Raw genomic sequence first — 72,089 nt, 5'->3', positions numbered from 1 at the left:
TTCACATATGATAATATACATGTTTCAATGCTATTCTCTCAGAACGTCCCACCCTCACCTTCTCCCTCAGAGTCCATAAGAGTGTTCTATGCATCTGTGTCTCTTATTCTGTCTCGCATATAGGGTTATCGTTACCATCTTTCAAATTCCATATATATGCATTAGTATATTGTATTGGTGTTTTTCTTTCTGGCTTACTTCACTCTGTATAATGGGCTCCAGTTTCATCCATCTCAATAGAACTGATTCAAATGTATTTTTTTAATGGCTGAGTAATATTCCATTGTGTATATGTACCACAGCTTCCTTAGTCTGTAGTTTTCATGTGTTGTTTTCATCTGGCTTTAGATACAGGATCATGCTGGCCTCACAAAATGAAGAAGGAAGAATTTCCTCTATTTTTTCAAAGATTCTGAGAAGGATAAATGCCCATTCTTCTTTAAAAATTTGGTAGAATTCACCAGTGAAGATTGGTCACAGCCTTTTCTTACTTGAGAAAAATTTTATTACTTATTTTAATATCCTTACTTATTACAGAGCTATGCGTATTTTCTACTTCTTCCTGAATCACTCAAAAATATTTATTTATTTTAATTGGAGGATAATTACTTTACAATATTGTGATGTTTCTTGTCATACATCAATATGAATAAGCCATAGGTATATGTGTGTCCCCTCCATCCTAGGACATGGAAGCAACCTAGATTTCCATTGGCAGACGAATGGATAAGGAAGTTGTGATATATATACACAATTGAATATTACTCAGCTATCAAAAGGAGTGCATGTGAGTCAGTTCTAGTGAGGTGGATGAACCTAGAGCCTATTATACAGACTGGATCACTTTTGATAATTTATTTCTAAAAATTTGTCCTTTGCAGGTAACACACAATTTGTTGACATCCAGTTATTCATAGTATTCTTATTACCCTTCTGATTTCTATAAGTTCAGTAGTAATGTACTCCCTTTTATTTCTAGTTTTAGCAATTTTTATCTTCCTTTTTTGTTAGTCAGTCTACATAAAAGGTTCTCAATTCTGTTGATCTTTTCAAAGAACCAATTTTGGCTTTGTTGATTCTTTCCATTGTTTTTCTATTCTTTATTTTTATATCTCTGCTGTAAGTTTTATTATTTTCTTTCTTTTGTTAGCCTTGCATTTAGTTTGCTCTTCTATTTATAGTTCTTTAATATATGAAGTTAAATTATTGATTTGACATCTTTCTTTCTATTATAGACAATTATTATAATAATCGTATCTTTGAGCCTTGCGTGTGTTGCACCCCATAATTTTTATATATTGTGCTTTTCATTTTTTCATTCATCTCAGCTTATCTTTTAAATTTCTCTTGTGTTTTCTTTTTGAGCCAGTGGTTGTTTAAGTGTCTGTTTCATAATTTTCACACCTTTGTGAATTTTCAAGTTTTATTTCTGTTACTGATTTCTAGTTATATTCTTTCATGTTCAGAAAATATACTTTGTATGATTTCAATCCTTTTACATTTATTGAGGCTTGTTTTGTTGTCTAATATATGGTTTATCCTGGATCTATGTGCACTTGAGATGAATGTGTGCTCCACCGTTGTATGGTAAAGTGTTCTATATATGTATTTTATGTTTTGTTGGTTTATAGTGAGTGAAGTTGCTCAGTTGTGTTTGACTCTTTGCAACCCCATGGACTGTAGCCTACCAGGCTCCTCCATCCATGGAATTTTCCATGCACGAGTACTGGAGTGGGTTGCCATTTCCTTCTCCAGGGGATCTATCTGACCCAGGGATTGAAACCCGGTCTCCCGCATTGCAGGCAGACACTTTACCATCTTAGCCACCTGGGTTTATAGTATTGTTCAAATCTTCTATTTCTTTACTGATCATTTCTGTAATTCTGTCCGTTATCGTAAGTGGGACATAGAAGACTATATTATTGTAGAATCCAATTTCCCCTTAAATTCTATCAATTTTTGTTTAATATATTTTGGGGTTTTATTTTTACCTGTATATATGTTTTTAACTGTCAAATATTCTTGCTTACCTGACCCCTTTATAAATACATAATGTCCTTCTTTGTATCTTAATTTTTAAAATCTAATATTAATATAAACAACTAACTCTCCTTTGGTTATTCTACTCAGGTTATTTTTTTTTTTTCTGCTATTGTATATTGTAGTTTTCTGCTTAGTGACTTTTCTAATTTTTCTGTTTTTGCAAAGAGTGTATTGTTTGCTGTGTGTGGTCACCGAAGTCTCTGTTCCATCAGCCTAGTGGCCAGCTAGTAATTTGACAAGAAATTTCCTTAAAAGCCTGGAGTCAATAGAAAAAGAGAAAGTACAAGTAGAAGAAAGAGGATGAGGAGAGGGGGAGGAGGAAGGAAGAAGAAGAGGAAGAAGGAGATGAGGAGAAGGAGGAGGAAGAAAAGGAAGAGGAAGAGGAGGAGGAAAGGAAAAAAGCACAAATAAATAAGCAAGAAAACCTCTCCTGTTCTTTGTGCACTGACTCTGAGTTGGGGCATGCTTTCAGTGCTTAGCCAGGCCATTAAGAAGTCAGCCTTAGGTTTTACTTCCTGCTTATATTGAGGCTTAAGACTGAGCAGAGGTTAAAGCTCGGGCCTTCTTAAGTCTTTTGTAACTATGCATCTATTCTTGGGTATGCATGTGTCCTTCGACAGTTCTCAATATAAACAAAAGCATTTCAAAACCCTTATTCCTCCATGTATCTCCTTCCCCAGCTTCTTCGTTGCAAGACTTTTCAGTTTGTCTGCTTCTTGCCATGTCTGTTGTTCCTTGCTCCAGATGGTGACTTGTATACCTTTACATGTGTGCTTGCTTGCTCAGTCATGTCCAACTGTTTGTGACCCCATGGACTGTAGCCCACCAGGCTCCTCTGGCCATGGAATTTTCCAGGCAAGAGTACTGGAGCAGGTTGCCATTCCCTTCTGCAGGGGATCTTCCCAAACCAGGGATTGAACCTGGGTTTCCTACATTGTAGGCAGATTCTTTACTATCTGAGCCACCAGAGAAGCCCTTGTTCCTTTACATGCTTTTGACATATACTACCAGAGAGGCTACTCAAAACCTTGAGGAGGTTCTGAGGGATGCAAAACAAAGGGAAGCCTCAGAACAGCTTTCAGGGAGCTGCCAGACAGGTCACAGTACACAGCCACATTTCTCTGAACACAAGGTTTATGTTGCTCTTCTGGCACTAGCGAGCCATATCAGGCATGTAGACTATTGTCCTTACGGACATCTCTGAGCTGACAAATGGCAGATGATAATCAGGTAAATAAAAATGTTTCAACACGCCCTTACCAGTAATTATCAACTTCTTTAAGGACTCTCCAGTTGTCATGTTTTTAGAATTGTGGTTAAAAAAGCCACATAGCATAAAGTTTACCATCAGAATTATCGGTAATTGTGTAGTTCAGCAGGGCTACATATATTCATATTCTTGTGAAACAGATTTCCAGATCTTTTTTATCTTGCCAAACTGAAACTCTGTATCTCTTACATAATGATTCCCCTTTGCCTTGTCCTGTAGCTACTGGTAACTCCCATTCGACTTATATTTCTATGAATTTGACTATTTTAAATACATAGTGGAAGTGGAAAAGATGCTTGAGAGTCCCTTGGATTGCAAGGAGATCAAATCAGTTAATCCCAAAAGAAATCAACCCTGAATATTCATTGGAAGGACTGGTGCTGAAGCTGAAGCTCCAATACATTGGCCACCTGATGCAAAGAGCCGACTCATTCGAAAAGACCTTGATGCTAGGAAAGATTGAGAGCGGGAGGAAAAGGGATGACAGAAGATGAGATGACTGGATGGCATCACTGACTCAGTGGACATGAGTTTGAGCAAAACTCCAGGAGATGGTGAAGGACAGGGAAGCCTGACGTGCTACAGTCCATGGGGTCACAAAGAGTCAGATACAACTTAGCAACTGAACAGTAACAACAGTGGAAGTGGAATCATACAGCAATTTGTCTTTTTGTAACTCACTTATTCCACTTAGCATAGCATCCTAAAGGTTCATCTATGTGGTAATATGTGATAGAATTTCTTTCCATTTTAAGGCTGAATAATAGTGCATTGTATGTATATACCACACTTTGTTTACTTGTGGATCCGTCAGCGGACATTTGGGTTCATGCTGAATGTGTTTGATTAAATTCAATAGTTTAAAAAATGTTGATTCTCACAGTTTTTGGAAGCTTATTCGTTGCTTCAGTGGATTGAAAGTTCTTTGGACTTCTCTACACCACAATTTCAGCCACTTAATAAATATTTCAAAAACATTATCTGTCACACATTGAAATCAATAATGAAATGTGTATAACATTTAACAATTTTTATCTGCAACTATTTACCTAAACGTGTATCTTTTTCTTAAAACATTAACTTATGAAGTAGAAGGAAAATGGATAATCACCCATTGAACAGGAAATACAATATAATTTTTTATTAAAGGAGCTTCTGTAAAGTGAGGGAGAAATCAAGAAAGTGGTTTCATTCTTTAGATAAACTCAGTTACAATAGTCATTACTGTGAAAAAAATGTGTAAATGACATCATATGTGAGGGCAGTTCATGTACCATAAAGCTTAGAAATGCAGTTAGGCCTAGGTTAAGATCTTAGTATTTATTTTCACATCAATTTTTTTAATAGTTTTTCTAACTTCTTTTTTAAAAATCTTGTTTCAAGCTAAGATAAACAGTTAATCGGCTTCAGATTTAAACTTTTAATTGTGTATGCAGGCATACGTCATTTTATTGTATTTCACTTTATCGTGCTTCACAGATATTGTGTTTTTAATTGAAGCATAGTTGATTTAAAATATTTTTAGTTTCAGGTGCACACATAGTGATTTGGATATTTTTGCAGGTTATAAACCATTATAAGTTATTATAAGATATGGAATATAATTCCATATCTGTGCTATACAGTAAATCCTTTTTGCTTATTTATTTTATGTGTAGTAGTTTGTATCTAGCAGTCCCGAATTCCTCATTTGTCCTTCCCTCTCCACTTTGGTAACCACTAGTTTGTGTTCCATGACAGAAACAGACTCACAGGTTTCTTACATACACATTCATTTGCATTATTTTTTAGCTTCCACATGAAGTGATACCATATAATATTTGTCTTTGGCTTATTTTACTAAGCATAATATTCTCTAGGTCCATCCATGTTGCTGCAAATGAAATATTGTGCTAAGTCGCTTCAGTCATGTCCGACTCTTTGTGACCCAAAAGACTGTAACCCACCAGGCTCCTCTGTCCACCAGATTCTCCAGGTAAGAAAACTGGAGTGGGTTGCCATGCCCCTTTTCCAGGGAATCTTCCCAACCCAGGGATTGAACCCATGTCTCTTAGGTCTCCTGCATTGGCAGGCAGGTTCTTTACCACTAGTGCCACCTGGGAAGCCCCATTTTCCTTATAAACATACTTGGATATGTATTTTCTTACATACTTGAATATGTAAGAAAATGAAATATTATATTGTATCTTTTACAAATTGAAGGTTTGTGGCAACCCTGAGTCAAGCAAATCTATCAGTACTATTTTTCCAGCAGCATTTGCTCACTTTGTGTCTCTGTCACATTCTGGTTAATTCTCACAGTATTTCAAACATTTTAATTATTATTATATTTGCTATGGTGATCTGTGATCAGCGATCTCTGATGTTACTAATGTAATTGTTTTGGGACTCCATGAACTCATTAAGATGGCAGTCTTAATAAATGTGTGTATTCTCATCGCTTGACAACTGGTCATTCCTCTGTCTCTATCCCTTTTCTTAGGCCTCCCTATTCTCTGAAACACAACAATTTAAAATTAGGCTAATTAATAATTCTACAATGGTGTCTAAGTGTTCAAATGAAAAGAAAAGTCACTTGTCTCTCACTTTACATCAAAAGGTAGAAATGATTAAACTTAGTGAGGAAGGTATGTTTTGAAAGTTGAGATAGGCTGAAATCTAGGCCTCTTGTGCCAAACATTAGCCAAGTTGTGAGTGCAAAGGAAACATTTTTGAAGGAAATTAAGAGTGCTGCTCCAGTGAACACATGAATGATAAGCAAGTGAAACAGCCTTATTACTGATATGAAAAAAGTTTCAGTGGTCTGGATGCAAGATCAAACCAGTCACATTTCCTTAAGCCAAAGCCTAATTCAGAGCAAGGTTAACTTCAATTTTGTGAAGGCTGAGAGAGGCGAGGAAACTGTAGAAGAAGAGTTTGAAACTAGAAGTTGGTTCATGAAGTTTAAGGAAAGAAACCATCTTAGTAACATCAAAGTGCAAGGTGAAGCAGCAAGTCCTGATGTAGAAGTTGCAGCAAGTTATCCAGACCATCCAGCTAAGAAAATTAATGAAGGCAGCTACATGAAACAACAGATTTTCAATGTAGAGGAAACAGTCTTATGTTGGAAGAAGATGCCATCTAGGATTTTCATAGCTAGAGAAAAGTCAATACCTGGCTTCAAAGATTCAAAGGGCAGGCTAACTCTCTTATTATGGGCTTACACAACTGGTGACTTTAAGTTGAAACCAGTGCTCACTTACCATTCTGAAAATCCTAGGGCCCTTAAGAATTATGCTAAATCTAATCTGCCTGTGCTCTACAAATGAAACATCAAAGTCTGGAAGATGGCACAACTGTTTGCATGGTTTACTGAATATTTTAAGCCCTCTGTTGAGACCTACTACTCAGGAAAAAAAAAAAGATTCCCTTCAAAATATTATGGCATATTGACAATGCACCTGGTTATCCAAGAGCTCTGATGGAGATGTGCAATGAGAAACTGTTCCTGAAAGAAAGTCAGTCAATGTGGCAAATTTCGTTGTTCTTAGTCTAAGGAATTGCAACAATCACCCCAACCTTCAGCAACCACCACCCTGATCAATCAGCAGTCATCAACATCGAGGCAAGACCCTCCACTAGCAAGAAGATTATGGCTTGTTGAAGGCTCAGATGATGGTTTGCATTTTTTAGCAGTAAAATATTTTAAAATTAAAGCATGTACATGTTTTAGGCACAAGACTATTGCACACTTAAGACTACATTGTAGTTTAAATGTAACTTTTATATGCCCTGGGAAACAGAAAAATTTGTGTGACTAGCTTTAGTGTAATATTTATTTTATTGAGGTGGTCTGGCACTGAGCCAGCAATATCTCTGAGGTATGCCTGTATTTAACCATATATGGGTAACTGTCATATTTACCCAACTGGAGTCTTTTTTATGTAACACATTTCTAAATTCTTAAATCCTGGTTCATTTACTCCTTCTAGGAACTTGGAATGACTTACCAGTCAGCATTTACATTACTGAAACTTATTGGAGCTACTCTATGAATAGACCAGACAATAAAGCTTGCCTGGCTTATAACTATGTTTTTGGAGATACAGGAGTCAGAACAAAGTGCTTAAATTTCCTACAGATTATATCAGACTAGATGGGCTCTTAAGCAGTCAGCCTGGCCTCCTACTCATAGAGTAGCCTGATAGTGAATATAATGATTCTAGCTGCTTTTTACATGTTGTCAGATGGCTATATTAAGAAACCCAGTCACTTTCATTTAGGAAGAGAGACAAAAATCTGTCTGTTTTAAGAAGTCATCAAGCCACTGAAGAAGTGATACTCCTATAAATGAAATTTCAGAGAAGTATATAGTGAACAATCTTTCTCAAGGCTGCCAAAATGATTTATTGCATGCTGAGATTTCATACACACACATATAGACTGCATTGACATTATTTTTTAAACACAAGTTGTTTTCTTGCAAAACCAACTGAAGTTAGTGATAATACATATTATCTGTCATTGGTTTGATATCTAAAAGATAGTTTTCCAAAAATAAATAGTCATAATAGGAAATTTAGGAATTATATGTTAAAAGGAAATCCAATAGTTTATATCAGTTATGCCTACTACTGTGGGCAAGAATCCCGTAGAAGAAATGGAGTATCCCTCTTAGTCAACAAGAGTCCAAATGCAGTACTTGGATGCAATCTCAAAAACTACAGAATGATATCTGTTCAGTTCCAAGGCAAACCATTCAATATCACAGTAATTCAAGTCTATGTCCCAACCACTAATGCTGAAGAAGCTGAAGGCGAACAGGTCTATGAAGACCTACAAGACTTTCTAGAACTAACAACAACAACACAAAAAGATGTTCTTTTTATCATAGGGGACTAGAATGAAAAAGTAGGAAGTCAAGATATACCTGGAGTAGCAGGTAAGTTTGGCCTTGGAGTACAAAATGAAGCAGGGTAAAGGCTAACAGAGTTTTTCCAAGAGAAAGCACTGATCATAGCAAACACCCTCTTCCAACAACACAAGAGAAGACGCTACACATGGCTATCACCAGATGGTCAATATCAAAATCAGATTGATTATATTCTTTGCAACCAAAGATGGAGAAGCTCTATACAGTCAGCAAAAGCAAGACAAGGAACTGACTGTGGCACAATAAAGATCATGAACTCTTTATTGCAAAATTCAGATGTAAATTGAAGAAAGTAGGGAAAACCACTAGACCATTCAGGTATGACCTAAATCAAATCCCTTACGATTATACAGTGGAAGTGACAAATAGATTCAAGGGATTAGATCTGATAGACTGAGTGCCTGAAGAACTATGGATGGAGTTTTGTAATATTGTACAGGAAGCTGTGATCAACACCATCCCCAAGAAAAAGGATTGCAAAAATGCAAACTTGTTGTCTGAGGAGTCCTTACAAATAGCTGAGGAAAGAAGAGAAGTGAAAGGCAAAGGAGACAAGGAGAGATACACCCATCTGAATGCAGAGTTCCAAAGAAGAGTAAGGAGAGATAGGAAAGCCTTCCCAAAGTGATCAGTGCAAAGGAATAGAGGAAAACAATAGAATGGGAAAGACTAGAGATCTCTTCAAGAAAATTAGAGATACCAAGGGAATATTTCATGCAAAGATGGGCAAATTGAAGGACAGAAACAGTATGAACCTAACAGAAGCAGAAGATATTAAGAAGAGGTGGCAAGAATACCAGAACTATACAAAAAAGATCTTCACGACCTAGAGCCAGACATCCTGGAGTGTGAAGTCAAGTGGGCCTTAGGAAGCATTGCTATGAACAAAACTAGTGGAGGTGATGGAATTCCAGCTGAACTATTTCAAATCCTAAAAGATGATGCTTTGAAAGTGTTGCACTCCATACTTCAGCAAATTTGGAAAACTCAGCAGTGGCCACAGGACTGGAAAAGGTCAATTTTCACCCAAAGAAAGGCAATGCCAAAGAATGCTCAAACTACTGCACAATTGCACTCATCTCACAGGCTAGCAAAGTAATGCTCAAAGTTTTTCAAGCTAGGCTTCAAAAGTACATGAATTGAGAACTTCCAGATGGTCAAGCTGGATTTTAAAAAGGCAGTGGAACCAGAGATCAAATTGCCAACATCCATTGGATCATGGAAAAAACAACTGAGTTCCAGAAACACATCTTCTTCTGCTTTATTGACTATGCCAAATCCTTTGGCTGTATGGATCACAACAAACTGTGCAAAATTCTTCAAGAGATGGGAATATCAGACCACCCTACCTGCCTCCTGAGAAACCTGTATGCAGGTCAAGAAGCAACAGTTAGAACCAGACATGGAACAATGGACTAGTTCCACATTGGGAAAGAAGTATGTCAAGGCTGTATACTGTCACCCTGCTTATTTAACTTATATGCAGACTACATCATGTGAAATGCCAGGTTGGATGACGCACAAGCTGGAATCAAGATTGTTGAGAGATATATAAATAACTAGCCTCAGATATGCAGATGACAGTACCCTTACTGTAGAAAGCCAAGAGCAACTAAAGAGCCTCTTGATGAAAGTGAAAGAGGAGAGTGAAAAACCTAGCTCAAAACTCAACATTCAAAAAAACGAAGATCATGGCATATGGTCCCATCACTTCATGGCAAATAGATGGGGGAACTATGGAAACAGTGACAGACTATTTTCTTGGGCTCCAAAATCACTGCAGATGGTGACTGCAGCCATGAAAGTAAAAGACACTTGCTCCTTGAAAGAAAAGCTGTGACAAGCCTAGACAGTGTATTAAAAAGCAGAGACATTACTTTGCTAACAAAGGTCTGTCTAGTCGAAGCTATGGGTTTTTCAGTAGTCATGTATGGATGTGACAGTTGGACCATAAAGAAAATTGAGCCCCAAAGAATTGATGCTTTTGAACTGTGGTGTTGGAGAAGATTCTTGAGAGTCCCTTGGACTGCAAGGAGATCCAACCAGTCCATCCTAAAAGAAATGTCTTGAATATTCATCGGAAGGGCTGATGCTGAGGCTGAAGCTCCAATACTTTGGCCACCTGATGCGAAGAACTGACTCCTTGGAAAAGACCCTGATGCTGGGAAAGACTGAAGGCAGGAGGAGAAGGGGACAGCAGTTGATTAGATGGTTAGATGGCATCACCAATTTGATGGACATGAGTTTGAGCAAGCTCCAGGAGCTGGTGATGGACAGGGAAGCCTGGCGTGCTGCAGTCCGTGGGGTTGCAAACAGTCAGACACAACTGAGTGACTGAACTGAACTGATATCAGTTAAGCAAAAAAAAAAAAAAAAAGAATAGTTATGGGAAAATATGCATTAAATTTAAACAATTACTGTTATTTAGTATCTGACACCAATGAATTTTTATGTTAAAAAAGAGAATGTTAAAAATAGAAAATAAACTAATAATGATGTAAAAAAAAACAATAAAATAAAATTAGATTCAGACTTCAAAAAAAAAACCCTGAGTTTCACCTGAAATTATCACAATATTGTTTGTTAATCGGCTGTACCCCAATACAAAATAAAAAGTGTTTTTTTGAAAAACAGCTGATCTCATGTACAAAATAAATAAAAACAAGGAAAAAAAAGAGAATGTGAATTTTATTTTAAAACATAAAGTATATATAAATGAAATACATATTTTCCTTTAAATTTGAGGAATTGAATCATTTCCTCTAAGTTTTTAAATTTGTGCTTATAGTGTTATTGATAGAATTTTATCATTCTTTTAACATCCAAGGAATCAGTAGTGATGTCCCCTCTTTCATTCCTGATACTGGTCATTTGTGTCTTCTCTGTTTTTCTTGGTTATCCAAGCTAAAATCTTATCAAAACCTTTTCAAAGAAGCAGATTTAGGTTTCATCGATTTACTTGTTTCGTTGTTTTCAATTTTGTTGGTTTCTGCTCTAATATTTATTTGATTTCTTCTACTTGTTTTGTATCTAATGTGCTCTTCTTTTTCTGGTTTTCTAATGTGAAAACTTATGTTATTGATTCTGGTAAAGGGGATGGGGGAAATGTTGGACTCCATCGTAGCCAGAAGTGGAAAATTACTAATTTTTAATAGTTTTCATATATGAATGTTTTAAATCTTTAATAAACATTTTGATCCAAAGATGCTTACTTATATTTTCTAAAATATTTAATTATTGCAGGTTATTTTAGCCTGAGTGTCCACAAAAGAGAGTATGACACAAAAGTTTCCATTTGAGTAGCTCATTTGGAAAGTGGTTCTAGTAAGTCAGAATAAGGAAAACATATGTGAGAGCTGGACAGTAAAAAAGGCTGGGTGCCAAAGAATTGATGCCTTTGAACTGTGGTATTGGAAAAGACTCTTGAAAATCCCTTGGACAACAAGGAAATCAAACCAGTCAATCCTACAGGAAATCAACCCTGAATATTCATTGGAAGTACTGATGCTGAAGCTGGATCTCCAATACTTTGGCCACCTGATGTGAAGAGCCGACTCATTGGAAAAGACCCTGATGCTGGGAAAGATAGAAGGCAGGAGGAGAAGGGGACAACAGAGGATGAGATGGTTCGATGGCATTACCGACTCAATGGACATGAGTTTGAGCAAACTCCGAGAGATGCTGAAGGACAGCGAAGCCTGGTGTGCTGCAGTCCATGGGGTCACAAAGAGTCAGACATGACTGAGTGACTGAACAACAACATCATGGTTAAGCAAGGAAGGAGGAAAAGTCAAACAATGGTATGTTATGAAAGTGCACATCACTACAGGCAAGTGGTGCTTGACCCTATGGGTCTAAAGTTGGCATCCATTTTCGTGATGATGAATAACTACCACCTCTAAGATAGAGTGGATGCAGCGTATTCAATGTAGAATGAGGTAGCTGGATGATATCCTTGAAGGAAGGGATGGAATTGAGTGTCCAGCATCAGATGTTGCTCTTGGGGAGTTATACATTTAGAAGTGAGAGTAGCTTGATCACCTGTGGAGAGAGCCTGTGTTGCTGAACTCAAGCTTAGGCTCCAATCCTGCCATCAGGATAGTTCATGGGTTCATTGTGCCAGAACCACGATGACTGAGGAGAGAAGCTGTTTGATATCCACATGAGTCATCAGATACACTTGATTTTTAAATGTCTTCTCTACCATCAGTTCCTTGGATGACCATTAATTACAGAGTGAAGAACCTGATGTAATGCTCACAGTTCTGCCAACTGGAAGTTTCCTGCTTCAACATTGTTCTACTCTAACTGAAGCTGAACTGTGGTGGCAGTCCATTTACAGCTATCATTGATATTTAATGCTTACACATCTGTGCACCAAGTTTGAGATTAATAATTTCCTCTTCCAGTAGTTGTTCATAGACCACCCCCTGCCTCATGAGGGACATCATTGTAACAGCAGTCAAAGGCATGAGGGTTAGTACAGTCAGCCAATTTATTTGTGCTTTCTCAGGCTGGATCCTGGAGCGTGTCCATGGTACTATGGACTGCTATTGAGCTTGCCAGATCTTATCACTTGGTGAATATCATAATGTACAGATTGTGGTGGGCAGCTCCTGTCGTATAGCACCTTACTTGCCATCTCTTGGTAAGGCACTCCATATATATTTCTACTGAACTCAATAGCATGTAGGAGAAGGCAATGGCAACCCACTCCAGTACTCTTGCCTGAAAAATCCCATGGACGGAGGAGCCTGGTAGGCTGCAGTCCATGGGGTCACTAAAAGTCGGATGCTACTGAGCGACTTCACTTTCACTTTTCACTTTCATGCACTGGAGAAGGAAATGGCAACCCACTCCCGTGTTCTTGCCTGGAGAATCCCAGGGATGGGGGAGCCTGGTGGCCTGCCGTCTATGGGGTCGCACAGAGTCGGACACGACTGAAGCGACTTAGGAGCAATAGTATGTAAGGAGCTATGTTTTAATTGGCAAGTAGTTTACTTACATAGGAGATATGAATTTTGCTCAGAACCTCAGGATTCTGTGTTACAACTCCCATATTATGGCTTAGAATGACTTAGATAATGCTTCTTTATCCATCATAGATACTGTAAGCATTATAAGATATACTGAGGCATATGGCCTGAGTAACAGAAGAACTTGCACTCCACATCTGAAAATATGGTAGGGGACCAAGTCTGTTAACATCAGACTTTTTGACTTATCAAGTCTCATGTTTTTCTTTTCATACAAAAGAACTGTTCATATATCTAGCTCTGGAATACTATCAATAAAGCATTACCACAGACTTCTGTCAATCAAGCTAGTTTGGTTCCACTGTGACTGTGCTTCCCATTATGGTAATTATACTTGTCCCTGAGGTTTTGTGCAGCAACCTGGGCTCTAAAATCTTATTATCTCCATTAGAACATAGTTTACTTCTAATAATGACTTGCACAGGAGAGCATACATTGACTTTTATAAAAATGTCAAATGTTCCCCTTCACCAATGTCAAGTGTTCCTCCTCACTACTTTATTATAGTAGTGTCTTCTCTGCCCTCTGAGGGAAATATACTTTAGAGATAGGTCCTCTTGTCTCATGTTATTCATGTTATGAAGGTAATTATTTCCAGTACCTTCATTCCTTTGACCTTCTCACCAATTCCTCAGTACTCTGGCAAGCAAGTTCTAATATCTTCTATCTCATTTACCATACATAGCCTGTTGCCCAAGCTTCAAGATTCACCCAAACAGCATATGTGAAGGCAGCTCCAGGTCATTGACCTCTGAGTCATAAGTATGCACTCCCATGTCAGTGAGTCCTCAAAATCCATTCTAACATGTATTATCCCAGTTCACACAAGTACATATTAGCCAGTTCCTAGAGCTCGTTCTGGATATTCCACCTGAACAGAGACTGAATTTTGGTCCTTGTGCTGTGATAACACCTTACCCTTGCCATGAGTTGGAAGCAATGAAAAACATCAGTGTTGGCCGTTGAGTAAGACAAGCAGTCTTTTTGAGGCAGCTGCCTTAGATGAGGCATTGCCCTGTTTTCCAGGAACAAGGAGGTTGCTCTCCAATAGTAAGGGTTAGGGGGCTACTTTTGCCAGACTAAGTGTACAGGGGATGATAGGGATTCAGGATTTTTGCACTCATTACTATTCCAGGTCTCAGAGGTCTACTCCTTCCTCATTAGGATACATATATTGATATAGAGATCTGTAAGTGTTATGTGGAAAATTCTGAAAGAGATGGGAATACCAGACCACCTGACCTGTCTCTTGAGAAATCTGTATGCAGGTCAGGAAGCAACAGTTAGAACTGGACATGGAACAACAGACTGGCTCCAAATCGGGAAAGGAGTATGTCAAGGCTGTACATTGTCACCCTGCTTATTTAACTTATATGCAGAGTATATCATCAGAAACACTAGGATAGATGAAGCGCAAGCTGGAATCAAGATTGCTGGGAGAAATATCAATAACCTCAGACATGCAGATAACACCACCCTTATGGCAGAAAGTGAAGAAGAACTAAAAAGCCTCTTGATGAAAGTGAAAGAGGAGAGTGAAAAAGATGGCTTAAAGCTCAACATTCAGAAAACTAAGATCATGGAATCTGGCCCCATCACTTCATGGCAAATAGATGGGGAAACAGTGGCAGATGTTATTTTTTGGGGCTCCAAAATCACTGCAGGTGATGACTGCAACCATGATATTAAAAGGCGCTTCTCCTTGGAAGGAAAGTTATGACCAACCTAGGGAGAATATTAAAAAGCAGAGACATTACTTTGCCAACAAAGGTCCATCTAGTCAAGGCTATGGTTTTCCCAGCAGTCATGTATGGATGTGAGAGTTGAACTATAAAGAAAGCTGAGCACTAAAGAATTGATGCTTTTGAACTGTGGTGTTGGAAAAGACTCTTGAGAGTCCATTGGACGGCAAGGAGATCCAACCAGTCCATCCTAAAGGAGATCAGTCCTGGGTGTTCATTGGAAGGACTGATGTTGAAACTGAAACTCCAATACTTTGGCCACCGGATGCGAAGAGCTGACTCATTTGAAAAGACCATGATGCTAGGAAAGATTGAAGGCAGGCGGAGAAGGGAACGAGAGAGGATGAGATCGTTGGATGGCATCACCTACTCAATGGACATGAGCTTGGGTAAACTCCGGGAGTTGGTGATGGACAGGGAGGCCTGGCATGCTGTGGTTCATGGAGTCACAAAGAGTTGGAAACGACTGAGGGAGTAAACTGAACTGAAGTGTTATGAATGCAATTTCCATGCATGTCTGCAACCTTACAATTAGAATCAGGGTCTGCTATTCAGCAGTCTGTCTTATGACTGGCGATGAGGGTCTTCTTAATCCAATGGATTAGGGTGAATGACAGGCTGTGTATTCCCATTAGATACACAAACCTAGATTACAGATCCAGTTTAGCCCACTCTTAGAGCCTGCCCTAAAAACCACTTGAGGCTGAAAGGGATTTCTGAATTCACGCTGAGTTGAAGCCAAACTCATCTATTTCCATATCCCAAATGCCAACTCACTCAAAAGTGAAAGTGAAAGTCGCTCAGTCATGTCCGACTCTTTGTGACCCCATGGACTATCAGTTCAGTTCAGTCACTCAGTCTAGATTGGTCATAACTTTCCTTCCAAGGAGTAAGCGTCTTTTAATTTCATGGCTGCAATCACCATCTGCAGTGATTTTGGACGCCCCCAAAATAAAGTCTGACACTGTTTCCACTGTTTTCCCATTTACTTCCCATGAAGTGATGGGACAGGATGCCATGGTCTTAGTTTTCTGAAGGTTGAGCTTTGAGCCAACTTTTTCACTCTCCTCTTTCACTTTCATCAGGAGGCTTTTTAGTTCCTCTTCACTTTCTGCCATAAGGGTGGTGTCATCTGCATATCTGTGGAGAAGGCAATGGCATCCCACTCCAGTACTCTTGCCTGGAAAATCCCATGGACGGAAGAGCCTGGTAGGCTGCAGTCCATGGGGTCGCTCAGAGTCGGACATGACTGACGCGACTTAGCAGCAGCAGCAGCAGCATCTGCATATCTGAGGTTATTGATATTTCTCCCGGCAATCTTGATTTCAGTTTGTGCTTCTTACAGCCCAGCGTTTCTCATGATGTACCCTGTATATAAGTTATACAGTCCATGAAATTTTCCAGGCCAGAATACTGGAGTGGGTAGCCTTTGAGAAGAAAATAAATGTATATTTGAGGCACATCTCCCTTACTTCAATACATGCCACAATATAAAAAACATACTAGGAGCAATTTAGGTGCCGTTCCTTTACCCCAAACCAGACACCCAGGAACTCACAAATATGGGGAATCCTGGGGCCCTGTTTTTCAAATACAGAGAGTCTATGACGTTAAGAAATATTTCCCACTATTATGATGAAGTGTATCATTACTATGATGAAGAAGTGATCTAAGATGACTAAGGTAATCTGGCTCACTTTAAATCTGGCATCTTAAGTCCTCAGAGCAGAGCTTTAAACCACACATCACTTGCTTTCTTGACTCACAATCGTATGACTAAATGAATGAATAAATGAGCTAGGTAGTAAAGAAAATATGAGAACCAAGAGATAGAGTTAGCTCCACTGAGAAAATAGAAGGTGGGTAATATATTATACTCAAAGGAACACAATATTATAGAGTAAATACAATGTGTTTTCCCAGGGTATAAGGCCCACATACACTGTGGTGATGGTCTGTTGTCAAATGATCCTCAGGATCATGAGGAAACTATGTGGATTGGTTCAGGCTGTACACCGAGGAGTCTTGGTCATCGTCAGGCAGGAGACAAGGTTTAGAGCAGGTTCTGTGGAATCTGAAGCTTATATACTTTTGAAGGTTTTCTTTTAAAATAACACAAAATCAATTACAACAGTGAGTATTTATTTAGAATGATAAGATAATGTATAACAAGCATTAAAATTATGATAACTGCAATAGCAAAAATTCCAAACAAATCATATGTGTGTGTGTATGCAGAAACACCACTTATGTAGCTGAACAATCTGAAGTATGGTGAAGTGAACATCCAAAGTGAAAGGTGTAATAGTTTTATTGAAAAGCAAAACATCAAATTTCTGCAATTTTTACATAAACACAAGGCCATGTGAACACATAACAAAACCCCAAGAGTGACATTTGTCTCACTTTGAAAAATGCAGACAGGCTCACATTAAGCCTTTAGGACTTATTTTACATCAAGCTTTTAAAATAAAATAGCTCTCAATATTTATTCTCACTAAAAGTCTTGTTTCAAGTTAGAATAAACAGTTTGTTGACTTCACACTTTAACTTTCAATTGTGTATTTTTAAACATGTTGGAATAATTGTCGTATTTATCCAGACAGAGACTTTTTCCGTGACCCATTTCCAAATTCACAGATTCTGGTCCATCTATTCTTTCTAGTAATGTGGAATGATTTACCAGTTGGAATTTATATTATTGAAAGCAACTGGAACTACTGTACAAATAAGCCGGATGATAAACAATGCTTGGTTTGAAGCAAGCAACTCTGTATTTGGAGATACAAGATTCAGAACAAAGTGCTTGTATTTTCTACAGTTTATATCAAACTAGGTGGGCTCTTGAGCAGTCAGTCTGGACTCATACATCTAGAGTAGCCAGACCATGAATACAATGATTCTAGCTGCCTTCTATATGTGGTCAGGCTATATTAAGATACAGCCAATGTTAGTTATGAAGACAGCAGAAAGCCTGTCTGTTTTAAGAAACTGTTCTGGCTATTGAACAATAGACACTCCCACACATGGAATTTCAAGGAACTGTAGAATGAATAATCCTGTTCAAGGCTGCCAAAATTATTTTCTGCGTGCTGAGATGTTATTCACACACACATTGACTGCATGCAGATAATCCGTTTACTTTATTTTTGAAGTCCAGATTGTTTTCTTGCAAAAGCAATTGCACTCAGTTGTAATATATAGCAAAGCATCTCTATCTTTGGTTCTATATCTCAGATATTTTTCCAAAAATAAATAAGCATGGCAAGAAAAATAATTCAGCTATCTTAAGAGAAAGTCTAATATCTTATAAAAATTGAGCAAAAATATATAATTGATGCTTTTTTCTAATTATCTTGCTTAATGTCTCATACCAGTGCAACTTTAATATTAAAATGATTGCGCACACTATATTTAACTATACAGCATAGACACAAAAATGTCAAAAAACAAAATAGTACTTTCCTTTATTAATCATATTGGAATTATGCTTTCTAAAAATGCACAGGAAAGTAGAACTGCTGAAATATGTTAATAGAAGTGAAAGAAAAGGAAATGAAGATGCAGCAACAGGTCATAGATCCTAGAGATTGCAAAAAGTGAACATATCACCCAGGCTCCCATTTCTGGAAAATATATGTTAGAATCATTCAGAGATTTTTCTTTTAAACTAGAATCTATGGAAGCTCCCTGTTACTGGACCCTCAGAGGATTTAATGATCTTCCTTTGTTAACGGTTTCCGCCTCTTTTCAAACAAGATTTTTGAATCAAATAATTCTCTTTCCCTGTATCCTAGAGATGGCCCCTTCAGATACTTTGCTTCTGCTGCCTTGTAATCTAACCCATCAACAGCAGAAATTGAACAGATGATTGCTTCTGGCAGAAGAACTTCCAGGATAAATTTAATTTTATCATCTCTTATTCGAGTCAGCATTTTTCCATCTATTTGTTTATAGACTTCTTGTAAATATTTCACCACCTCATCCAACTGATCTTCATCTTCAAAGTATGTTTCAATACAGGGTGTGAATCTATTTGCATTCAAGAATGATTTCAGCCACCTGGACCCTTTCGTGCCATTTAAAATGGCTAAGAGATGGCTCTCTGTTCCCTTTGCATTCACGATGAAGTCCACTAGGTTCTTGTTGGCTCGGTCCCGAGCAGACTTCATTCGGTCTGGAAGAATTTTCTGGAAGGACATTCTCTTGGTCTGGGAAGTCACAGACATTGATCCCCCAGTATTTTCATTTTGCAGCTTTGGAAATAAATTCCTGAAGGTATCCTGTTTGATTATTTTCCTAACTGGATAACTAATGTCAGCAGCGTAATACTCAAAAAATGAGCCTGCAAAAGAACCACAACCTAATCTAACTCTGTAGTCACAAATAAGCGAGATGCACCAGTCAATACTTTCACTGTATTCCTCCCTGGCTTTCTCCACTAGTGCCTGCTTCTCTTCACAGTCAAATTTCTTTAATCTTCTAAAAGGCACTCTAACGCCTCTCTTTTCAGGATTCATATTTGCCTCAACAAAAACCACACTTGCTTTTCTCTCTTTTCGCCTGATGCTTTTTATCACTGAGGGCCAAAATGGATATTTTTGATGCTTAAACCACACAATCATTCCTGTTTCAAATGAACGTTGCTCATAATGAAAAAGGAAACGTGGAAGTTCTTCATCTTCTTCATCGTCATCTAATATGGATGCAGCAATCGAACTTACACGTGCTGACTTGTCAGAAGCTTGAAATTCTTCCTCAAATTCCTCAAAATCCAGTCTCTGAAGATTTTTTTCATTACTCCCGAGGAGTGAATAATCCCCGGTATGGCTAGAGGCACTAAACGAAACCTGATGTTCCCACGAAGAAGGCTGAGGCTCAGCATCCATCTCTGATTCCACAGTAGGTTGATTCTGGCTAGTAACTGAGCATGGATCAGAGGGACCCTCTCCAGGATCTTCAATATTTTCTGAGAAGGCAGAGCATTCAGAAGAAGTGGCCGGGGCCTCTGGGTAGATGTCTTCTGGCTCCTCTTTTAAAGCTTTGGGCACAGTGAAGCCATCTGATGGTAAAGTTGGACTGAATTTTTCTTCTTTAACATATACATCTTCCTCTTTAATTGTGGAAAGCAGAGGCAAAATTGAAAGGTCAATCTTTTTCTTGCTCTCTTTTTCATCCTCATCTTCTGAAAGTGAAGGGAAAGTCTGGCACCAGCTGAGGTTTTGTGATGATTTTGTTTCCATTTCGTTCGGAATACTATCAATCATTGCATGCACCTGTGATTTATCATCATACAGGGAATCCTCACTCTCTGATGATACTAACAGGGTTGTTGAATTTTCATTTTCCTCCAGACACTTTGGTAAGTCTCCTTCCCCTTCATGCTTCCGATACTTTTTACGAGGGGGTGAATCAGATGGTTTTTGTGGTATGTTTTGAAACAGTATAGTGGTCTCTTCCTCATCTGAACTGCTTGCTTGAATCAAATTTGTTCTCTCATTCAGAATATCCAGTGCCATTTTCAGTGACCTGGAATAGGCTGTTTCCTCTCCAGGTGGGTCACTGCCCTCTGACTGTGCCGCTAGTGAGGAGGCAATAGCTTCAACTTGAGATTTAGTTAGGATCTTTGTTTCTGTGCTTTCCATTTGAATTTTTTCATCCAGTGAGAGTATCTGAACTTCCAGGGAAAATACCTTTTTTCTCTTACTATTTGATGAAGCCTCAGACCTGGACAAAACTTTTGCTGGCCACAACTGGTCTTGCCAATTGCATAAGACATACTCAGCATCCATTATGATTTAGATTTATGTGCCAAGAGGTTAATATCAGAGATATATGTGTCTAGCTATTCTTGTCACTGTGAAGGAAGTCCCTACCACAAACAATACTTTGACCAATGCCGCTTTTAGAACTACAAAGAGTTACAAAGTGTTTATAGCTTGTGTGGCCTGTTCTCCTCCAGCTGAACTTCCCAAGGATGCTTGAACACGTTGTTTGAAGGGACAATATGGAAGATACTGAAATAGCAAAAAGGAAAAGAAGAGTATCAGCAAATAAAATTATTTTGCCAAAGTAGGTGAGCAATTGCAAATAGAGAAGAGAGAGACAAAAGGACAATGCTCAGTGGGGCATCAGATGGAGGAGGAAAATGCAGAATAATGTAAGGTGGGGGATAAGAACTGGAAACGTGTTTTTATAACATCTCAAAGAACTTACTTTCGTTATTGCACATGATTATTAAAGTGTGACTCGATGTACATGATGACAGAAGTGGTGTGTCAGGAACTCTATGTATTAGACGTTTTGGGACTGGTGCCCCTAATATCATACCTAGAGAAGCAGGACTCTGAACTTGGTGTGCATCAAACTCATCTGGAGGATTCTTAAAACTAGATCTCTAGGCCCTATCCTGAGAATTGTATTCAGATGCTCTGGATAGGATCCAAAGTTTTGTACTTCTAATAAGTTATTAAGTGACGCTGAAGCTACTTGTCTAGGAACTCTTTGGAAGCACTGTTCTAGCTAAACACACAGCTTTATAATTTTTAAGCTGTAAATGCTTCCTTTCTACCCAAAGCAGGCAGACAAAGATAATAAGGTCTGTATCTCTTGAACCCAGACCACAACATAATGACCTTGTTAATAGCATGAGCTTAGAAGGCAGAGATTCAGAATGGCTGCCAGGTTCACACATTGGATGGGGTAATTATCAAGGATTTTTTGAGAGTCACGTGGCTGACTAGGACTTCAGGTAGAAATCTGATTAGTCTCTGGCATGAATTCTTCATCGCAGTTTGACACATGAGATTCCTTCCCCAAAGTAGAAACTATTGCTTTTAATTACAAAACATTATGGCTACAGAACAGGGAGCAAAAGAATTATACTTTAAATTCTCAACCTAACGTGATTTTAATATGAAATGTAGTTTTTAATATAAAAATGCTAAGGCTTTAGAGAAAGAAGCAAAATAAATTATACCCTGCATTCTCAACATGTTTTTAATGTGAAGTATTTTGCAAAATGAAAAGAGCCTTACCCAACGTCACGTGGATCAGGAAGGGTCTGGCTCTGTGATCTGGTTGTCTTGATTCTACTCCAAAAGGAGACAGGCTGTCTAAAAGGAGACAAAGAATTAAATTAAGTGGCCAAGGCATAAAGAAACTTTTCTACCAAAACTTTAGCACACATGTCATTCGGAAATATAGGAATGAAATGAAATCTTATCTATGATGTAGATGTTTATTGTCCTCCTTGTTTATATTATTTTAACTTCTCTCTGAGTGATACAGTTATGATATCTGGTTCATGTTTAAATCATACTTCTCAGGAAAAGTGTGAGGCAAAGACAAGAAAGGGAAGTAACAATTACCTTGTGTCTACTATGCCCTTCCCTGATGGCTCAGAGGATAAAAAATCTGCCTACAATGGAGACATAGGAGACAAGGATTTGATCCCAGGGGAAAATACCCCAGTGAAGGAAATGGCAACCCATTCTAGTAGTCTTTCCTGAAAAATCCCGTGGACAGAGGAACCTGGTCGCAAAGAGACATGACTGAGCGACTAAACACATACGCACTACTATTAACAAGACTATAGGTTTTGTTTGAATCCTCAAATCAACCACTATGGGAATTTTTCCTCCTTTACATATATAATTTTTTCAACAGAATTTTATTCACACTCTATATGCTGTCTCACAGTTCACTCATACAAAATACGTTTCATTGCTTTATTATTGTCCACGTCATAAAAATGGTTGCCTGGAGAAAATTTAGGAAATTTGGCCACCGCCATCTTGTGACCAAAAGCAGAACTGCAGCTTTTGCAGGCGCTATATGCAGAGCTTCAGTTCCTCAGATTTTTCTTATGAGAGAAGGATAGGAACTACATTTAGCCAGCCAGGAGCCTTTCCAGGCTTATAGAACTTTCTAAGTTCAAGGGGTTTGCTGTGTAGGATAAGAGGATCATAATGTCTTCAACTATAATGTTTCTGGTTATAAAACATGCAGAAGCAGAAGCTTATTAAAAATCGAAAAGATGCAAAAAGATGTACGTAAAACTAAGTACAAGCCTCTATATAAATAATCTGAGTATTTTCCAGACTTTTTTACATGTATAGATAAATGCATATCATTTCAAAACAACATTAGATCTCAATAAGAGCAGTATGAACATTATTCTACCTAAGTGTTTTTCACATGATTTATGAATTACTTTAAATGAGTTTTTTTCTCACGTTTGTAACATTTTATCTCAGTATTTTTCCTGATGATGTAAACAAGTAAATGAGTAAGACTATATTAATACTCCAAAATTAGACAACAGTAAAGCTAATCCTGTCTCTCCAAATACACAAATAAATAGTCATGTTAATAGTGTGGAAGGTATGTTTTCCCAGAATTGGTTGCATGGATTATATAGTAGCATATATATGTTCTGTTAAAACACATATTTAATTTTGTGAGATAATATGACAATTGTATGCTACAATTTAATTTTTTCACTTTATTTCTTAGACATTTCAAATCTTTACATGCAGAGGATTACGTTTTTATTTTCCAGACACATAGTATTCCACTGTACGGATGCACCATGCCATATAATATTTTTAAAAACTGCTAATAGAAATAAACCAAATCCTCTGTCTCACTCTTAAAAACTTTAAAGATACAGAAAATGGTTATTGCTGACCACAGCTATACCTGTGATCGGAAAGAATGAGTTGCAGGGAGGACACAGACAGGGCTACAGCCAACACAGCAACCAGGCTACGCACTTGATTAGGTCCAGGAAAATTTCCACTATTGGCAAAAGATGGGGGGTGGGGTATGTCTGCATGTCTGTGTGTGTCTATGAATGCTTACGTGTTTGAAGCAAATTGTATATGCTGTCAGCTTCATTTTTCTTTCATGATTATAAAAGCAATCATGGGGAGATGCTGATATTGGCTAAGAATTAATATTAAACTAGTAACTTGACTATCCGGAAATGCTGAATAACATGGGAGCTTATTTTCTCCCAGATTTTTAAAATCATATGAATATACATGCATATATATGTATAAGTGTCTTCACTCAAATACATACTTGTTCCCCTTTCCATGCTCATGTACAGGTGACACACACATAGTCTATGTGCCAATCAAATTATAGAAGTATTTCCCCTCATGTTGCCATACATTTTTATCCATCATTTTCTGTGTAAATTAATAAATGCTTAACAATTCAAACAGTAACAGAATGTCTAGCAATATAAACATGGAATGCCAAGTCAATAAATTAGCATGAATGCCCGTGCTGCACTGAAGTCTTGATATAGAGGCTGTACTCTGACCACTCTTTCTTCCACTTGTAGACTTTTAAAGGATTGGGAGATACACAAATTCCAAAGGATTAATTCTTTCAAAATGCCAACAATTATCTCAAACCCACCCACCTTTCCCACCACTTTAAGACCACTATTCCTATTTCTCCCATCTTCATCCTAAGGTTCTAAGAAATTCCTATGAAACAACTAGCTTTAAGACAGCCATTACCTTGAAGCTTCTTGTCAGCTGCAGCCCAGTGAAATGCTGCTCCTCCTCCAAGACTGGCCAGGCACAGCTCACTCTGAAGCTTCTCAGAGAACGCTGTGCCCCCTCCCTATGATGAAGACAGACGGTCCTTCTCTGAATTAAGGGAGGGAGAATTGCCAAATTAAATTGCTGATGTGGAAAAGGGTAGAAATGTTCTTTTTTAAAGAACTTGAAAGTGAATTAGCAACAAGTGTCTGTTTAATTTCCCTTAGGGTGGCGATTTCTTAAAAAAAAAAGGTTGTAAATAACTTTACTTTAAAAAAATGTCTGATTTAAACTATTTCACCATTTTTTTTTTCCTTGCCTTGTCTGCATCTTACCTTGGTAGGTAAATTTAAAACCCATCTGGTCATGCTTCATTAAAATAGTCCACTAAGGATGTTGATTGGGATCACACTAAAACTGTACACTGTTTTAGGGAAAACGACTTATAATTTTTTAATCTGTTTTCAGGACATGGTATGTCTCTCCTTTAATTCAGTTATTTTCTTAAATGCTTCAGAAATTTCTAGAGATATCTTCAAGGAACATGGATATTTCTGACCAGAGGCTGGAAATCACTGGTTTGCAGGCAAATGCCCATTTCATATACCCTCATCAATAACTGGCAAATCCTCCTCCTTATATTTTATTAGTATTTTTCACTCACACAAATCAATGTGGGGAAAATTAATTTTTAAAAATTTACATGTATTTGTTTTTCTCTATGTCTGAAACATATTTTCACATTGTATTCATTAAAATTCTCCTATGTTAGACTAAAATTCAGCTGATTTAACTTACAAAGCTAATTTAAAATATTGCTAGGGATAATTTTGGAAATGAAAATATTTGGGAATGAAGTGTTTTATTTGACCTCTGTATTACCTAATACATATTTATATATAAATTTATTGTTGTATATTTTATTTTATATAAAATTTATTTATATAAACTAAATAAACACGTATATATAATCTTTTATTACAGCAGAAAAAATAAACTAATACATTGGCCAAAGAGAATGACTACATGCTCCTGATTAATTTAGAACACAATTCAACATCTAGAAATACACATACTTAACAAATGTCTGACAGCATTCAATGTGTAAGCCACATTCAAATCCAGAATGTGAGATGTAAAGGGACACAAGATATGGTGGGTTGTGAAGACCTCAGTTCTAGGGTTCTCCCAAACTTTGGATGATGTTAGGTATCCCTCTGACAAAGTAGCCAAGGCCTTAGTTTTCTGTGGTTGGTGAGTATCTACAGTAAGTTCTACTTTATTTCTTTTTTAGAGAGGTCTAGAAAACACTTTGATTAGTCTTGACTAGATATCTATGGAAACAACTCTATATTAGCACTCAAAATTCATAATCATTTTTTGTTGTTAAGTGTACAATACAGTGGTTCATGGGCTTCCATTGTGGCTCAGTTGTTAAAGAATCTGCCTGCAATGTGGGAGACCTGGGTTCAATCCTTGGGTTGGGAAGATCCTCTGGAGAAGGGAAAGGCTACCCACGCCAGTATTCCGACCTGGAGAATTCCATGGACTGTATAGTTCATGGGGTCTCAAAGAGTTGGACACAACTGAGTGACTTTCACACATAGTGGTTCACAATTTTAAAGATTATACTCCATCTACAGTTATTATAAAATACTGGCTATATTCCTTTTGTTGTACAATAGTCCTTGCAGCTTATTTTATACATAGTATTTTATACCTGATAATCCCCTACTCCTATATTATCCCTTCTCGCTTCTCTATTTCCACCAGTAATCATGAGTTTGTTCTCTGTATCTTGCGAGTCTGCTTCATTTTTGTTATATTTACTAGTTTGTGGTATTTTTTAGATTCCGCATGTAAGTGATATCATACAGTATTTGTCTTTCATGTAGCATTAATACCCTCCAAGTCCATCCATCTTACTGCAAATGGGAAAATTTTTACTTTTTTTTATGGCTGAGTAGTATTTCATTGTATATACACCACATCTTCTTTATCCATCGATCTGTTATGTACAGTTAGGTTGCACTCGTATCTTGGCAATAGTAAATAATGCTGCTGCTACAAACATTGGAGTGCATGTATCTTTCCAAATTAGTGGTTTTGTTCTGGGTTTTGGATATATACACAGGAGTGAAATTGCTGGGTCATATGGTACTTCTATTTTTAGTTATTTTGAGAAACTGCCATACTGTTTTCCACAGCGACTGCACCAGTTTACATTCCCACCAACAGTATACAAGGGTTTTCTTTTCTCCATATCCTCACCAAAATTTGTTATTTGTGTTCTTTTTTGATAATAACAATCCTGATAGGTGTGAGGCGGTATCTCATTGTGATAATTTGGGGGATGCAGCGTTTTATTTGGCCTCTGTATTATATAATATGTAATGCATATAAATATATATTTATATATAAATTTTATTTTATATATAAATGTTTGTATGTAAAACCACCTCTATGTAAGCATTAATATTAGAAAATATATAATAATAATGAGGATAATTCCCAGGCTAGTATTTTATTGAGGGCTCTAATAATTACAGTATGTAATCTTTTATAGTATAAACCACCCTAAATCTCAGAGGCTCACCCTCAAAAGAGTTTCTAACGCTGACGTCAAAGTTCAACGGACGTCATCAAGCGGCCAGAGAAGGAGAGGAGTCTCCATTCTAAGCAGTCATTAAAAGACTCAAACTTCCTCCAATCTATGACTCTACCATCTTCTTTGGCCTTGAAGTCCTCTAGTCTTTGCACCTGGCTAACGAGGGTCACAAAAGATTCAGACACAACTTAAGTGACTAAACAACAACTACAAAGGATCTTATGAAGATGGTCATTGGAGAATCCCAGGAAAGGTTTCAGAGGCCAGGACTGGCAAACATCACTATTGGTCACAGTCAACTGAAGATGAAACTCCAATACCTTGGCCACCTTATGTGAAGAGCTGACTCATTTGAAAAGACCCTGATGCTGGGAAAGATTGATGGCAGGAGGAGAAGGGGACAACAGAGGATGTGATGGTTGGATGGCATCACCGACTCAATGGACATGGGTTTGGGTGGACTCCAGGAGTTGGTGATGGGCAGGGAGACCTGACATGCTGCGGTTCACGGGGTTGCAAAGAGTCGGACACGACTGAGCAACTGAACTGAACTGAACAACTAGATAAAACTGTTAAAGAGGCTGGGGAAGGTAGTCTCCTTATGACCCAGGAGGAAAATGAAACACAATTTGGTGAACACGAAGCATTCTCTCTGCCAGAGGAACTTTTCCCTTTCCATCTTTTATGGACTTTTGTTGTTTGTTGAATGTTTTTTTATTTTCTTTTTTGGCTGTGTATCATATTTATAAAGACCAGGGCATACATTTCTATTTGCCCACCCTACATTCACTTTTTGAATTCTTCGTCATCAACAGAACTCCAGTTGCATTCAAGGTGGCATTGTAAACTCTTAAAATATTTTTTCCCACAATCCTCCAAATAAGCCCTGGCCACAAGATGGAATTTCTTGCCAAAGAATGTAAGCAGAAATAGTTATGAAGATTCTAGAGAGGGTACCTCCAAAAGGGAAAACTGTCTTCTTGGGCTTTTTCTTTTTCACTCATTTTCCCTTCTTTTTCTTACTCCCCCCTAGAATTTGACCACAACAGGATTCAGACAGCCATTCTAGACCAAGAAGTGATTTAGGAAAAGGATGCAACTCATTAGGGATGAAAGATCCTGAACCCCTGAATAATGGGTCCACCCCATTCCAATCACTTTAACCCAGTGGAACAATAAGCATCTATCTTGGGGCGGTCCTAAGATGGCAGAGGAATAGGATAGAGAGACCATTTTCTCCCCCACAAATTCATCAAAAGAACATTTGAACACTGAGTAAATTCCACAAAACAACTTCTGAATGCTGGCAGAAGACATCAGGCACCCAGAAAGGCAGCCCATTGTCTTCGAAAGAAGGTAGGAAAAAATATAAAAGATAAAAAGAGAGGCAAAAGAGGTAGGGACAGAGATCTGTCAGGGGAAAGGAGTCTTAAAAAAGAGAGAAGTTTCCAAACACCAGGAAACACTCTCACCGGTGGGTCTGTGGTGAGCCTTGGAACCTCAGAGGGCAACATAACCGGAAGGAAAAATAAATAAATAATTAAAACCCACAGATTATGTGCCTAAGGGCAACTCCCAGCGGAGAAGCAGTGCAGACGCTCGCATCCGCCACTAGCAAGCAGGGACCGGACAGGGAGGCGTGGGTTGCACTGCTTAGGGTAAGGACCGGGCCTGAATGCCCCAAGGGCAATCTGAGGGAACTAACTTGAGATAGCAACCCAGACTGTGGGATAGCTATCCCACGAAAATCCCTAACCTAAGACACCACCAGGCCAGCTCACAGAACAAAGGACTGAGCAGAGCTAGCCAGCTGTGGACCAGCCCATCCCCCTCCAGAGACAAGCAGGTGAGGGCAGGCAGAGCTGGAAGGTGGCAATCGCGGACCCAGAGAGGAATCATCTAGCAAACTGCAAGCAGGCTTCGTTGCTAACCAAGACTTCTAGGGATTCTAGAAGGTCGACATCCGCCGGGAGGGTCGCAGCCAAAGATCAGCTCCCAAGAAGAGACACACAGCACACCTGAGAAGGTGTGCCCGTTGTACACCCAGAAAAACAAACGGCTGGGGCGGGGAGGTGATACGATGCAGCCTCCAACTGGGGGTGACAGCGCTCGCCAAGCAACTGGTCACCTGAGCTGCTCGGACCTGGGAAGGGCACAAAACACAGGCCCAACCAAGTCTGTGCCTTTGTGAAGTACCTGAGAACCTGAACCTGAGTGGATTAGACCTGGGAAGTGCATGCAACCCAGGGCCCACCTCAGACAGTTCCTGGCAGAGCAACCTAGAGCCTGAACAGTGTAGACTGGGAAAGCACACACGCTGTGAGCGGGGGCAAACCCAGTGTGGCTGAATTACTGTGAGCACACGTCAGTGATATTTGTTTGCAGGGTTCCTCCCTTCCCACAGCATGACTGAACAAGTAAGCCTAAAAAAGTGAACACCACCACCCCCTTGTGTCATGGCGTAAATTAGACACTGAAGAGACCAGCAAACAGATGAAGCTAAAATAAACAGAATGAACCACTTTGGAAGTGACAGGTGCAATAGATTAAAACCCTACAGTTAGCACCGACTACATAGGAAGGGGCCTATAGATCTTGAGAAGTATAAGCCGGATCAAGGAACTATCTGAAAATGAACTGACCCCACACTGTCCACAACACCACCAGAGAAAGTCTTAGATATATTTTTACTACAATAATTTTTTAAATTTTTAATTTTTTTTTAATTTTTAAGTCCTCTATTACTCCTTTAATTTTCATTTTTATAACCTACTATTACTTTGCAAAAAAAGACCCTATTTTTAAACCAAACTTCATATATATATATATATTATAATTTTTTGACATTTTTTCTTTAATATTGTATTTTTGAGAATCTAACCTCTACTCTAGATTTTTAATCTTTGCTTTTTGGTATTTGTTATCAATTTTGTACCTTTAAGAACCCAATCTTCAGTACCCATTTTTACTTGGGAGTGAGATTACTGGCTTGATTGCTCTCTCCTCCTTTGGACTCTCCTTTATCTCCACCAGGTCGCCTCTATCTCCTCCCTCCTCCTTCTCTTCTCTACCCAACTCTGTGAATCTCTTTGTGTGTTCTGGGCTGTGGAGAACACTTAGGAAACTGAGTACTGGCTAGATCTGTCTCTCTCCTTTTGATTCCCACTTTTATCCACCTGGCCACCTCTGTCTCCTTCCTCCCTCTTCTCTTCTCTGTGTAACTCCATGAACGTGTCTAAGGGATCCAGATTGTGGAGAGCACATAGAGAAGTGACTACTGGCTAGCTTGCTCTCTCCCCTTTTGATTCCACCTCTTCTCCTGGTCACTCTATCTCCCTCCTCCCTCTTCTCTTCTCCATGTAACTCTGTATACCTCTCTGGGTGTCCCTCACTGTGGAGAAACTTTTCATCATTAACCTAGATGTTTTATCATCGGTGCTGTATAGATGGAGAAGTCTTGAGGCTACTGTAAAAGTAAGACTGAAAACCAGAGGCAGGAGGCTTAAGTCCAAATCCTGAGAACACCAGAGAACTCCTGACTCCAGGGAATATTAATCGATAGGTGCTCATCAAACACCTCCATACCTACACTGAAACCAAGCACCACCCAAGGGCCAAAAAGTTCCAGAGCAAGACATACCACGCAAATTCTCCAGCAACACAGGAACATAGCTATGAGCTTCAATATACAGGCCACCCAAAGTCACACCAAACCCACTGACATCTCAAAACTCATTACTGGACACTTCATTGCACTCCAGAGAGAAGAAATCCAGCTCCACTCACCAGAACACTGACACAAGCTTCCCTAACCAGGAAACTTTGACAAGCCACCCGTCCAACCCCACCCACAGTGAGGAACCTCCACAATAAAGAGGAACCACAAACTGCCAGAATACAGAAAGGCCACTCTGAACACAGCAATATAAACAAGATGAAAAGGCAGAGAAATACCCAGCAGGTAAAGGAACATGATAAATGCCCACCAAATCAAACAAAAGAGGAAGAGATAGGGAATCTACCTGATAAAAAATTCCAAATAATGATAGTGAAAATGATCCAAAATCTTGAAAACAAAATGGGAGTTACAGATAAATAGCCTGGAGACAAGGATCAAGAAGATGCAAGAAAATTTTAACAAGGACCTAGAAGAAATAAAAAAGAGTCAATCAATATAATAAATAATGCAATAAATGAGATCAAAAACACTCTGGAGGGATCCACAGTAGAATAACAGAGGCAGAAGATAAGATAAGTGAGGTAGAAGATAGAATGGTAGAAATAAATGAAACAGAGAGAAAAAAGAAAAAAGAATTAACAGAAATGAGGACAACCTCCGAGACCTCTGGGACAATGTTAAACGGCCCATCATTCAAATCATAGGAGTCCCAGAAGAAGAAGACAAAAAGAAAGACCATGAGAAAATACTTGAGATAATAGTTGAAAACTTCCCTAAAATGGGGAAGGAAATAATCACCCAAGTCCAAGAAACCCAGAGAGTCCCAAACAGGATAAACCCAAGGGGAAACACCCTAAGACACATATTAATCAAATTAACAAAGGTCAAATACAAAGAACAAATATTAAAGGCAGCAAGGGAAAAACAACAAATAACACACAAGGGGATCCCCATAAGGATAACAGCTGATCTTTAAACAGAAACTCTTCAAGCCAGAAAGGAATGGTAGGACATACTTAAAGTGATGACAGAGAAAAACCTACAACCCAGATTACTGTACCCAGCAAGGATCTCATTCAAATATGAAGGAGAAATCAAAAGCTTCAGACAAGCAAAACCTGAGAGAGTTCAGCACCACCAAACGAGCTCTCCAACAAACGCTAAAGGATCTTCTCTAGACAGGAAACACAGAAAGGGTATATAAACTCGAACCCATAACAATAAAGTAAATAGCAACAGGATCATACTTATCAATAATTACCTTAAATGTAAATGGGTTGAATGCCCCAACCAAAAGACAAAGACTGGCTGAATGGATACAAAAACAAGACCCCTATATATGTTGTCTACAAGAGACCCACCTCGAAACAAGGGACACATACAGACTGAAAGTGAAGGGCTGGAAAAAGATACTCCACGCAAATAGACACCAAAAGAAAGCAGGAGTAGCAATACTCATTTCAGATAAAATAGACTTTAAAACAAAGGCTGTGAAAAGAGACAACATAGGACACTACATAATGATCAAAGGATCAATCCAAGAAAAAGAAATAACAATTATAAATATACATGCACCCAACATGGGAGCACCACAATATGTAAGACAAATGCTAGTAAGTATGAAAGGGGAAATTAACAATAACACAATAATAGTGGGAGACTTTAATACCCCACTCACACCTATGGATAGATCCACTAAACAGAAAATTAACAAGGAAACACAAACTTTAAATGACACAGTGGACAAGTTAGACCTAATTGATATCTATAGGACATTTCACCCCAAAACAATGAATTTCACCTTTTTCTCAAGCACACATGGAACCTTTTTCAGGATAGATCACATCCTGGGCCATAAATCTAGCCTTGGCAAATTCAAAAACCTGAAATCATTCCAAGCATCTTTTCTGACCACAACGCAGTAAGATTAGATGTCAATTACAGGAGAAAAACTATTAAAAATCCCAACATATGGAGGCTGAACAACACGCTGCTGAATAACCAACAAATCACAGAAGAAATAAAAAAAATAAATATGCATAGAAATGAATGAAAATGAAAACACAACAACCCAAAACCTACGGTACACTGTAAAAGCAGTGCTAAGGGGAAGGTTCATAGCAATATAGGCTTACCTCAAGAAACAAGAAAAAAGCCAAACAAATAACCTAACTCTATACCTAAAGCAACTAGAAAAGGAAGAAATGAAGAATCCCAGAGTTAGTAAAAGGAAAGAAATCTTAAAAATTAGGGCAGAAATAAATGCAAAAGAAACAAAAGAGACCATAGCAAAAATCAACAAAGCCAAAAGCTGGTTCTTTGAGAAGATAAATAAAATTGACAAACCATTAGCCAGACTCAGCAAGAAACAAAGAGAGAAAAATCAAATTAACAAAATTAGAAATGAAAATGGAGAGATCACAACAGACAACACAGAAATACAAAGGATCATAAGAGACTACTATCAGTAACTATATGCCAATAAAATGGACAACTTGGAAGAAATGGACAAATTCTTAGAAAAGTATAACTTTCCAAAACTGAACCAGGAAGAAATAGAACATCTTAACAGACCCATCACAAGCACGGAAATTGAAACTGTAATCAGAAATCTTCCAGCAAACAAAAGCCCAGGACCAGACGGCTTCACAGCTGAATTCTACCAAAAATTTAGAGAAGAGCTAACACTTATCCTACTCAAACTCTTCCAGAAAATTGCAGAGGAAGATAAACTTCCAAACTCATTCTATGAGGCCACCATCACCCTAATACCAAACCTGACAAAGATGCCACAAAAAATGAAAACTGCAGGCCAATGTCACTGATGAACATAGACCCAAAAATCCTTAACAAAATTATAGCAAACAGAATACAACAGCATATTTAAAAAAATCATACATCATGACCAAATGGGCTTTATCCCAGGGATGCAAGGATTCTTCAATATCTGCAAATCAATCAATGTAATACACCACATTAACAAATTGAAAACTAAAAACCATATGACTATCTCAATAGATGCAGAGAAAGCCTTTGACAAAATTCAACATCCATTTATGATAAAAACTCTCCAGAAAGCAGGAATAGAAGGAACATACCTCAACATAATAAAAGCTATATATGACAAACCCACAGCAAACATTATCCTCAATGGTGAAAAATTGAAAGCATTTCCCCTAAAGTCAGGAACAAGACAAGGGTGCCCACTCTCACCACTAATATTCAACATAGTTTTGGAAGTTTTGGCCACAGCAATCAGAGCAGAAAAAGAAATAAAAGGAATCCAGATTGGAAAAGAAGAAGTAAAACCCTCACTGTTTGCAGATGACATGATCCTCTACATAGAAAACCTTAAAGACTCCACCAGAAAATTACTAGAGGTAATCAATGAATGTAGTAAAGTTGCAGGATATAAAATCAACACACAGAAATCCCTTGCATTCCTATACACTAACAACGAGAAAACAGAAAGAGAAATTAAGGAAACAATTCCATTCACCATCGCAACTAAAAGAATAAAATACTTAGGAATACATCTACCTAAAGAAACAAAAGACCTATATATAGAAAACTATAAAACACTGGTGAAAGAAATCAAAGAGGACACAAATAGATGGAGAAATACACTATGTTCATGGATCGGAAGAATCAATATAGTGAAAATGAGTATACGACCTAAAGCAATCTATAGATTCAATGCAATCCCTATCAAGCTACCAACAGTATTTTTCAGAGAACTAGAACAAATAATTTCATAATTTGTATGGAAATGCAAAAAAATTCAAATAGCCAAAGCAATCTTGAGAAAGAAGAATGGAACTGGAGGAATCAACCTGCCTGACTTCAGACTATACTACAAAGCCACAGTCATCAAGACAGTATGGTACTGCCACAAAGACAGAAATATAGATCAATGGAACAAAATAGAAAGCCCAGAGATAAATCCACGCAACTATGGACACCTTATCTTTGCCAAAGGAGGCAAGAATATACAATGGAGAAAAGACAATCTCTTTAACAAGTGGTGCTGGGAAAACTGGTCAACCACTTGTAAAAGAATGAAACTAGAACACTTTCTAACACCATACACAAAAATAAACTCAAAATGGATTAAAAATCTAAACGTAAGACCAGAAACTATAAAACTCCTAGAGGAAAATGTAGGCAAAACACTCTCCGACATAAATCACAGCAGGATCCTCTATGACCTACCTCCCAGAATATTGGAAATAAAAGCAAAAATAAACAAATGGGACCTAATTAAAATTAAAAGCTTCTGCACAACAAAGGAAGCTATAAGCAAGGTGAAAAGACAGCTTTCAGAATGGGAGAAAATAATAGCAAATGAAGCAACTGACAAAGAATTAATCTCAAAAATATACAAGCAGCTCCTGCAGCTCAATTCCAGAAAAATAAACGACCTAATCAAAAAATGGGCCAAAGAACTAAACAGACATTTCTCCAAAGAAGACATACAGATGGCTAATGAACACATGAAGAGATGCTCAACATCATTCATTATCAGAGAAATGCAAATCAAAACCACAATGAGGTACCATTTCACACCCATCAGAATGGCTGCTATCCAAAAGTCTACAAGCAATAAATGCTGGAGAGGGTGTGGAGAAAAAGGAACCCTTTTACACTGTTGGTGGGAATGAAAACTAGTACAGCCACTATGGAGAACAGTGTGGAGATTCCTTAAAAAACTGGAAATAGAACTGCCATATGACCCAGCAATCCCACTGCTGGACAGTGGGAGGAAACACCAAGGAAACCAGAATTGAAAGAGACACATGTACCCCAATGTTCATTGCAGCACTGTTTATAATAGCCATGACGTGGAAGCAACCTAGATGTCCAACAGTAGACGAATGGATAAGAAAGCGGTGGTACATATACACAATGGAATATTACTCAGCCATTAAGGAGAATACATTCAAATCAGTTCTAATGAGGTGGATGAAACTGGAGCCTATCATACAGAGTGAAGTAAGCCAGAAAGAAAAACACCAATACAGTATACTAACACATATATATGGAATTTAGAAAGATGGTAATGATAACCCTGTATCCGAGACAGCAAAATAGACACAGATGTATAGAACAGTCTTTTGGACTCTGTGGGAGAGGGTGAGGGTGGGATGATCTGGGAGAATGGCATTCAAACATGTATATTATCATATGTGAAACGGATCGCCAGTCCAGGTTCGATGCATGATACTGGGTACTTGGGGCTGGTGCACTGGGATGACCCAGAGTGATGGGATGGGGAGGAAGGTGGGAGGGGGGATTAAGGATGGGGAACACATGTACATCTGTGGTGGATTCATGTCAATGTATGGCAAAACCAATACAATATTGTAAAGTAATTAGCCTCCAATTAAAATAAATAAATTTATATTTTTAAAAATAAGCTTCTATCTTACCTAGGTCACTGTGTTTTCTAGTCTCTCTAGTAGTAGGAAAAAAAGTTGATCTTATATATGATTACCAAGAAAAACAATATTATTATTATAGAATTAATCTTTTCAAAGCTTTCAGATTATTATTACATAATTTAAAGAGGATTATCAGGTTAGTATAAATATGAATTTATTTAAATGAACAGATATATTCAATTATATATTTTACAAGTAATATTTCTCATTCCATCTTCTCATTTCACATGTTTTAGAAAACTCAAGTGCACACAAAATATGGTCATTACATTAAAATTATACTTTTCTGTGTTTATTTTGTCTATTTTCTATATTGCATGCTCAGTCACTAAGTCATGTCTGACTCTTGACAACCCCGTGGACTGTATCCCACCAGGCTCCTCTGTCCATGGAATTTTCCAGGCAAGAATACTGGAGTGGGTTGCCATATCCTTCTCTAGGGGATCTTTCTAACCCAGAGATCGAACCCACATTTCCTGTGTCACCTGCAATGGCAAGGGCAGATTCTTTACCACTGAGCCACTTGGGTTAAATCAGAAAATACTATAGCACCTCACCATTTTCCAAACAAAATACAAAGGAAAAACTTAATTCCTTGGACAATGTTTTATATTTCATTGTTCTATAGAAGGAGTGGGAGAAGAAGGATAACCAATAATAATTAATGTTAATACTATTACTACTATTAATTAAGATAGAGAATAATTACAGATATAATAATATCTAACATCTATAGAGCTTTCCATGTGCCAGGTACTGTTCCCAACACTTGACATATTATTTTATTTAATTATTAGATGGCTATTTCAGGTAGGAGAGTCCCATGTTCAAGTCATTCTGCATAACAAGAGTAGTAGTATTACTAATATAAATGACAAAGAATGACAGAAACCAAAAGTGGTTCAGGTATGCAGGAGGCAATCAACTGTTGCTGGCAGACAGACATGAAGCCCCCACACTTATACAAACCCTTCTATGATGGGGAGCAAAAGTCTTAAGCCACCAGGGGAAAAGCAAAAGCCACCTTACCAGGGAAGGGAAGACAGGAAACCCTCCTATCCCCAAGACAAAGGCAGAAATCCATAGCTGCTGGGGAGCAGTCAAAGCAAAAAACCTCTGCCCTTGAGGAGGAGCAGGAAACCTTTGAGTTCAGGATTCTCTATGAATAAAAAGCAGTGGTCAGCTACTGCTGAGGAAGGGGCAAGAATATACCAACCTTAGATCCCTGCTTGCTCAGATGGTAAAGAATCTACCTGCACTGCAGGAGACCCAGGTTCAATACCTGGGTCGGGAAGATCCCTTGGAGAAGGGAATGGCAACCCAACTCCAGTATTCTTGCCTGGAGAATTCCATGGACAGAGAAGCCTGGTGGATTATAGCCCATGGGGTCACAAAGAGTCGGACGTGACTGACCGAGTAACACTAGATATAAATCAGAGGTTAGCTGCCATTTGGAGAGGAAAGAATGCTGAGAAAGTGCAACCATCAGATCTAGCTACATAGGGCCTCCCTAAAGCTGAGGCTGGACAAAAAAACAAAGAACACTCCCTGCCTCACCAGGAACCTAGCACCTAACAATAACAGCAGCTCACTGCTGGAAAACAGGCAAGGGCATGAAGAGAGACACCACCCTCCCCAACATGTGGCACAGATGTAAAGGAACTGTTGACCATTTAGAATTGAAAAAGACCACTGAGAAAAAACCTCTGGCACTCAGGCTGCACTCTAACCAAAAAGTTTGTTATGCAAGTCAGATGATAATGAAATGAGAAAAGGAGGACACAATCTCCAGCTTATTTTATGATATCAGTATTAACCTCATACTAGAAGAAAAAGCATAAAAGTAAAGAAAATTACAGATCAATTGTGCCTCAGAAACAAAGACACAAATCCAATGATATAGATACAGAAATTATATAGAATTACAGAGAAAATGATTATAGAAAAAGGATAAAATATTATGACTAAATGGTGTTTATCTTGAAAGTGCAAGGATGGTTATACATTTGCCAATAAATCAATGCAATTCACCATATCAACAGACTAAATAAAGAAGAAAAATAGAGGCCCTCTCAACTGACGCAGAAAAGCATTTGACATAATTCCACAGACATTCATGATAAAAAAATGTTTGGCATACCAGTAATTAAAGGGATCTCACTCAAGTTGATCAAGGGCATCTACAAAAAAGCCTGAAGTTAAAATCCTACTTAATAGTGAAACATGGAATGTTTTTCCCCTAAAATTAGGAACAAAGATGTCTGCTTTCAACGTTTCTATTCTACATTATATTAGAGATCCTAACCAATAAATAGCACCTGAAAAATAAAGGTATGCAGAATGAAAAGGAAGAAATAAAGCTGTTTTTAATTGCAGACAACATGATGATCTATGCAGAAAATTCCAATGAATTTACCAAAATAAAACAAAGCTACTAAACCTAATATCTGTTTATCAATGTCATCAGGTATAAGGCCAACATAATTTGTTTCTATAGAATAAAAATTAGAAGTGGAAGTTTAACAAAGTGCATTTATAATATCATCAAACCCAAGGAAATACTAAGTTAAAATAAATCTAACAAATATGTGCATGATTTGCACACTGAAGACTTTAAAAATGGTGAAAATTAAGGAAGAGCTGAATAAATGGAGAAATATATCAAGTTTATTGACTAAAAGATGAACTATTTCTAGGCTGTAACTTCTCCCCAAACCTATCTATAGAATCATTGCAATCTCAATCAAAATCCCAGCAGGCTTTATGTAGAAATTGAGAAGGTATCTCTAAAATGTATATGGAAAAGCAAAGGAACTAGGAGAACAACCAGAGTAATTTTGAGAAGAAAACGCAAAGTTGGAAGACTCACACTACCTGATTTAAAGACTACAGTAAACAAAACAGTATATTGAATATTATTGGCACAGGATAGACATATATATAAATAAAATAGAAACAGATCAGCAAATATGGTCTATGGCAATGGTAGTTAAATGGAGAAGTGACAGTCTTTTCAACAAATAATGCTGGAAAAATTGGACATTATATACAAGAATGTTCACCCTGAACCCTTAGATAAGACCATACACAAAAATTAGCTCAAAATGACAGACTGACTTTAATGTAAAAGCAAAAACTGTGAAACTCATGGAAGAAAACAAAGCAGGAAGTCTTTGAGACCTTCATTTCGACAAAAGATTTATCAGAGCACAAAGAACATGGACCATAAAATTTTGATAAATTTGACTTGAAATGTTCTCCGCTCTTCAAAAAATAAAATGAAAATCCAGAGTGGGAGAATATACTTGCAGAACAAGTATTGGATTAAAAAAAAAAAAAAAAACACTTGTATATAGAATATATAAAGAACTCTCACAATTCAATAAGATTAATGGCCCAATTTAAGCAGATCCTCTTCAAAGAAGATATATAAATACCAAATGAACACATTAAAAGATGCTCAACACTATCAGCAATTAGGGATATGCAAATAAACCTACAATGAGATACCACTAACACCTTTGTAAAAATAGCTAATATTAAAAAGAGAAAATATCTGACAGTATCAGTTGCTGGCAATGATGCAGAGCTACTAGAACTTATACAATGCTGGTGGAAATACAAAATATCACAGCTACTTCAGAAAACAGTTTGGCAGTTTCTAATATATTTAGACATACATTTACCAAAACCAACCAAGAGAAATGAAACTTATGTACAAAGATCTGTTCTGGAATGTATTGTTGTTTAGTAGCTAAGTTGTGTCTGATTCTTTTGTGACACTATGGACTGTAGTCCACCAGGCTTCTCAGTCCATGGAATTTTCCAGGCAAGAATACTGGAGTGGGTTGCCATGCCCTCCTCCAGGGGATCTTCCTGACCCAGGGATCAAACTCATGTCTCCTGCATCACAGGTGGATTCCTTATTGCTGAGCCACTGGGGAAGCCCTCTGGAATGTATATAACAATTTTAATCCTAATCAGCAAAAACTATAAATCTACTGGTGAGTGAATATATAAGTTGTAAAATAACAGAATACCTGTAAGCTAATTTAAGAAATAAACCTCTGATATATGTACCAACATGAATAAGTTATCAGAAACATTATGGTAAGTGAAAGAAATAGATGTAAAATGGTAGATATTGTATAATTCCATTTATATGATATTCTGGAAAATGAATACCATAGGGACAGAAATCAGACAAGTGGTTACTAAGAACTGGGGTAGAGAGAGAATGTTGACTACAGTGAGGCAGTAAGGAACATTCTGAAGTTATGGAACTATTCTATAGCCTGACTGTACTGGTTATTACATGACTGTATATGTTTGTCAAAACTCATCGAATTACATACCAAAAAGACTGAATTTAACTCTTTGTAAACTACACCTTAATAAATCTGAGTCTTAAAAAAGCATCCAATCAGAATATAACCTATATAACAAGTTGATGTTTTACAGTGAGCATAATGGGAATATATATAGGAATTTTGTTTGTACTTTGGTCAATGATTACCTAAAGAGGTTGTGAGTAACACAGGTATGTGTAAAAATATCCTCTGTAGTGTATAAAAAACGTATTAAATATTCTATTTGTTTAACCTCTTTAAGTAATTTTTTTGTTACGCTTAGCCTAGCATCTTTATTTTGTAAATTTTTATACTGAAGTATAAAAACATGGAACAACAGACTGGTTCCAAATAGGAAAAGGAGTACGTCAAGGCTGTATATTGTCACCCTGCTTATTTAACTTGTATGCAGAGTACATCATGAGAAACGCTGGGCTGGAAGAAACACAAGCTGGAATCAAGATTGCCGGGAAAAATATCAATAACCTCAGATATGTGGATGACACCACCCTTATGGCAGAAAGTGAAGAACTAAAGAGCCTCTTGATGAAAGTGAAAGAGAAGAGTGAAAAAGTTGGCTTAAAACTCAACATTCAGAAAACTAAGATCATGGCATCCAGTCCCATCACTTCATGGCAAATATATGGGGAGACAGTGGAAACAGTGACAGACTTTATTTTTCTGGGCTCCAAAATCACTGCAGATGGTGATTGCAGCCATGAAATTAAAAGATGCTTACCTCTTGTAAGAAAAGTTATGACCAACCTAGACAGCATATTGAAAAGCGGAGACATTACTTTGCCAACAAAGGTCCGTCTAGTCAAGGCTATGGTTTTTCCAGTAGTCATGTATGATGTGAGAGTTGGACTATAAAGAAAGCTTAGCACAGAACAATTGATGCTTTTGAACTGTGGTGTTGGAGAAGACTCTTGAGAGTCCCTTGGACTGCAAGGAGATCCAACCAGTCCATCCTAAAGGAAATCAGCCCTGAATATTCATTGGAAGGACTGATGCTGAAGCTGAAACTCCAATATTTTGGCCACCTGATGTGAAGAGCTGACTCATTTGAAAAGACCCTGATGCTGGGAAAGATTGAGGGCAGGAGGAGAAGGGGACGACAGAGGATGTGAAGGTTGGATGGCATCACCGACTCAATGGACATGGGTTTGGGTGGACTCTGGGAGTCGGTGATGGACAGGGAAGCCGGGCATGCTGTGGTTCATGGGGTTGCAGAAAGTCGGACACGACTGAGTGACTGAACTGAACTAAACTGGTACTTAAGTATAGCTGATTTACCCCCTGGAGGAGGAAATGGTGACCCACTCCAGTATGCTTGCCTGGAAAAATCCCACGAAAAAAGGAGCCTGGAGGGTTACCATTCATGGGGTCACAAAGCGTCAGATACGACTGAGCACTCATAGTTGATTTACAATTTTGTGTTAGTTTCAGGGGTACAGCAAAGTGATTCAGTTATACATTTACATATATGCATTCTTTTTCAGATTCTCTTCCCATATAGGTTATTGCAGAATACTGAGTAGAGATCCCTGTTTTACACAGCAGGTCCTTTGTTGATTATCTATTTTATTAATATATACAGTAGTGTGTATATGTAAATTTCCAACTCCTAAGGTAACCCTCCCCCACCTTTGCTCTTTGTTTACCATATGTTTGTATTCAAAGTCTGTGAGTCTGTTTCTGATTTGTAGATATGTTCACTTGTATCATTTTAAAAGATTCTACATATAAGCGATATCATATGATATTTGTCTGAATTACTTCATTTAGTACAATAATCTTTAGGTTCATCCATGTTGCTGCAAATGGCATTATTTCATTCTTTTCAATGGCTGAATAATAATTCATTGTATATAGGGACTACACCTTCTTTATTCATCCCTCTGTCAATGGACATTTAGGTTGCTTCCATGTGTTAACTAATTTTTATTAACTTCTATTTTTGAATTTGCTTTAAAAATGTTGGCGGGTACCTGACTTTTGATGCAGTTCTGTTAAGTCTTTGCACAAATTCAAATCTCCACTAAGTATCTCTTTCATTGTAGTTAGTTAGCACAAGACAAATGTCAAGAATCTGGAGGACATCAGCACTCTACAGCTTGTGAAATTCATCCTTATTGGCAGAGTCTTTAACTCCACTGACATTCTGGCATGCCATTCAACCATATGAGTAGAAGAAAAGGAAAGAGTAAAAGCCAAAGTGCTATAATCTGGAGACAGAGGTCTGGTTAAGAATACATCCCCAGTGAGAAAGTGGAAGCCAAATAACATATGAGAGACAGAATGGTTATAGAATAAACAAATGTCAATATTTTTTAGTTTTTAAGGTCCATGTAAAAGAGTAGAAATGGTACATTTGGAATACTACCAAAGACCACGAGGGGGCCATGAGCATAGGTAGAGCAAGAAATTTTAGATTCTAAATGGATATTCAAAATATTCAATGACTGCTAAGGCACAGGCACAAAGAGTTGAAATTGTCTGTAAATAAAGTTAAGTTCTTATTATTAATGTTCACTGGTCAAATGTCAGTCCACCTAAAGGGGAAGGACAGCAGAAGAAAACTCACTAAGGGTGAGCATTCCAGGTAAGAAAAAGGCAAGCCAGACAGAAAATCACTGCCAGGGCCAAAAGGACATGATAATCTCTGGTCAAACGTATGTAAACATGATAGGGAAAAAGAAAAAAAGACCAACCAGTGACCTAGAGATCACAAGAATATAAACTTGCTATGTTTGGAGAATTTTGTATTTCCCGAGTAATGCAAAAACTTAACACAGTGCCCATGGATGATGCTGCTAGGAATTCAAAAATTAGGATGATGGGATGGAAGACATTAAAAGAAATAAAATGAAAGAAAGGTAGATGCTGCTAAGTCGCTTCAGTCGTGGCCGACTCTGTGCGACCCCATAGACGGCAGCCCACCAGGCTCCGCCGCCCCTGGGATTCTCCAGGCAAGAACACTGGAGTGGGTTGCCACTTCCTTCTCCAGTGCATGAAAGTGAAAAGTGAAAGTGAAGTTGCTCAGTTGTGTCCAACTCTTAGCGACCCCATGGGCTGCAGCCTACCAGGCTCCTCCGTCCATGGGATTTTCCAGGCAAGGGTACTGGAGTGGGATGCCATTGCCTTCTCCGAGAAAGGCAGATGAGGACCCCACAATGTAATCATACAGCACACAGCAAATAAACCTTATTACTCTCTCAGTATTTAAGTAGATAAACCAGGCTGCAGTGCTCTTCACAGGATTATCAAGCAAAGAGAAAGACCTTCACTGGATTTGCCTTGGTGGATTTAAAGATAAAGGGAATTCCCTTCTTACTGTGATCCCCACCCCCACCATCCTCTGAGAACCCATAGTAAAAGAAAGATCCAGGCTGGAACAAATTTATTCCTGTCAGCACTCTGAATAAAGGTACTTATCAGTTCTTTAGTGAGGAGATATGAGAGACTGTTAAAGATATACTCTCTGAACTTCAGAGTTTCTCAGACAGGTGTTATGGCAAGGTTGTTAGGTGTTAGAAGTTCTCAAACAGATATTTAGGCATGGGTTTGGGACTGACTTCTAACTTTAATAGCTCACTAAAGAAACCACTGGTACTACCATATATCAAAATATATTACAAGGTTAAAATAATTTGTAAAAGATCAGTTAACAGTCTAAGTGCATAGCAAGAAGTAGATATGAACATAAGGAGGAAGGGGAAAAGATGTTCAAAATGAGCCACTAATGATCTGAATGTGCATGTGATTGATTGGTACATCTAGATATAAACTGGAAATCAGCCAGTGAACTCTGAGTCATCTAGAAAAATCTTTAGGTTATTGGTCTGTGTGCCTGGTTAACCACAAAAATAGTAATTTTAGAGGCATCTATTGCTTAGGTCTGGGGCTTCCCAGGTGGCTCAGTGCTGAAGAACTCACCAGCCAATGCAGGAGATGCAGCAGACAGGGGTTAGATCCCTGGGTGGGGAAGACCCTGGAGAAGGAAATGGCAGCCTGCTCCAGTATTCTTGCCTGGAAAATTCCATGGACAGAGGAGCCTGGTGGGGTACAGTCCCTATGTCACAAAGAGTTGGACACGACTGAGTGCCTGAGCACACACAGGCACACACATTGCTTTAGGGCTACTAACTAGTTTCCTCCTTCTGCGCTTATACATATTCTCCTGAAAACTTGCAAGGAAGCTTAAACAAACAATTCTGAATGAGCGGTATTCACTTGAAGACAAAGGAAAGACAATGAGCAAAGGGGTTTCTCCTGTCAAAGGAGAAGGAAGGTGGAAAATAAAAAGAGCAGACAAACAGATGAATAAATACTGGGCACCAAAGAAATACACTGTGGTTGGGGAAAATATTTAACAATATGAGAAAAGAGAAATAGCTCTATAATGCCCCATGTATTTAGGCATGTTACAGCTATTAAACTTAAAGAATGAATGAGTGTGTGATGACAGGAGCTCCAGGAAGGGGAGTGCTGAACAATGAAATGCATCAGGGACACTATTGCTTTTATGGGGTGCTTTGAAATTTTGGGACTTCTTGAGGTTTATTCTAAGGCGATGTTTTAATTTTTAAGAGATATCGTCCTGCCTTATCTACCCAAGTCAGCCAGACACAGATCCTGAGGTTTGTGTCTCTTGCATTCAGACAACAGCACAATGATCTCATTAAGAGGATGAGCTTAGGAATCGGATATTTGGAATGACTGTCATGGCTATTTATTGGATAGGGTGGTTTTCAAGGATTTATTGAGAGTCAGACAGCTGGCTGAAACCTGCAGGTCTTCCATAAGTAGACATCATCATACTCATTTGCATAACTTTTTTTTTTTTTTTAAAAAGAAGATATCTACTTTAACTTCAAAGCACAGAAATATCCTACCTGGTATCAATCTCGGCCAGCAGCTCTCCTCAGATGGCCAGTACAGGCCTTGGGGGACACAAGGGTAGTATGACCTGGACTGGGGCTATGTCATTTGTACAATTTCTTTACAGGAGTTTAATACATCTAATTCTCTACTGAATATAATTTGTGGTTTTTCATTTAAAACATGGTCACTGAACAGAATCAAAACAAATTGCACTCCATATTGTCAATTTAACCATGTTTTAACAAGAAATGGGAAGAGCCTTACCCAATGTCATGTGGATCGTGTAGAGTTGCCTCTGTGATCCCGTTGTTTTTATTCTCACTCCAGCTGCTTGTCCACAGCAGGGCCTTCTCCCTGTTCAGCACTTCTGTGGTCACGCTGCCCTTCTGGGGCTCAATTGGTGTCACAGATTCCTGAAGATTCCCCAGGTCATGGGCATCTCAGATATTAAGCTAAGCTGTCCAAAAGGAGACAGGGAAGCAAACCAATTAAATAGAAAAGGTGTAAAGAAGCTTCCCTACCAAAACTTTAGCAGGCATGCTCTTCTGAAACATAAGAATGATATAAGATCTCAACTGTGATGTAAAGGCCTTGTTTATTTTCTTTCTTGTTCTTGGTATTTGAAATGTTCTCTGTGACACAGTTATGTTATTAGGTTGATACTAAAATCATCTCCTTCATGAAAAGTATGCTTTGGGGGCAGGAAAGAAGGAAAGTAACAATTGCCTTATTCCTTTCTATAGGCCAAATCTGTATAGCTATCTGTTTTGTTTTTTTTTTTGCTTTGTTTGAGTTCTCACATCAGTCCTCATGTGGGGCTTTGTCTTCTAGACACGTACAGTTTTTTCAGTGGAACTAAAACCACATTCTGCAAGCTGTCTTGTAGTCTGCTAATATAAAATACGTTTCACAGCTTTGTTTGCTCACTTCAAAGAAATAGTTGCCTGGAGAAAATCTGGAAAATCCTAGCAGCGCCATCTTGTGTGCAGTACCAGAGTTGCATCCTGTTACTACTAGATCCTTCTTAGAGCAAAAGGGTGGGAACTTATATCCTGGCAAGCCAGCAGTTTTCTCAGGCTTCTAGGATATACCATACTAAAATTCAGAGTTTCGTTATGCATTTATGTGTTACAAAAAATGGAATGCTAATGCCTTTAGTTGCAATGGTCTGACAAAAAAATGCATGCTTACTGAAAATTGAAAAGATATGATTTTTAAAAGAAAGTATAATTCTGTAAAAATAATCAATATTTTTGTTTTCTGAATTATCTTTCAATATCTTTCTATATATATATATATATGAATACATATTACTTTAGAACCAACTTTTTACTGTGCTCAAGCACACAGTTTGAGAGTTTTTCCTTATAAATATTTTCAATGTGATTTTGTTTGAATCACTTCAAATGTAATTTCCCCCTAATTTATAACATTTTACCTGAAACTCTTTCTCTGATATTGTTAAAAAAATGTTTTTTAATAGAGCGAGTAAGGACTGTACTGTCTCTCAAACTATACAAATAATCCCATTTAGTGAAGGTACCCTTCTATTTTTCCTGATGTTGTTACACATATTGTATTAACACAGTCCTCTATCTTTAAATGACATGATATGGTATTTGCCATTGTGCACTTTTCATTTTCACCTAATACTACTTCTCAGGCATCTTTTCAAATCACTACATGCTCATACTTCTGTTTGTCAGCTATATAACGTTAAATTTTAATTGTATGGATGTACCATGTCACATATTTTTAAAATGGCTAGTAGAATCAATCCAAATCTTCTTCCTGTTTCACTATTAAACTTTAAAGATACGGAAAAACAGTTATTGCTGACCATGGTCATACCTGTTGTCTGAAAGAATGAGTTGCGAGGAGGACACAGACAGGGCTGTAGTCAACACAGCAACCAGGCTACGCACTTGATCAGGTCCAGGAAATTTTCAACTATCGACAAAAGATGGGGGGTTAGTTATGGCTGCATGTCTGTATGTTTATGAATGATTATGTGTCTAAAAACAAAGGGTACAAATTTGTTTCAGTATCATTTTGCTCTACTTTTTTTTTTATCATTTATCAATGATAAAAATGATCATGGAATAAAGCAGTTCTAAAAATGCTGAAACTAGTTAAAAATATATTTTGAAATCCCCAGTAATCTGAATACTCCAGAGATGCTGACTATTAACATGGAAATCTAGTTACCAATACACATTTTTTTAAAACAAACTGTTGACCACTCAACAGCATATCTGAATCCCTTCCATGTTCCTTGTACATTTATATTTTACATGTCAAGCACTTTTTATGATTACATTTTTCCTATCAGTTATTTTTTTGTAGAATAATAAATGCTTCAATAAAATCTGTACCAAAGATAGAAACATGGAATGCCATGTAAAAAATTAACATGAACAGCATGGCTCACTGAAGTCTTAATTTAGATGCAGTAATCTGATCACCGATTCCCACACTGTGGACTTCAAAAAATATCGGAGAAACTGAATTTTCAGGGGATTGATTCTGTTACAGTAACGGGAATTTCCCCAAAAATATATTCTATTCCCACCTCTCCCAGGCAACAGCCTCTATTTTTTTCCACCGTAACACTAAAGCCCAAAGAAATCCCCAGAAAAAAAAACTAGCTTTAAGACAGCCATTACCTTGAAGCTTCTTGTCAGCTGCAGCCTCGTGAAATGCAGCCCCTCCCCCAAGAGTGGCCAGGCACAGCTCACATCCAAGCTTCTCAGAGGATGCTCCGCCCCCTCCCTGTGATGGAGAAAGGAGGGGGCCTTACCCTCAATTAGAGGGAGGAGAATTGCCAAGTTAACTGAAATTCACTTAAAGGAGAAAAACGTTCATTTCTAAAGGACTTAAAAGAGAAATGGCAACACGTGTCTCTTTCATTTCCATTCAAGCCACAAGGGTAGGTGACTTCCTGAAGAGAAACAGCAAATCCCTTTATCATGTAGTAAAGACCCCGTTGAAAATATCGCTTACGTATTTTCTTGCCCTTTCTGTTAACAGTGTTACAAAAGATTTTAAGACTCAACTGGTCATGGTCCACTAAAAAGATCTGCTAAGTCCTTGCTTGTGATTACAGCGAATAAATACACTGTTTTGTGGAGAATTAAAACTGTACAGTTTTAATTCTTCTGGCCCTAGGACATGATATGCTTCTCTGTTACTCAGTTTCTCTCATTCATCCTTAGGAAAGTTTCAGCTTTTTTCAAGTCAAGTCATTTTTTAAACACAAACATCTACCAAAATCCTTAATGAAGAGAGATATGAGAAATATATCTCTGAATATACTAAAACTGAAAAAAGAAACTATTTATGGTTTAAAAACACTATGAAGTAAGTTGAAAACACAAGAATAAATTTGACAAACTGGTTCTGATTCAAAAAATAGCCTTAAAGTAGCTCTTACACATTAATAATGAAAAGAGTGAGGTTAAAAAAAATGAGCAAGAGACATAAATAGACAATTCACAATGTTCTGAGGGAAAAATTCTTACCCACTCCCAATATTAACTTCTCTGTGAGCAAGCTCATACAGTGCAACTACAGGGACCTCTGTCCTTCCCATATAGTTGCAAACCTCCAGGCTGTTTGGTAAAATTGTTTAAATTTGCTGTTTTAAAGTCCACTTGACTCAATAATCAATGCCCTGCAGCTTACTTTCACCTTGTACAAAAGCTGATGTTTAGGCTTCCATCTGCAACTTCATTTGTTTTATATCAATTTGTTCAATTTGTTCAGCAGAGAAAGGGGATATGCTGTTCAATGGGGCGCCTCAAAACTCAAATATACAAAATAAAAATTAAATCTAAACAATCCATAAAGATATTCACCTTCCCTAATAAAGAAATGCAAATGTAAACAGCAATGAGATTTCAATTTTACTTAAAATGAAGTGGGGAAAAAAATGATTCCATGCAGAATTGACAAGAGTGAGAAAATGGGTACTCTTGCTCATGTGCAAGGTCACAAAGCTGGGAAGAGGGCAAAACAAAGTTAAAGCAAAAGTCTTAGGGACTTCCCTGGTGGTCAGTGATTAAGATGTCACCTTTCAATTCAGGGGGTACAGGTTTGAGGGCTTCCCTAGTGGCTCAGACGGTAAAGAATCCACAGTGTAGGAGATCTGGGACGATCCCTGGGCTGGGAAGATACCCTAGAGAAGGAAATGGCAACCCACTCCAGTATTCTCGCCTAGGAAATTCCATGGACAGAGGAATCTGGCAGGCTACAGTCCATGGGGTCACAAAGAGTCAGACACGACTGAGTGACTAAGCACAGGCATAGGTTTGAGCCCTGGTTGGGTAGCTAAGATAGCACATATCTCGTGGCCAAAAAACAAAAACATGAAACAGAAGGAGTACTATCACAAATTCAATAGAGACTTTTAAAAAGATGGTTAAGATGGTAAATTTAAAAAACAAAACACTCAAAACCCAGTTTTACCTGAGTTCCAAACAGAAAGATACGTTCTCTTGATCAGTACTCACGGCCTTCTGCACTTGAAATCCTGTCTCTTGAGGATTCTGGAGTAGAACAAAAGATTTTGTCATTCATGTTCTGATTCTAGGGGAGTTAATGACTGCAACCCCCAGTGACTGTTACTTAATCTATGTCCTTCTTGGTGAACATGTTCGTGAACCACAACAATTTTCAATAATTGCCACACTTATCTATGACCTCTCCATCTTTCACATACATCCACATTATCACACAAATTAAAAAATATATTTCTGCACAATGCTCTTACACTGACCATATCTGCATTATAGTTTCACTCAACCAAAGGCTAGTTACAACATCTCTTCTGTGTCACAGGGACCTGGCAGTACAATAATTGATAATCATTGGTTATGGAGAGAAATGCTCATTTCATCCAATCCTCACTTACAATTAGCAACTCCTTGTTCTTGTGCTTTTGTTGTTTGAAATTCAATATCCTCTTTATTGAGCATTTTTATTCACAAAATATTCAAGAAATTGAGAGTTAAATTTAGATTTTTATTGCCTTTAACCTAGGGGTGTCATTTCCTAGGAAGTGACAAACCTACATACTGCCAAATGGATCATTCTAAGGGTTAGTTCTCTTAAGATAATGTTTTGCTAATTCAAAAACAAATTTATATATATATATAAAGTGTAGGCAAAATTGGTGAAGCCCTCACAACCCCATCCATCATCACAATGAACAAGTAAACACGACCCCTGTCTCTTGGCACCTCTGACTAATTCAGGTTAGAGAAACAGAGCTGCAGTATGACACAGCTCTTCCTGTGATTAACAAACAGAGAGAAAGAAAACTGTGCATCAGGGGCTCTAAAGAGAGAAGCCATCATTCTTTCACAGATATATAACAGGAGGGTCAGGCTAGATCAAAATTATTCCATTAAGCAATCTGAGTAAAGGACATCAAGGGTTCTTTGGTGAGGAGATACGGATTTCTCTCAGCAGAACCCAATGTTTAGCCTTTAAGTTTGTCACAGAGGCATTATGACAGGGGAGCAGGTAGGCAGTTGTGGGTTTGAGACCTTTATAAGCTGAGTGGAGAGAAAATTTTCAAATCCTTGATAAATATGCTAACTTGTCATGTCTCCATACTAGATCCCACAGTTAAGAAACACAGATAACTCAAAAGCATCTCTGACAATAACCTAGGTTGTCTAAATATGAAACCACATTTAATGGTACAATAATTTAAAAAAAAGAATTTAGTAGCTAAGTGTGTAGTGAGAGCTAGATGGGACAGGAAGGATATGGAAACGGGTAAAAGAAATCCTAATTTAACCACAGAGAAACTGAATTTGCAACATACTCAGTTAGTGCACCAGGATATAGATAGGAACTCAACCAATAGATGCACAGTGTCCTGGAAAACTCCTCAGGACACTGATCCAGTTCTAGCTGCCTAGTTTTCTAGAAAATCAGTTTTTGAAGGGCCCTTAACTCTACTGCAGTAGGGCTAGTAAATGGCTCTCACCTGCTGTAGCCTCTTCTTATCCTCTGAAACCCACAAAGTAGCCGGAATAGAATGTTTTCAATGGGCGCCAACTGGATTAGATTAAAATATGGCAAAAAAAAAAAAAAAAAAAGGATCAGATAAGAAGTTTACCCTGCTAAGCAGAAAGAACATGGACAATGATGATGGAGACAAGATACAAATCAGAAGAATAATATCTGAGAGAGGAGATCAGAGACATGGACATCTTTTGGAGGAGAGGGGAAGAAAAACAAGAAGAATTATGATAACATGAACCCAATATCACATCTTTATTATTTCTGTTGTACTGTGAGAAAGGAATGCATGTGGGAGGGGCTTTGGAAGTGGCAGGACATTATTTGTGTTCCTGGATAATTCGGGCCTTTTAAATCCCACAGGGTTATCACAATGGAATTCTGGGCTTTAATGTTTCCAAAGCTGCTAGTGCTGCCTTGCCTGTCCAAAGCAATCAAAGATCTCATGGACACAGATAATGAGGTTCAGCATCAATAGCCTTATTCAACAGAGTATACCAAAGTCTATTTGAGGAAGGCTGTGAGACCTTAAGCAGGTCTTAAGAAATACTTGTAACTACACTATCTAGTGCTTCCCTGGTGGCTCAGTGGTAAAGAATCTGTCTGCCAGTGCAGGAGACGTGGGTTCAATCCCTGGGTCAGGAAAAGCCCTTGGAGAAAAAAATAGCAACCCACTCCAGTATTCTTACCTGGAAAATCCATGGACAGAGGAGCCTGGTGGGCTACAGTCTACAGGGTCACAAAGAGTCAGACACAGCGTAGTAACTAAACAACAACAATACGCTGTCTACTATGTGGTGACAACAACTGAGCAAAGCTGTCAAGGATTGCAGAGTCAGGTCCCTGGCTGCAACCTCTGGTAGACACCTGAATAGCCTCTTCAATTATTTCTTCATAGTGGTTAAACACACGAGACATTTTCCCCCAAACTAGAAGCGATGGCTTTTAATTACAAAACATGAGGGCTGCAGAACAGGGGCAAAAGAACTGTTATCTCGAATTATCAACCTAACATAATTTTAGTATGAAATGTGACTTTTAATTTAAAATGTTATGGTTGCAGAGCAGGAAACAAAATAAACTATACCTCTTATACCCCAAGTTCTCAACATGTTTTTAATATGAAATATTTCATGAGATGGGAAGAACCTTATTCAATATCACATGGATCGTGCAGGGTATGCCCCTGTGATCCGGTTGTTTTTATTCTCACTCCAGCTGCTTGTCCAGCACAGCCTTCTCCCTGTTTGGCCATTTTGTGGTCGTGCTGCCCTTCTGAGGCCCAACTGGTGTGACACACAGATTCCCCAGGTCGTGTGCATCTCAGACATTAACTTGAGCTGTCCAAAAGGAGACAGGGAAGCAAACCAATTAAATGGAAAAGGTGTAAAGACGCTTCCCTGCCAAAACTTTAGCAGGCATGCTCTTCTGAAACAGAGGAATGAGATAAAAATCTCAACTGTGATGTACAGGCCTTGTTTATTTTCCTTCTGGTTCTTGATATTTTAAATGTTCTCTGTGACACAGTTATATTATTAGGTTGATACTAAAATCATCTCCTTCATGAAAAGTATGCTTTGGGGGCAGGAAAAAAGGGAAATAACAATTGCCCTGTGCATCTCTATAGGCCCAATCTGTGTAACTACCTTTTTTTTTCATGCTTTCTGTTTGAATTCTCTTATCAGTCTTGGTGTGTTTTTATTTTTTACATGTCCGATTTTTCAACGAACTGCAGTCAGTCTACATATTGTCTCATAACAGAAAATACATTTCATTGCTTTGTTTGTCCACTTCATAAATATGGTCGCCTGAAAGAAAATTTAGGACACCTGGCAAGTGCCATCTTGTGACTAGAACCAGAACTACTGCAGATACTCAGGTCTTTGGTCAGGAAGGGTGGGAACTTTACTAACTAGACTGTAGCCTTCTCAGGCTTCTAGATGGGTTTTTTTGTTTTGCTTTTTTGCTTCTAGTCTTGTTCATTCTCAACTTCAGAGCTGTGTAGGTGTCATATAAAAGTGGGGTTATATTTCCTTATTTTAATGTTTGTTATTATATCCTTCATGCATATTGCGTATCTTCCTTTATCTTTTGATTTTGCAAGAAAGAAAGCAAATTCTCACAATAATGGTCAAAATATAATGGCTTGCTCTATATAATTTTCTTAAACATATTAATAAATGTGTTTTCCTTTCTGGCTTACTTCACTCTGTATAATGGGCTCCAGTTTCACCCATCTCAATAGAACCAATTCAAATGTATTTTTTTTAATGGCTGAGTAATATTCCATTGTGTATGTGTACCACAACTTCCTTATCCATTCATCTGCTGATGGACATCTAGGTTGCTTCCATGTCCTGGCTATTGTAAAATAAATAAATTTATTTAAAAAAAATAAATAAAATACAAAAAAAATAAATGTGTATGTTTTTGGAAACCAGATCTTTATCCTTCCTAATAACATATTTTAACATCTTTTCACATCAATAAACATTTTCTACCTCATCTTTTGGGCTTCCCTTATAGCTCAGTTGGGAAAGTATCTGCCTGCAATGCAGGAGACCTGGGTTCAATTCCTGGATCAGGAAGATCCCCTGGAGAAGGAAATGGCAACCCACTCCAGTATTCTTGCCTGGAGAATCTCATGGACAGAGGAGCCTGGTGGGCTGCAGTCCATGGGGTCACAAGAGTTGGACACGACTTAGTGACTAAACCACCACCACCACCACATCATCTTTTTGTGAATAACTTTTACAAGATAATCCTACATTTCTCAAATTTTATCTCATTTTCTCATAATGAATCTGATACAAGCTTACTATTTTCAGAATAAGATTTTTTAAATGGAAAAATGTAATATATAAAAAGTTGAAATGTTTTGTTTCCAACTATACTTATATATCTCCAATTAATAAAGTACATGCATATTTCCAAAATTTTCTTGCATATAATGTACCAATCTTATTACAGGCCATTCTGCAACATGCTTATTTTTAGAATATATCTTCTATATCTTCTCAAATTATTGGACTTAGCTCACTACATTAGCTTATTCTTTTTACAGCTGCATAGTATTCAAAATTATGGTGAACTATCCTACATGACTATTCCATAATATGTTTTGAACATTTTTTTAAATCTTTCTCAAAAGTACAAAAAAATACAAATAAATATCTTCTGCTTGAGCCAGTCTGGACAATAGTCTAAATATTTGAACTGCAAGCAAAGCACAGGAAACCAGATAACCAGCCTTCTCAGACCCACAGAAAAATCCACCTTTAGCTAAAGACAATGGAGTGTGTTTGAGAATTTAAATGTCTGTAACAAAATAGATTTTTCTCTTTCAGCTCCATTTTGTGCTTCCAAAAACAAAACAAAACAAAACTAAAGGTACATAAAAGTCTAAAGAAGAAAATATACATCATTCTTACTCCAAACCCTGAATTGGTTTACTGCTTATATTTGAGCAAAATCCCCTTGATTTTTCCCTCATCATATATGTTTGTCTGTGTACATATGTAATTTCAAATAATGTATTCATATATATATATATATATATATATGTCCTTTCCTCATTCTACATATTAGAATACACTACTTTAAATTATATTTATTCACTAACACATTTGAACACCTTTCCACGTTTCTATATTTATGCATTTTTTTTGGCAGGTAACTTTTTCCCCCATGTTTTTAAATTCTCATCGCAATTTTTTTATGCTGACATAGCTACTCATGCTAAGTGAAATCTGGGCAAAGTAGTGGAAAATTTCCTCTTTTTTCCTTAGACATCATTTATTACTAGATATATTGTTGTGTTTTATTGTATCAGTATAAGCCTATTATTCTTCAGCTCATCAACGTACAGATATTTTTCATATTACAGTACAAATTGGAATATATTATTCTTTTGATAGCTAGGTAGAGACATAGACAATGATCGTCCTTTGCACATCCATAAAAAAAAAAAGTTATCCTTTTAAGACACTGAGTATTCCCTGATAATAAACTAAACTTCTTACTGTCTTCAGTACTTAAATTCGCAGTTATACACTATTTCAGATTATTACTAAACAAACTCCACCAAAACAGCAAGATTTGTTGGAAATACAATCAACAACCAAAGTAATATAAAAACCCAACACTCTCAACTAATAACTTCATTTCTCATTTGGCATTACTACAACATAATCTCATTTTTTTTTTCAAAATAAGGAAAATTAATTTTTCAAGTTTTGTTTCATCATTTATCTCTGTTACTACTGCTTTTTGATTGAAACATATAATGCCTTACTCGAAAGTCAGCTTTTGCAACCTCCCGAAGTTTTTTTTCCGCAGGTGTAATCTGATCACTTCCCCCACTCTTAAAGTGCGGAGTTTTAAAATATCTGGAAGGAATACAAAATTCAGACAGAATTCCCTCAAAGAAACTACGACTCTCACAAAACAACGCTCCTTTCCCACAGCTCCAAAGCAGCAGTCCCTTCTTTTCTCACCTTTACTGCCAAGTCTCCAGAAATCTCCGAAAATAACTATCTTTTCACGACAGCCATTACCTCCAAGCTTCTCTTCTCTCTTCTGCGAGGCCTCCGAAGTCTGTATGTAACACGGCTCCTCCCCCAAGACTGGCCACGGCCAGCTCACTCTTCCAAGCTTTTAGAAGATGCTCCGCCCCCTCCCTGTGATGGGGAAAGCAGGAGGTCCTTCCCTCATTTAGAGGGAGGAGAATCTCCAAGTTGAACCGAAATACAATTAAAGGAAACAAATGTTCATTTTAAAGAACTTTAAAGTGTGTTGGAAACATATGCCTGTTCAGTTTTCTTTCAAACCCTTAGGGTCTGTGTTTTCCTGAAAAAATGAGAAAGAAAAAGCGATAGCAAATCTTTTTCATATAATAAAGATATATTTAAAATATTCCTTACATATTTTTTCAGGCTTTCTCTTGTACTTTATCTCTGGTAAATTTAAGACCTGTTAATCAAGCTTCACTAAAATCATGCTAAGTGTCTTGACTGGGATTGTAGTGGATTAATACCTTTATTTTAGATAGAATTAATTTTTTACAATTTTGAATCTGAACCTGGACCACATTACAGTATGTCTTTTCTTTCATTCACGTCTACTAATACTTCCTTACTTCGGCCATTTCTGAAGAAAAATTCCCAAACAAAATCTGACTACACTGAAATCGAAAAAAAAAATCAATGGTAAAACCACAATAAGCCACAAATATCAACCACAAACAGACATGCTTTTAATGTATGTAACTGGATAAACAAAAATATCCTTAAACTAGCTGTTATCGGAGAAGGCAATGGCACCCCACTCCAGTACTCTTGCCTGGAAAATCTCATGGACGGCGGAGCCTGGTAGGCTGCAGTTTATGGGGTCGCTGAGCGACTTCACTTTCACTTTCATGCACTGGAGAAGGAAATGGCAACCCACTCCAATATTCTTGCCTGGAGAATCCCAGGGACGAAGGAGCCTGGTGGGCTGCCATCTATGGGGTCGCACAGAGTCGGACACGACTAAAGCGACTTAGCAGCAGCAGCAGCAAGAGTCGGACACGACTGAGCGACTTCACTTTCACTTTTCACTTTCATGCATTGGAGAAGGAAATGGCAACCCACTCCAGTGTTCTTGCCTGGAGAATCCCAGGGATGGGGGAGCCTGGTGGGCTGCCGTTAATGGGGTCGTGCAGAGTCGGACACGACTGAAGCGACTTAGCAGCAGCAGTAGCAGCTGTTATATTTCAATAAGAAAAAAATGATCAACATAGTAGAATCAGGCAAAGGACTCTAGCAGACAATGCACGATGTTCTTTCCTACTTCTGGTATTTGTGTGCCCAGTCTTGTCTGACTCTTTTCGACCCCATGGACTGTAGCCTGCCAGACACCTCTGTCCATGGACTTTTCCAGGCAAGAGTACTGGAGTGGGTTGCCATTTCTTACTCCAGAGGATCTTCTTGACCCAGGGATCGAACCCACGTCTCCAGCTTTGGCAGGTGGTTTCTTTACCGCTGTGCCACCTGGGAAGGCCCTATTACTTTCCTATTGAGAAGTTCAAGCAGTGAAACTCCTAGGTTCTCTCTGCTTTTTTAGACTAGAAAGGCCTCTAAGTGATGAAAAAGTTGCTTAAATGTCTGTTTCTATTACTCATTTATTCTCATAATGAGAGTGCATGCATGCTAAGATGCTTCAGTTATGTCTGATTCTTTGTGACCCTGTGGGACTGTAGCCTGCCAGGCTCCTCTGTCCATGGGATTCTCCAGGCAAGAATACTGGAATGGTTGCCATGCCCTCCTTCAGGGGATCTTCCAAACCCAGGGATCAAACTTGTGTCTCTTACGTCTCCTACATTGGCAGATGGGTTCTTTACCACTAGCAGCTTCTTTACCACTAGTGGCCACTTGGGAAAACCCCATAATGAGCAATATCCTGCAATTTATTTTCCCCTCTTAATAAAGCTGACATTTTGTTTTCATTTGCTATTCCATTTGTTTTAGTTTTATTTGCTCATTGTTTTCGAGATATGACAATTTTGTAGACTTTCGTGTACCCACTAAATAACCTCAGAATGTGTAATACAGCAGAAATCTATAGAAATACATTACTGTGCAAGCAAGAAAGTTTTGTTTAGCTTTAACAGAAGTGAGATTAAGCGTGGCCAGCTCTTCCTGAGGCTCTTATAGCATACAAAGCATTTTGATCTCTCCCAGATTAAAGTCTATGTATTTGGGCTCTCAGTGTCAAATATGATTTCTAACAGCACATTCTCTCAAGCGCTCTGATACAGTTTCAAAAACCAAGGCTTCTCAATACTGCCACTATATCAAAGCAGCTTTCTTTTCATGAGAATTTCTGCAAAATTGTGGAATCAGTTCTGCTCTTTATCAAGGACATAATACTAAGAAATGTTGTTCATTGTAACATAACAATATCAAGAACAGAGACTGGATAAACTTTGTTCTTTAAAATTGTAAGACCTTGAGAAACTTTGATATTTAGAATGAAAATATTTTATTCTGAGGGTTGCTCTTTTATTGCTGTTATTTTAATTTTCTTTGGTATTAAAATGGTTTTAAAAGAAATTAGTGGGATATAGAAAAAAGATATATCAAAATATAAAATATCAAATGAGTCAGTTGTTGGTAAGGATGAAGAACAACTTGAAGGTTCATACACTACTGGAATGTAGATTGGAACCAATATTTTGGGAAATGTTTGATATCTCCTAAAGTTGTACATTGTAGAGGTTAACAGAGAACATATAGGGCTTTCAAAAAGCAGAGTTGCATGTCTAAACTGGTAGTAGAGAAATGATCCCCACAGAAAGCTATGCATATTCCAGAGCACGTATAAGACTGTCCAGTGGGATATATGAAGTATATAATAAAAATTAATTTATTTTCATTTTTGTTTCAAAAACTTTATTTATAAGTATTTTTAAATATTCTTAAAAATTATTTGTATTGAGAATCACATACTTTATAAAATATTGAACTATGGGAGGTATCAACAAATCTTTTACAGTAGTGATGACAAAAAAAAAAATATGTGGAGATCTCTGCTTTATAGTCTCATAGCCCAAGTAGTGCTCCCATTTGTCTTCTCTCTGATTTACATATTTTGGGATTATAATCTCATAAAAAGAGTACTCTGAACTTCCTAGATCTCCTATATACTGATTTCACTGCTCAGAAAAGCTACTGTTACTTCCATTGAATATTTAAGATAATAATGAGAAAACTGCCGACTGAAGGCATGTAGATCTCAAACAGGTTGAAAGCAGAAGGTTGGTGACATTTTAAACTTAACCTCGCCAACAAATCTGAGAATTGTGCACAAGCTGATCATGCACCCTATAGCCCCTTCCACTGCCTTTAAAATTCCATTCCTGAAAGCCATTGAGGAGTTCAGGCCTTTTGAGCATGAAATGCCCGTACTCCTTGCATTTGTTGTTGTTCAGTCACTAAGTTGTGTCCTACTCTTTGCCACTCCATGGACTGCAGCACACCAGGCTTCCCTGTCCTTCACTATCTCCCAGAGTTCGCTCAAACTCATGTCCCTTGAGTTGGCGATGCCATCCAGCCATCTCATATTCTGTCGTCCCCTTCTCCTCCTGCCCTCAATCTTTCCCAGCATCAGGGTCCTTTCCAGCGAGTCAGCTCTTCACATCAGGTGGCCAAAGAATTGGAGTTTCAGCTTCAGTGTCAGTCCTTCCAATGAATATCCAGGGTTGATTTCCTTTAGGATTGACTGGTTTGATCCCCTTGCTGTCCAAGGGACTCTCAGAGAGAATAGAGAATATCAAACATTTTCATTTGGTGGGGGTCTGCTTCCTGCAAAAAACAACTTAGGAATGTTTGTCTGACCTTTATCTGTATCTTTCAGGGAACAGGGTGTTCAGTGATTCTGCTTTGTGCTGGATTTACGGTCTAAATTGTTACCAGTTTCTCTGTTCAATAGCTACTCTTTGTTTCTACATCTTCACATTTTCTAATCATTAACTTTTGAGCTGGCCTTTCAAGACTCAGGGGAGGCCTGGGAGACTAAAGCCAATCTTTTGTTTCAAAAGACAGGGACACTGGGGTTTGTACATGGTTTCAATACCTTATTTACTTTGATACTCCTCAATCTTTTTTAAAAAATAACTTTTATGTATTGATTTATTTTTGGCTCTGCTGGGTCTTCATTGCTGCTCAGGCTTTTCTCTAGTTGTGGCAAGCAGAGGCTACTCGCTTGTTGCAGTGTGTGGGCTTCTCATTGTGGTGGCTTTTCCCATTGCAGAACATGGACTCTAGGGCATATGGGCTCAGTAGTTGTGCTCCCAGGCTCTAGAGCACAGGTTTAATAGTTGTGGCACATGGGCTTAGTTGCTCCTCATCATGTGAGATCCTCCCAGATCAGGAATCGAATCCATGTCCCCTGCATTGGTAGGTAGATTGAAGACTACTGAGCCACCAGGGAAGCCCCCATGCTCTTCAGTCTTGAGGGGAACAGGCACAGGAGAAGAAAGGGAATAAAGTTGTGAATAGAGAGGTAAATCACAAACTTAGCTTTAGGGGGAATCTAGTTTTGGTAACACTCTGGATGCATTTATGTAAATATATCAAGGTATGTAGAAAAAGAACACAGCTTAAAAGCCCAGATTCATAGATAAAATTAGTTTGTTACCATTAAGATTGATTTACTTTGAAATTTTATTTGGAAATTCTTCCTAGATGTTGGAGGTTGAATTAAAGGAATAATATCAATATAAGTACAGACTTTACTAATTATCATGATTGTAATAACCGTGTATAAAGTAAACCTATGTTCAATTTTTGCTAATTTCAAAATTGTAAAAAGTTAATTAATCAAACAGTAAGTCAAAATGGGAATGAATTGTTTTTTGGAGTGGGAAACCAAGAGGAGTGATATTTAAAGAAAAAAAAATCCCCAAACTAAGAAATGGACAAACTTTGTATTTTGCATCTTCATTTCAGGTTGAAAAAAATTGCTGATGCTTAATTATTATTTAGTATTCTGTTTCCAATCTCTGTTGACTGTTTCATGCTTTCCTGATAGATGGTCTTCTTATTTACTATTGCTGGAGGATGCAAACTTAATCCCAATCTCAAGCAGATATATTCAGACCATTTGCTGTGTAAATGCACTGCTTTTTTTAAATCTTCTGACTGATAGTCAGCATGTACCCTATTGCTACAAGCTTCCTTAGTAACAACTGGCAAGGACATTATGTGTTTAAGACTTCGTAAAATGAAACTTGAATTAGTATAAAAAACAGCTCGAATTTATCTAAGTATTCATAGTGTCCAACTTTGTAACATTCCATTTCAATGTCCTTTTGGAACAGGCACAGTCTCTTCTAAACGTTTTTGTTATCTTGCTGTTTCCCTCACTAGTAATTTAATAAATTTTGACATATGTTAGAGATAACTTTATCTAAAGAAGAATTTTTATCAGACTATATACAAAGTATATAACAGTCCCTAAGTCATTGGCCTTGACCAATATCCAAGACTGGCTATGAACAAACAGCATGATCATAGGCACGCATACTGCCTAAATGTTAGCACATCTTAAGTGCAAGAGCAGGATAAAAGAATTTACTGGAGTTGAGTCTTCCACACAGAGAAATGCAAGCTAGTCAGTGTCACTGCCAGGGCCAAAGTGGGCTGAGAAATCCCTGGTCAAATGTGCGGGAACATGGCAGTGAAGGAAAAACTGCTTCTAGTGCAGAGAAGTGAACTCCCACAGAGAACCCTCTGACCTATCACCTCCAGGAATACAACTTTGAGTTGTCCTATTTGGAGATTTTGTTTTGCTCAGTCAATACTAAAACTTACACACTGCCAATGGCTAATGATCCTATGAGTTAGATCACTTAGGGTGATGCTACAGTAAATTTCTTTTAAAAATTTAAGTAAAGGTGATGAAGAATTGACAATTACATTATCACAGTATGTGTGTGTGTGTTGTTGTGTGTGTGTGTGTGTTAGTCACTCAGTCGTGACCAACTCTTTATGACCTGATGGACTGTAGCCCACCTAGCTCCTCTCTTCATGGAATTCTCCAGGCTAGAATACTGGAGTTGGTTGCCATTCCCTTCTCCAGGGAATCTTCCCAACCCAAGGATTGAAACCGAGTCTTCCACATTGCAGGCAGATTCTTTACTGTCTGAGCCACCAGGGAAGCCCCAATCATAGTACATAGGTAATTTGAAAAACAACAACCAACTCTTGCCACACTGAGATCACAGGTTAGAGCTGCAGTGTGATACAACTCTTGGGATTAACACCCAAAAGCTGGACCCTGTCTGGTCTTTCTTGAGGACTCTAAAGTAAGAAGGAATTATCTTACTCTCTAGGGGACCCATAAAAGAAAGATCAAGCTGGACCAGAATTATTCCTGTATGTACTTTGAATAGAGGTTATCTTCATTTTCTACATGAGAAAATCTAGAAAATGAGAAGATAAATATAATCTAGAGATGATAGATAGGTAGATAGATAGATAGATAGATAGATAGATAGTTGTTCACAAGGCTTGCTATTTAGTCTGTAAAAGTTGTCAGGGAAGTGCATGCAGGATTGTTATGTATTTGATATTCTCAATAAGACACACAATCTGATAAATACAAATTTATTCCCCAGATTGCCATTTATTAGTCATGTGATCTCATGTAAGATTTTTAACTTCTATATACCTCAGTTTTTTGAGTATATAAGTATAATATTAGAGGAAAACAATAGAATGGGAAAGACTAGAGATCTCTTCAAGAAAATTAGAGATACCAAGGGAACATTTCATTCAAGGATGGGCTCAATAAAGGACAGAAGTGGTAGGGACCTAACAGAAACAGAAGATATTAAGAAGAGGTGGCAAGAATACACAGAAGAACTGTACAAAAAAGATCTTCACGACCCAGATAATCACGATGGTGTGATCACTCACCTAGAGCCAGACATCCTGGAATGTGAAGTCAAGTGGGCCTTAGGAAGAATCATTATGAACAAAGCTAGTGGAGGTGATGGAATTCCAGTTGAGCTATTTCAAATCCTGAAAGATGATGCTGTGAAAGTGCTGCACTCGATATGCCAGCAAACTGGGAAAACTCAGCAGTGGCCACAGGACTGGAAAAGGTAGGTTTTCATTCCAACCCCAAAGAAAGGCAATGCCAAAGAATGCTCAAACTACCGCACAATTGTACTCATCTCACACGCTAGTAAAGTAATGCTCAAAATTCTCCAAGCCCAGCTTCAGCAATACATGAACCATGAACTTCCAGATGTTCAGTCTGGTTTTAGAAAAGGCAGAGGAACCAGAGATCAAATTGTCAACATCCGATGGATCATTGAAAAAGCTAGAGAGTTCCAGAAAAACATCTATTTCTGCTTTATTGACTATGCTAAAGCCTTTGACTGTGTGGATCACAATAAACTGGAAAATTCTGAAAGAGATGGGAATACCAGACCACCTGACCTGCCTCTTGAGAAACCTGTATGTAGGTCAGGAAGCAACAGTTAGAATTGGACTTGGAACAACAGACTGGTTCCAAATAGGAAAAGGAGTACGTCAAGGCTGTATATTGTCACCCTGCTTATTGAACTTATATGCAGAGTACATCATGAGAAACGCTGGGCTGGAAGAAGCACAAGCTGGAATCAAGATTGCCGGGAGAAATATCAATAACCTCAGATACGCAGATGACACTACCCTTATGGTGGAAAGTGAAGAAGAACTAAAAAGCCTCTTGATGAAAGTGAGAGAGGAGAGTGAAATAGTTGGCTTAAAGCTCAACATTCAGAAAACTAAGATCATGGCATCCAGTCTCATCACTTCATGGCAAATAGATGGGCAAACAGTGGAAACAGTGGCTGAGTTTATTTTTCTGAGTTCCAAAATCACTGCAGATGTTGATTGCAGCCATGAAATTAAAAGACGCTTAGTCCTTGGAAGGAAAGTTATGACCAACCTAGACAGCATATTAAAAAGCAGACACGTTACTTTGCCAACAAAGATCTGTCTAGTCAAGGCTATGGTTTTTCCAGTGGTCATGTATGGATGTAAGAGATGGACTACAAAGAAAGCTGAGCGCCAAAGAATTGATGCTTTTGAACTGTGGTGTTGGAGAAGACTTTTGAGAGTCCCTTGGACTGCAAGGAGATCCAACTAGTCCATCCTAAAGGAGATCAGTCCTGGGTGTTCATTGGAAGGACTGATGTTGAAGCTGAAACTCCAATACTTCGGCCACCTGATGGGAAGAGCTGACTCATTTGAAAAGACCTGATGCTGGGAAAGATTGAGGGCAGGAGGAGAAGGGGACGACAAAGGATGAGATGGTTGGATGGCATCACTGACTCGACGGACATGGGTTTGGCTGGACTCCTGCAGTTGGTGGTGGACAGGGAGGCCTGGCGTGCTGCGGTTCATGGGGTCACAAAGAGTCAGACATGACTGAGCGACTGAACAGAACTGGATACCTATCTCTGGAGTTGATAGAAGTAATCAAAACAAAACTGTAGTTCAATTGAAAATAAAATATCTGGGAATTTTCAGGAAACTTATGGAAAAGAACAGCAAGTGTGGAACTAACGCTATCATATAAAGAAGGCATAGCAAGAAGAGGAGAAAAGAAAATGAAGCTCAAAATGAACCATAGAGTATTTGAATATACACATGGCCCATTAATGCATGTGAATATGGACAAGAGATTTCCCATGCTCCAGAGAAGTCCTTGGGATATTGGTGCATGTTTAATTCTTGGTTCTCTTTTAATCAGACTCTTTTGTTTTAGGATTACTAGTTATTCTCACCTTTGAGGCCTTTGTCTTTTCCTCCTAAAACTCCAAGGTGGCTTGAGAACTTGTTTTGAATGGGCAATATTTGAACATACTGGATTAAGGACAAGACAGAGAAGAAGAATCAGCAAAGGAATGTCTTATGTCAAAAAATGAATCTTGTCAACAAGAAAGCAATAGAGATACAAGAATGAAGAGAAAAGTGTGGGGATCAGACAGGAGGCCTCATGCATGAAAAGTAGACGGGGCTTCTACTTGAAAGAAAAGAACTATAAGAGTAGTATCATAATACCCCAAGATATTACCCCAACATATTCTCATTGTTATTTTACAATGTAAGTATGTCTGCCTGTATTCATGTGTGTGAGAGAAAGCAACACTGATGTTTTAGAAATCCACATGCTTGAAGTAACCTACTATTTTTGTCATTGGAGTCAAAGGACATGAGTGCCCTGAAACTATGGGGATCAGAGCAGACAAGTGCTGTGTCAACTTCTGGAATTCTCATGGCTACAGTTAGAGCTAGAGTCTGGAGCACACTGCTGCCTAGGCCGCCAGAGCATCCATGACTTAACTGTACAATTAGGCCCTTTCTGCCTAATCAGGAATCAAGAAAAGAAAAGAAAAGGGAAGGGAAGGAAAGGGAAAGGAGGGAAAGAAAAGTGAGAGAAGAAAAGAAAGGGAAAAAAAAAGAAACAACAAAACAGAAAAACTGCTTCTTCCTTTCTCTCACTTTCTAGTTTCCTGATAGTACCTCCCATTGATATAACCTAATAGACACAAAGCTGGAAATGGCATCTGGGAAAAGTAGTCTATGGGTTTTTATCACCTATAATACAGAAGGATGAGAAAGGTACAATAGGTACAGTAAGAGTATAGTGTCTTTATTGCCAATATTTTTCTGTAGAATAATTACACATGCTATATAAAATGCAGAAATACAAGAATATATATATATATATATATATATATATACACATATACATATATGTATATATCGTCTACTACAACCCACCAGAGATACTCTCTGTTAGTGTCTGTAGTTTTATCTTTCCTAAATTTTCACACATATGAATGCTAATTGAAATGGGAATTATTTTATCTAACAATTTACTTGAATATTCATATCAAAATATTTGCGCTTCCCAGGTGGCTCAGTGGTAAAGAATCTGCCTGCAATGCAGGAGATGAGTGTTCAATCCCTGAGTTAGGAAGATCCCCTGGAGGAGGAAATGACAACCTTCTCCAGTATTCTTGCCTGGGAAATTCCATGGACGGAAAAGCCTCGTGGGCTACAGACCATGGAGTCACGAAGAGCTTGACACAACTGAGCACACACACATTAAAATATTCTTTCATCATTTAAAAGATAGTCTTAACAAGATAGTCCCTATGTTTCTAAAATGTTATCTCAGTTTTTCTGAGAGCAAATATAATGCATGTTTTTAAAGAAAGTGTGGACAGTACAGAATTGTACAATATAGAAGTTGATATGATCCTGTATCTCATGGATTCCCACCTCCTGACTGTCTACTCTGTTAATTATTGTTAGATATTTTCCAGGTTTTTTACATGTTATCTACATACATGTATTTTACTTTAAAAACAAGGCCATTTTTCCTTTCTCCATTTATAGAAATGAACACTGATGTCCTGGGAGATTAAGAGATTATGTTTTACAAAAAGACCACAATCTTTTAAGGTGGAAAGACATGTTTATATCCTTGAATGGTGTCCTCCTCCCCTCCCATGACCCACCAAAAAAAAAAAAATTGCAAGCATTTTTGGTGTTTGGCAAGTGAAAGATGAGATTGGTGAGATCAGATGATTGAAGACATCAAATGATGGACAAACAGCCTGATACCCAAGGGTCTGGTTTACAAGAGGAAAGTTGTTTTTTCTCTTGTTGAGACAACAAATATATATATAGGGTTGACTATTACTAAATTTAGAAAGTCATTGGCATATTTTAATTGTGTTCAATTGTTCTTTTATTTCTTCCTACAGTTCAAAGGCATAAAAAGATATGGATGAAGGAGAAACAATAGATTTATTCCTCATGGATTTGAGATTTTCTGATTTTTTACTAGTTTGGTTTGCTCCAAAATTCTTCACCTAAAAATAACATCCACTGATATCTGGTTTTTCTCTTGTTTTCTAATATGTCTGACAACATATGGAGTTTGCTTTGGTGTCATATCTAAGTAATTTTCATCTAACTGAAGGTAAGAAAAGTTTTCTTTTAAATTTTCTGTAATTTTAGGTTTTAAATGTAGTTGTATGATCTATCTTAAGTCAATTTTTGTACATAGTGTGTCTTAGATTACAGTTTGTTTTTTTTTAACATGGATATTCAATTGCTCCAGCAACATTTGTTGATAAGACCTACCTTTCTCTAAAGAATTGCCTTTGTAAAGTAGCAATTGTCCAAGTAAGTGTAATCTACTCCTGGATTCTGTCTTCTATTTCATTGTTATGTTTATCTTTACAGTAACACACCACTATGTTGTTTAACACATCTTTATAATAAGTTTAGAAGTATGTCTTCCAACTTTGTATTTATCAAAATTGTTTTGGCTATTCAAATTTCTCTCCATATCCCTGTAAATTTTAGAATCTACTTCTTAATTTCTACAAAAAAGACTGTTAAGATGCTTATTTGGATTGTAGTCAGTAAATTTGGGGAGAATTGAGACCTTAACAATATTGAGTGTCCTAATTGACGGACACTAGTTATCTACTTAAAATCTGTACTGTCTGATATCAGTACAGCCATTCCATCTTTCTCTTGACTAATGTTAGCATGGCATATTGTTTCTTTCCTTTCACTTTTTTTGGTGTGCCTTTATTTTTACAGTGGGTTTCTTATAGACAGTATATGGTTGAGTCTTGCTTTTTTATTCAATCTTTCAGTCTCTAGCTAAGGAGTGTTTAAACCATATATATTTGATGTGGTTATTAATGTGATTTGGTTTAAATCTACCACCTTGCTATTAATATTTAACCCTACTGCTCTTTATTACTCTTTTATTTCATGTAGTATAAGAGTGGTGAGAGCAAACAGTCTTGTCTTGTTTCCAGTCTGGTGTCTCAGTATATTCAAGCTGCTGTAACAGAATATCATAGATTGGGTGGTTTATATACAACAGAAATTTATTTCTCATAGTTCTGTAGGCTTGAAAGTCCAGCAGATTCAGAGTTTGCTGAGGCCTGCTTCTTGGTTTATAGTTGGCTATCTTCTCACTGGGAACTTGTGTGACAAAAACTGCAAAGGGGTCTCTGGGGTGTCTTTTATAACCACACTAATCCCTTTATGATGGTTCCATTCTCTTGACCTAATCATTTCCCAAAGACTCCACTTTCATTGGGAGTTGGATTTCAGCATATGAATTTTGTGGGGACACAAGTATTCAGTCTATAGCAGAGGGAGGGTATTGTATTTCTCCATGAAATATGTTGTAGATGCTCTTTATCAAATTGAGATAATTCCTTTGGATTCCTAGTTTTCTGAAAGTTTTTCTCATGACTGAGTATTGGGTTTTACCAATTATGTTTTCTGCATCAATTGATATGAATATATAATTTTTATTCTTTAGCTTGTTTATATGGTATCATACATTAATCAATCAATTTTCAAACATTGAACCAGCTTTGCATAATTTAAATAAATTCCACTTGGTCTTGTTGCATAAACACTTTTATATATGGTTGTATTTAGTTTGCTAGTACAGTGTGGAGGATCTTTTGTGTCTTAGATCATAAGAGATATTGCTTTTTGTTTTTGGTTTTTACTGCCTTTTTCTTGTTTCAATAGCAGGATAATAATAGCCTTATAAATGAGTTAGGAAGTATTCTCTCCTTTTCTATTTTCTGGGAAAGATTATATAACACTGGTTTTAATTCTTCTGTAAATGTTTGATAGAATTCGTCAACAAAATCATGTGGAGATTTATTTTTCCAGTGTTTTTAAAAGTTTTAAATAAAGTTTATTTAACATTTATGGAAGTATTCTGAGTATATATTTCATATTGATTGAGTTTTGTTATTTTGTGGTTTTTGAGAAGTTGGTCCTTTCTTTTAAGAAGTGGAATTCATGAACATAAAATTGTTCATAGTATTCCCTTACTATCCTTGAAGTGACTAAAAGATCTATAATCATATTCCATATTTTCTTTCTAATATTGGTGATTTTTTCTTTCCTTTTATCTTTGTGTTTTTTACTAGGTTTATCAATTTTGTTGATTTTTTAGAAATAATTTGCTTTTGTTTCATGGCTTTTCTTTATTGTTTTTCTGTTTTCAAGGATTCCTGTTCTCATCTTTATTATTTGTTTCCTTTCTTCTACTTGTTTTGGGTTTGCATTCTCTTTTTGAAATTTCCCTAGGTAGGAAATTTGGTTATTAATAATATTATTAATATACTATATTATATATTATTATATATAATTATATAATATTAATATAATTATATATTATAATATATAATGTTATATTATAATATATAATATATTGTATTATTAATAACATTATTATTAATATTTTGTTATTAATATTAATTTGATACACTTTTTAAATGATTTTTTTATTGCAGGATAATTGCTTTATAATATTGTGTCAGTTTCTGCAATATATCAGCATTTTATTGCTATAAATTTACATTTTCTCTCTGCTTTAGCTGTGGCTGACATATTTTATATTTTATATGCTGCATTTTAATTTTTATTTGGTTATGCTTTTATTTCCTTTTGAACTTCTTACTTGATCCATAGACTATTTAGATGTATTTTTGCTTACACTTCAAAGGTTCAGGAGTTTTCCTAATGTCTTTCTGTTATTGATTTCTGCTTTGATTCTATTATGGTCAGAGAACATACTGTGTATAGCTAAAATACTTTTAAATTTGTTAAGATTTGTTTTATAGTCAAGGATATGATCTGTCATGGCGAATGTTCCATTGACACTTGAAAAATAATGTCTTCTGCTGTTATTCGGTGGAGTGTTGTTTAAATGTCAATTATATCCTATCAATGTTGTATTCTTTTGTTTTTGTCTATCTTTTCTCATTTTCTGTGCAATATTTCTACTAGTTTCTGAGAGCAGGGTATTGAAGTATCAAAGTGTAATTGTGTATTCATATATTTGTACTTTCAGCTATACCAGTTTTTGCTTCATGTATTGTAACAGTCTGCTGTTTGGTGTATATCTATTAAAGATTGTTATATATTCCAAGTGGATTCATTCTTTTATCATAATGTGGTATCCCTCTTTGGCTCTACTAATTTTCTTTGCTCCAAAGTCTACTATAGCTAATACTAATATAATCATTCTTGGTTTTGTCAGTTAATGATTGTATGGTATATTATTTCCATCTCATTACATTCAACATACCTGTGTAATTGTAGTTGAAGCGAGTTTCTTGTTGACAGCGTATTATTGGCTCATGAGGTTTTGCTTGTTTGTTTTTGTTTGTTTAAATATTAAAATCCCCTTTATTTTGATACTTCCATTTACAAAACAAGCATATATTGGAAGTCTTTCTATTTCAAGTTATAGAAAATTCAACTCAGCCAATTTTTTCCAGTTTTATTGAGCTATAATTGACATACAACACTGTATAAGTTTAAGATACAGACCATCATGAGTTACATACATCATGAAATGATTACCACAATGAGTTTAGTTAACATCCATCATCTCATATAAATAAAAAATGTTTTTTCTTGTGATGAGAGCTCTATGATGTTTATCACTTTCTTATATAACATACAGCACTGTTAATCATAGTCTTCATGTTATATATTACATTCCCAGGACTTATTTGTTTTATAACTGCAAGTTATTTTATAACTTTTGAACATTTTCATCCAAATACCCACCCACTCCCCTGTCTGTTAACCGCAATTATGGTCTCTTTTTTCTGTGAGCTTGATTTTGCTTTTATTTTTGTTTTTGATTTCATCTATCAGGGAAATAATACAGTGATTGTCTTTCTGTATCTGACTTGACATAATGGCCTCAAGATCTAATCATATTGTTGGAATGGTAGGATTTCCTTCTTTTTTAATATGGCTAAATAATATACCATTATATAAATATCACAACTTCTTTATTCATTTATCCATTGATGGATTCTTATGTTATTTCCATATCTTGGCTGTTGTAAATACTGCTGCTATGAACATGGGGTGCAGAAATGTTTTTGTTTCCTTCGGATATATCCCAGAAGTGGAATTGCTTGATCATATGGTAGTTTTATTTTTAATTTTTTAGAAGACTCCATACTCTGCTGTTTTTCATAGTGTTTGTACCATTTACAATCCCACCAACAGTGCACGAGGGCTCCCTTTTCTCCACATCAGCTGCCTGCTAGCCCCTCCAACACCTGGCTGAAGAATCACAGTGCTGTCTGCTTCTTCCAAGTGGGGCATGGATTAGCTTCCTGGCCAGCCCCACTGAAACTACCAGGTAGGGAAATTAGAGTGCAGATGATTCCAAGGAGTGGGTGTATAGGAAGGATAATGCACTTTCTGCTCACCCCATTGAAACTGGGAAAGAGGGGTGGTTTTATTGCTGATGTTTCACTAGAGTAAGGTTGAATATTATCAAAAAGTTTTCTGTTTCTAAGCCACTCATCCAGAATCTGGCCAACGGGAATAGACTTTCATTGGTACTTTTATTTATTTACTTTGTCTATGAAGGGAGGCGGCTGCGACGGTCCGTGCAGAAGCCAGGCGGCTGTGACGGTCCGCGCAGAAGCAAGGCCTAGAGGAGCCAGGCCGGGCTGGGGGCGGGGGCTGCGGCCGAGAGGTGCTAGGCCAGGGCGGCGGCCGAGAGGAGCCAGGATGGGCCGGGGGCCGGGGGCGGCAGCTGAGAGGAGCTAGGCTGGGCCGGGGGCCAGGGGCCAGGGGCCAGGGGCGGAGGCTGAGAGGAGCCAGGCCGGGCCAGGGGCCGGGGGCCGGGGGCTGGGGGCAGCGGCCGAGAGGTGCTTGGCCAGGCCGGGGGCCGGGCACAGTGGCCGAGAGGAGCTAGGCCGGGGCGGTGGCCAGGCGCGGTGGCCAAGAGGAGCTAGGGCGGGGCGGTGGACGAGAGGAGCTAGGCCGGGCCGGGGGCCGGGGGTGGCAGCTGAGAGGAGCTAGGCTGGGCCGCGGGCCAGGGGCCGGGGGCGGTGGCCGAGAGGAGCTAGGCTGGGCCGGGGGCCGGGGGCAGCAGCCAAGACAAGCTAGG

The 72,089-nt window shown here is 37.8% G+C and overlaps 1 protein-coding gene across 15 annotated transcripts; it reads right to left on the bottom strand.

Annotated features, from left to right (window-relative positions):
- Nucleotides 1-17,128: 17,128 nt before the first annotated feature.
- Nucleotides 17,129-56,191, bottom strand: PWWP3B (PWWP domain containing 3B). Of its 15 annotated transcripts, none has more exons than XM_081565366.1 (9): nucleotides 56,057-56,191; nucleotides 51,526-51,596; nucleotides 49,995-50,074; nucleotides 48,194-48,370; nucleotides 47,379-47,477; nucleotides 45,792-45,984; nucleotides 24,516-24,671; nucleotides 22,041-22,179; nucleotides 17,129-21,020 (listed from the first exon to the last, which is right to left on the bottom strand). In XM_081565366.1, the coding sequence occupies exon 9, from the start codon at nucleotides 20,793-20,795 to the stop codon at nucleotides 18,717-18,719; it is 2,079 nt and encodes a 692-aa protein (XP_081421492.1). In that variant the 5' UTR covers nucleotides 20,796-21,020; nucleotides 22,041-22,179; nucleotides 24,516-24,671; nucleotides 45,792-45,984; nucleotides 47,379-47,477; nucleotides 48,194-48,370; nucleotides 49,995-50,074; nucleotides 51,526-51,596; nucleotides 56,057-56,191; the 3' UTR covers nucleotides 17,129-18,716. The 15 variants fall into 15 exon arrangements, with proteins under 15 accessions (XP_081421492.1, XP_081421482.1, XP_081421478.1 ...); XM_081565356.1 differs by having other exon boundaries at nucleotides 22,041-22,118; nucleotides 24,540-24,671; XM_081565352.1 differs by having other exon boundaries at nucleotides 22,041-22,118; nucleotides 24,540-24,671; nucleotides 48,194-48,328.
- Nucleotides 56,192-72,089: the final 15,898 nt, after the last annotated feature.

The sequence above is a fragment of the Giraffa tippelskirchi genome, chromosome X (assembly GCF_054371585.1).
Source record: "Giraffa tippelskirchi isolate mGirTip1 chromosome X, T2T-mGirTip1v1.2.pri, whole genome shotgun sequence".
Taxonomy (NCBI): Eukaryota; Metazoa; Chordata; class Mammalia; order Artiodactyla; family Giraffidae; genus Giraffa; species Giraffa tippelskirchi.
The sequence above is the reverse complement of the archived record's forward strand: the minus strand, read 5'-3'. Positions and strand labels throughout refer to the sequence as shown.

Bases quoted from the DNA above. Each gene is read 5' to 3' on its own strand.
- PWWP3B (XM_081565366.1), bottom strand. From the start codon at position 20,795: ATGGATGCTGAGTATGTCTTATGCAATTGGCAAGACCAGTTGTGGCCA.